The sequence below is a fragment of the Rattus norvegicus genome, chromosome 6 (assembly GCF_036323735.1).
Source record: "Rattus norvegicus strain BN/NHsdMcwi chromosome 6, GRCr8, whole genome shotgun sequence".
Taxonomy (NCBI): Eukaryota; Metazoa; Chordata; class Mammalia; order Rodentia; family Muridae; genus Rattus; species Rattus norvegicus.
This window is the reverse complement of record NC_086024.1, coordinates 20,885,729-20,957,817: the sequence shown is the minus strand read 5'-3', so window position 1 is coordinate 20,957,817 and position 72,089 is coordinate 20,885,729. Positions and strand designations below refer to the sequence as shown.

General features: G+C 41.6%; 1 protein-coding gene across 3 annotated transcripts; it reads right to left on the bottom strand.

The window, feature by feature from the left end:
• Positions 1–25,173: 25,173 nt before the first annotated feature.
• On the bottom strand, positions 25,174–66,598 carry Atl2 (atlastin GTPase 2). Of its 3 annotated transcripts, XM_063261599.1 has the most exons (14): positions 66,417–66,598; positions 50,857–51,101; positions 41,798–41,932; positions 41,454–41,558; positions 37,939–37,989; positions 37,612–37,668; positions 36,291–36,383; positions 33,528–33,666; positions 32,521–32,648; positions 30,910–30,966; positions 30,008–30,079; positions 28,584–29,015; positions 26,990–27,004; positions 25,174–26,892 (listed from the first exon to the last, which is right to left on the bottom strand). In XM_063261599.1, the coding sequence occupies exons 1-14, from the start codon at positions 66,532–66,534 to the stop codon at positions 26,785–26,787; spliced, it is 1,755 nt and encodes a 584-aa protein (XP_063117669.1). In that variant the 5' UTR covers positions 66,535–66,598; the 3' UTR covers positions 25,174–26,784. The 3 variants fall into 3 exon arrangements, with proteins under 3 accessions (XP_063117669.1, XP_063117670.1, NP_001094141.1); XM_063261600.1 differs by lacking the exon at positions 26,990–27,004; NM_001100671.1 differs by lacking the exon at positions 26,990–27,004 and having other exon boundaries at positions 25,174–26,378; positions 66,417–66,534.
• Positions 66,599–72,089: the final 5,491 nt, after the last annotated feature.

The following is a 72,089-nucleotide window of genomic DNA, read 5'->3' as shown; positions in this document are numbered from 1 at the left end:
CCCTCTCTCCCATCCAGCTCCTTTTCTCCATCCACCCCTGATGTCTATTTTATTTCCCCTTCTGAGTGAGATTCAAGCATCCTCCTTTCAGCCCTCTTTGTCTCTTAGTTTCTTTGGGTCTGTGGAAGGTAGTATAGTCATTCTGTGCTTCATGGCTAATACCAACTTACAAGTGAGTAGACACCACGAGTGTATTTCTGGGTCTGGGTTACCTTTCTCAGGATGATATTTTCTAGTTCCATCCATTTGCCTGCAAACTGCACTATGTCTTTGCTTTTGATAGCTAAGTAGTATTCCATGGTGTAAGTGCACCACATTCTGGATCCATTCTTTGGTTGAGGAACATCTAGGTTGTTTCCGATTTCCGACAAGTGTGAATAAAGCTGAGCAGTGTCTTTGTGCAATGGTGGATGAACTTTTGGACGAATGCTCAGGAATAGTACAGCTGGGTCCTGAGGTAGAACTATTCCCAATTTTCTGATAAACCACCAAATTGATTTTCAAAATGGTTGTACAAGTTTGCACCTCTACCAGCGACGGAGCAGTATTTCCCTCGCTCCACCTCCTCACCAGCATGTGCTGATGTTTCGATGTTGGCCATTCTGGTGGTGTAAGGTGGACCACCATCATTTTGATTTGCATTTCCCTGATGACTGAAGCTGCTGAACCTTTACTTAACTGCTTCTTGGTCATTAGAGATTCCTCGACTGAGAATTCTCCGTCTAGCTCTGGACTCCATTTCTTAATTGGGTCACTTGGTTCTTTGGTGTCTAACTTCTTGGGTTTTCTTCGTGTATTTTGGATATTAGTCCTCTACTAATGTAGAGTTAGTAAATATCTCTTCCCATTCTGTAGGTTGCTGTTTTGTCCTATTGACGGTGTCCTCTGCCTTATAGAAGCTTTTCAGTTTCTGCGTCTTCCGTTCTATTCCATTGAATGTTTTTATGCCAGTTTATGTGATTTTTATCACTATTCCTTGAACTCAGGAATGGTGATACCTCCAGAAGTTCTTTTAGTATACAGGACTATTTTAGCCATCCTGGGTTTTTTCTTTGTCCACATGAAGTTGAGAATTGCTCTTTTAATGTTTGTAAAGAACTGCATTGGAATTATGATGGGGTCAAGACCTCAACATAAAACTAGACACATTAAGGCTAATAGAAGAGAAAGCAGGGAATAGCCTTGAACACACTGGTACAGGAGACAACTTCATGAGCAGAAGACTCAAGCACTAAGATCAACAATCAATAAATGGAGCCTTATGAAACTGAAAAGATTCTGTAAGGCAAAGGGCATCATCAATAGGACAAAATGGCAGCCTACAGGATTCATTCCAGACCCTGATTTCCCTTGCTGGTCCACATCTGATTCCCAGAAGGGAAACTCAGGCCGTGGACTCCTGTTTTAGCCTTTGTTCCGGCTTCTCCAGGCCAGCGTGCCAGAGGCATCCCGACACCCTGGCAGAGAGGCAGAACGGTAGAACACAGTATCACACCCACACACCTATAGACACTTGATCTTTGACAAAGAAGCCAAAACCATACAATAAAAAAAAAAAGCATCTTCAACAAATGGTGCTGATCTAACATGATGTCAACATGTAGAAGAATGCAAATAGATTCATGTTTATGACCCTGAACTAAACTCAAGTCCAAGTGAGTATATTCTTATTAAGATCAGAAAAATGAAAACAATAACAAAACAACAACACTAATAAAAATATCTCATGCTCACTGAGGGCTTCCCATATGGCAGGCCCTGCACTAAGCCCACCACATGAGCTGTCACATTTATGCTAAGATAGGTAGTGTCATTTCCTAGCATTTTAACCAAAGAAATTTTCTAATACCAAAATGAGCACATTCTTTAACTTGGCCACATTCGTTTAACTTCCAAATGGCACAGCTAGGATTTCAAGTTCAAAATACCATAAATCTTGCCCCTTGCCCCAAGGAAATTCCAAACTATGTTAAAATGAAGCATAAACATATTCAAGATGTAGTAAAGGGGAAAGATAGGATTTGTACATTTAAAAGCTAACAACACTAATCTTCAAAGGATAATACTACAGAGTCAATATAGACAATTTGCCAATATAAAGATCCAGAAGTTGGTGGCAGATAATGAGTTTTCTTCTAGTAGAGGGGGTAAAAGTGTCACAGGTAAAGAAAAGTGGGCAAAATGGCCCAGAACTAGGAGGCAAAGTGCATGTTGGGTAATGTAGTTTGTGTGGCAGGAATGTAGAAAGGGGGAAGACTTGGGCTAAAAGTAGAGACTGCTGATTGCCCCCATTTACTCGTGTCCTCTTTTCAATAAGAATGGTTTCATTGTATCTGCTCACACAGATAAAAGTCTAGATTAAGTCTGTAGCCCCAGCCTGTCGTCTAGCCAGGTGTCTTTATGTGACCAACTCTGAGCTAGAGTGTCTTCATCAACACCAAAACAACTTATCAAAGAAAGCACTTAATTTGAGTCTTACAGTTCCAGAAGGTTACAGTCGGTGACTCTCGTGGCAGTCATGACAGGAAGCAGTAGCTCAGAGTCCACAGCTGAAATTCACAAGTACAAGGCAGAGACTGCTAATGATATGGACTTTTGAAACCTCAATCCCACCCAACCACAACACTCCTCCCCCAACAAGGCCACACGTCCTCTTAATCCTTCCCAAAAAGTTTCAATGACTGGGAACCAAGGATTCAAAGTTGTAACATTGTGTGTGTGTGTGTGTGTGTGTGTGTGTGTGTGTGTGTGTGTACATATATATATGTGTGTATGTATATATATGTATATGTATATATATATATATATATCACACATACATATCCTTATATAACCTATAGTCATTCTCATTCAACCCACCACACCACAGTACATAGCAGAACTGATATGATATTAACATGTATGCAATTCTCCAGACCAGAACTTCCCTTCGCTGCTTTTTCTGTAGGGAAAAACTCTCCTGGACTTAGAAATAGAATCTGCGTGCACAGGACAATAGAGCCACCAGGCACTCCCATGTACTCACCCCATCGCATGAGAAAGGAATGGCTCGGTACTGGGAGATAGAAGTGAGAAGTTCAGCCTAGAGAAATTGCCACAGCGCCAAGCTCCTCTATGTTTGTTTGTTAACAAATAGGCTATTGCAGACAAATTAATTTACAGATACGTGAGGACCACGTAATGCTCCATCATTTTACCTTCAGCAAAAACAGTCAGCTGAGTAGTATCATTGTCGTGATCATAAACTTGAACATGAGCACATTTTATATGCCTGTCGTCACCCAAGTGTCATGTCCTGAGTGATGAAGAGGTACTGATTTAAACTCTTTAGATTGGCGTCCTAACAGAAACAGCAAAATTAAACAATGTTTAAAAAATATGGAACCAGTCAATAGTTCTTCTGTTTGAGAAATTGAGGTGTAAGTAGCCAACATTTCAAGGTGTATCTCCGAATTAACCATTGGCCTTGCCTAATAAACATATACCAGCGGGTGGTAGCACACACCTTTAGTCCCCACACTCAGCAGGTGAATCTCTGAGTTAGAGGCCACGGTGATCTCTAGGGTGAGCTCCTGGACAGCCAGGGCTACACAGAGTCTCAGGGGTGTGTGTGTGTGTGTGTGTGTGTGTGTGTGTGTGTGTGTGTGTGTGTGTGTGTGTATCCAACACATGTTGCCTAATAAATATTTCTACTGTGCAAACATAATCATGATCTGTTCTAAGGGACAAAATTTTTAAGTAAAAATCAAAAAATGTATACTTTTCAACTTGCTCTAAAGTCAAATGAGATACAATGGTAGGATAGAACTGAGGAGCTGGCTCAATAGTTAAAGTATTTTCCATGCAGGCATGTGGACCTGAGTTCAACCATCAGAACCCACATTTTACAAAATGATGGGTGTGATGGGCTGCACTTGTGACACCAGCACTAGGAGGTGGGGACAGAAAATGCCAGCACTTGCTAACCAGCCAGTCTAGCTAAATTAGAAAGCTCAAGGAGTGCATGAGACTTGTTTCATAATATAAGTCAGAGAAAATGAAGGAGACACCTGATCAGTTGACTTCTGGCCTCCACATGTGCATACACACATGCACACATACAAAGGGAGTGTTATTGCATTAAAATAAAACAGTTCATTGACTTCCAAGGTACTGGTGTGTTTTATCACTTTATTAAAAAGCCACTTGTGTTTGGGAGTTCACATTTGGACTCAGACAGTCATCCTTTCTCCTCTACAGAGCTCACATGGTTCTACAGAGAGACATTAGAAAGAGCACAGGGTTTGTTGAGCAAGGGAGGGAGATAGAAGAGTGTCAAAGAGAGGAATCAGAGTGTATTAAATACATGTATGAAATACTCAACGCTCAAAAGTTATTCATTTAAAAGTTGACAGAAAGGCAGAAAAGTGTAGAGGAATGGTTCTGATGTTTTGATTTAATTAGGAATCTGTGAGTACTGATACAGAAGGTCCTTGTCCCCAAATTGGTTCTTGATCAATTAATAAATATGCCAGCAGCCAATGCTTGGACAGAAAAGAAGAGGCAGGACTTCCAGGTCCCCACAGGCTAGGAGAGAGGAGGAGGAAATAAGATTGTTGGAGGAGAGAGATGGAACAGACTCAGAGCTGTATGGGAGATCTTCCAAAATGTAGGCAGAAAAGGAAAGTGGCCCATGGAAGGGCAGCCCAAAAGTATCTTGGGCATCAAGACCAATGGGCTTCACAGAAGGTAACCGGGCAACTAAGTTGAGGGCAGAGTTAGAAGTGTTGAGCTAGGAATAAAGGTAAGGACATGCTAGCCATGGAAGGCTTAGAAGAGCTCAGCCACAGAGCCAATATGGCAGTTTAAAAATGAGCTAGTGTGTGTGTGTGTGTGTGTGTGTGTGTGTGTGTGTGTGTGTGTGTGTGTGTGTGTGTTTCATCTGCAGATCCGAGTTAGCTCCTGGGCAGGTGTGTGCCTGCCACTCGCTGGGAACTTAAAGAGGTGTAGCCAAAATTCACACAACAGAAAGGGGGGGGGGAGTACAGGTCATATGATAGTATTTGCATGTGTAGAGAGCAGGCACTGAACAGGGAAAATTAGCCAGCATCTCTCCATCCCCAGGAAGTTCATGACACCCCCAGCATGTCAGTCAACCACTGTGAAAGTGAAAACAGCCTAGATTGTCATGATACTCACTTTTGGAGTCAGTAGAGCTCCCATGGAAAGCCATCATGAGAGAGTCTCACCCAAGGGCTTAATTCACTTCCCAAGGCAGATCCCAGTGTGCTTTAGCACTCCTGTGTGGGCATGGGTACTGGCTCGCTGCCACAGAGATGTGTTCAGACAAATTGTGGGGCTGGGATATGACTTCAGATCAGACAAGATACTACCCTAGTGTCTTTCATCCTCACAAAGAAAGAGTTTTACACCATTGAAATGACATCACATAAGGAGCCAGGGGGCAAGCATTCTGACAGAGGGCCCTCCTCAGTGAACTTTGTCTGCTCAAGACAGCCACAGCACTGGATGACAGAGGAGATCTTAGCAGAATCAAAAGCCACTGTGAGGACAGGATTCTCCCATCAGAAAATTCTTTTTCATTGTCAAAAGAAAACTAAGTATCTTGGAGAACAGCCCCAAACCCAGGCTGAAACAATGGACCCATGAAGCCTGATAAGAAAGGAGAGGTTAGGAGATAGAAGGATGCTGTGCTGGCTGGTTTTATGTGTCAACTTGATACTAGCATCATCACACAGAAGAAGGAGCCCCAGCTGAGATCCAGCAATAAGACATTTCTCAATTAGTGATCAATCAGAGAAGGCCCAGCCCATTGTAGGTGGTGCCATGCCTGGGCTGATGAGCTGCATTCTACAAGACAGCGTGCTTTGTAAGTCAGGGGAAACAAGTCAGAAAGCAACATCCCTCCATGGCCTCTGCATCAGCTCCTGCCTCCAGGTTCCTGCCCTGCTTGGGTTCATATCCTGATTTCTTCTGATGATGGCTTATGATCTGGAAGAATAAGCCAAATAAACCCTTTTCTCCCCAACTTGCTGTTTGGTTATGATTTTTTTTCTTGCAGCAACACAAACCCTAATCAAGACAGATGCTATGAGTATCACACCAAATCTCAGAGCTGGCATCCTGGGGTTGAGGCACGGGCTGCTTGTTCCACATTCCTGTTTCAACAGCAAATGGAAGTGGTCATGGAGCATTTGCAAGTAGCAAGAAGGCACACGTGTGAATCTAGCAATCTCAAGTACCCACAAGGAATTATCTGTAATGGTAACTGATAACTGTAATAACCTAGTTTAACTGAAATTACAGTGTGCCAAGAACTTAAATGTCTTTTTTGAAAATCACATAAAGGTCTCCATGCCATCATAAAGGTGGGAATACAGAGTTATAGTCTTTGATGGAGGACAGATATGAAGTAACTCTGCCTATTTTTTAAGATTTACTTTCTGTGTTTGGGTGTTTGCCTGTATATATGTCTGTGTAACACATATGTGGCTGGTATCCTGAGAAGTCATAAAAGGACATCAGATTCCTTGGAACTAGAGTTACAGTGGTTAGGAGCCTCAAACCAGACGAAGACTCATTGCAGTGAACATTCGTAAGTAAAGATGTGTGGACAGAAGGGTGCACTGTAGGACACATTGCAGCTTCCATGGTGAAATTTTTTGTTTTCTTTTGGGGGTGGGCAGTTGCAAGGGCAGAGAATGGATATGGGGGGATGGGGAGATGCGTGGGATCGGGGTGCATGATATGAAGTTTACAAGGAATAAAGTTTGAAAAACCGTTGGAACAAGAAGAGTAGGGGGTGGTACTTACAGGAAAGCGGAGTCAAACCTTTTTCTTATGAAAGCACCTGGCAGTTTCATGATGGCTTAGCTTCTTTTTTTCTTTCTTTCTTTCTTTTTTTTCTTTCTTTCTTTTCATCCTTTTTTTTCTTTCTTTTTTTTTAATTTTTTATTATACATTTCTTTACTTACATTTCAAAGGTTTTTCCCCTTCCCAGTTTCTGGTCCATAAGCCCCCATTTCCTCCTCCCCTCCCCCATGCAGGTATTCCCCCTATACATCCCCCTTATCGCCCTCCCCCATATTCCCCTGCACTGGGGGGGGGGTCAAACCTTGGCAGGACCAAGGGCTTCCCCTTCCTCTGGTGCCCCAACAAGGCTATTCTCTGCTACATATGCTGTTGGAGCCCTGGGTCAGTCCATGTATAGTCTTTCAGTAGTGGTTTAGTCCCTGGAAGCTCTGGTTGGTTGGCATTGTTGTTCTTAGGGAGTTGTAAGCTCCTTCAACTCTTTCAGTCCTTTCTCTAATTCCCCCCCAGGGAGTCCTGTCCTCAGTTCAGTGGTTTGCTGCTAGCATTGACCTCTATATTGGACGTGCTCTGGATGTATCTCTCAGGAGAGATCTATATCCAGTCCCTTTCCGCATGCATTTTTTAGCTTCATCAATCTTATCTAGTTTTGGTGGCTGTATATATATGGGCCACATGTGTGTCAGGCTCTGAATGGCCATTCCTTGAATCGCTGCTCTAATCTTTGCTTCCAAATCCCCTCCTATGAATATTTTCCCCTTTTTAAGAAGGAGTGGGAGCATCTGCATTTTGGTCATCCTTCTTGAGCTTCCTGTAGTTTGTAGAATGCATCTTGGGTAATTTGAGCTTTTTGGCTAATATCTACTTATCAATGAGTGCATACCAAGTGTGTTTTTCTGTGATTGAGTAACCTCACTCAGGATGATACTTTCTAGTTCATTCCATTTGCCTATGAATTTCATGAAGTCATTGTTTTTGATGGCTGAGTAGTACTCCATTGTGTAGATGTACCACATTTTTTTGAATCCATTCCTCTGTTGAAGGGCATCTGGGTTCTTTCTAGCTTCTGGCTATTATAAATAAGGCTGTGATGAACATAGTGGAGCATGTGCCTTTGTTGTATGTTGGAGCATCATTTGGGTATATGCCCAAGAGAGGTATAGCTGGGTCTTCAGGTAGTGTAATGTCCAATTTTCTGAGGAACCTCCAGACTGATCTCCAGAATGGTTGTACCAGTTTGCAATCCCACCAACAATGGAGGAGTATTCATTCCTCTTTCTCCACAACCTCGCCAGCATCTGCTTTCGCCAGAGTTTTTGATCTTAGCCATTCTGACGGTGTGAGGTGGGATCTCAGGGTTGTTTTGATTTGCATTTCCCTGATGACTAAGGATGTTGAACATTTCTTTAGGTGCTTTTTGGCCATTCGATAATCCTCAGCTGAGAATGTTTTGTTTAGCTCTGTACCCCATTTTTTAATAAGGTGATTTGGCTCTCTGGAGTCTAACTTCTTGAGTTCTTTGTATATTTTGGATATGAGCCCTCTATCAGATGTAGGATTGATAAAATCTTTTCCCAACCTGTTGGTTGCCATTTTGTCCTAATGAGTGTCTTTTGCTTTACAAAAGCTTTGCAATTTTATGAGGTCCCATTTGTCGATTCTTGATTTTAGAGCATAAGCCATTGGTGTTTTGTTCAGGAAATTTTTCCCAGTACCCACGTGTTCGAGACTTTTCCCCACTTTTTCTTCTATTAGTTTGAGTGTATCTGGTTTGATGTGGAGGTCCTTGATCCACTTGGACTTAAGCTTTGCACAGGATGATAAGAATGGATCGATTTTCAGGGTTGGGGATTTAGCTCAGTGGTAAAGCGCTTGCCTAGCAAACGCAAGGCCCTGGGTTCGGTCCCCAGCTCCGGAAAAAAAAAAAAAAAAAGAATGGATCGATTTTCATTCTTCTACATGCTGACCTCCAATTGAACCAGCACCATTTGTTGAAAATGCTATCTTTCTTCCATTGAGTGGTTTTAGCTCCTCTGTCAAAGATCAAGTGGCCATAGGTGTGTGGGTTCATTTCTGGGTCTTCAATTCTATTCCACTGGTCTATCTGTCTGTCTCTGTACCAATACCATACAGTTTTTTTGACTATTGCTCTGTAATACTGCTTGAAGTCAGGGATGGTGATTTCCCCCAGAAGTCCTTTTATTGTTGAGTATAGGTTTCGCTATCGTGGGTTTTTTGTTATTCCAAATGAATTTGCAAATTCCTCTTTCTATCTCTATAAAGAATTGAGTAGGAATTTTGATGGGGATTGCATTGAATCTGTAGATTGCTTTTGGTAAAATGGCCATCTTTACTATATTAATCCTGCCAATCCATGAGCATGAAGATCTTTCCATCTTCTGAGATCTTCCTCAATTTCTTTCTTCAGAGATTTGAAGTTTTTGTCATACAGATCTTTCACTTGCTTGGTTAAAGTCACACCGAGATATTTTATGTTATTTGGGACTATTGTGAAGGGTGTCGTTTCCTTAAGATGGCTTAGCTTCTACAGCTCTGTGATATGTTGTCTCCAATTGGTGCTTTTTCTTTGAAATTGCTTTAGTGGTTCAGAAACTTTTGTAACAAAATTAATGCAACAGTGTTTTGATGGTTTAATTGAATCTGTTTACTGTTTGGGGTATGTAAGTATTAAAACAATATTTATTCTTCCAATATGTGAATATGGAAAGGGGGCATTGCAAGGGAAGGAACAGGAAGCAGATTTGACCAAAACATGTTATAAGCATTGATGATATTGTGAAGCAGTAAAACATATAAAGGCTGAAATACCATAAGAAACCTCTTATTTGTAATTGATACATGTTAGAGAGGAAAGACAAACCAAATATATCAGTGTCAGAGAGAGTGCTCTTTCTTGCTTCAGGCAGAAGCACAGTACACAAAGCTTAATCAAAACGAGACTTTAATAAAAGATGCTGGGACACACACACATTCACACTCACACACACACACACTCTCACACATATATAGTCACACACACACCACATACACACACACTCACACAATCATACACACACACATACATACTCACACAATCAGACACACATACAAACTCACACACACTCACATATACACACTCACACACATAGTTACACATTCACACTCACTCATACAAACATAGACACAATTACAATTCACACATACTCACATACATATACTCTCACACCAACATACTCACATACACTCACATACGCACTCACACATACACACACCAACATACTCACACTCACACACACTCATACACACAATCACACATACTCACACACCAGCATACTTACACACACACACACTCCCATATACACATACTCACATACATTCGCACTCATACACACACACTCATACACATATGTACATACACACACACACACACACACACACACACACACAGAGTACCTAAATCTGGTCTCCAAGACACAAGGACACTTCCTTCTCTGACTCCTTTCCCATTCTCTTCAGTTCAGATGGGTTTCTTCACATGACTGGCAGCAGCCTCTAGCAGCCCTCGACTCCCATCCTCCCTGCTCCCTGGCATAAAATGCCTTCATCACCAACTCTTCTTAGAACCAACTGAGGAAAGGCATCTGATAGGACAGGATTTTGTCACATGTCCTGTCTTTAAACCAACCACTACAACCAGAGGAATGGGTACTATGCCCACTTCTGGCCAAGGCTATGGATTCATGGAGTTTTCAGTCCTTAATAATCACAAAGAAAGAGAGTAGGAAGAAGTCCTCTTACCCCAGCCAAATAGGTGCTTCTGTTAGATTAATAACAGTGATTGATATAGGACCTCATTTGAGTAGAGACTGTCTTGGAAGCTGGGCCTCAACCCAATGGAATGTTTCTAGTGCATCCAACTTCATTAATTAAGACTGAAGGAGGAAGAATCCTGAGGAGTTTGCAGAGAACCCCAGAAGGTACCTCCTCCCTTCCCTTCACACAACGGGAACTAGAAAGCAGGCATTCATATGTGTTGCTTCTCCTTTAATGTTTACTTCATCTTGAAAAGACTCTTGGTTTTCTGCAAGGGGAAGTCTGATGGTTCTGTGGGTAATAAATAACCCCTCGCTCTGAGAAATCTGATGCTTGACTCCACTGAGCCACTTGGTAACTGCAAACTGACATTACAGAAGCTTTTCCTGTGAGACCACAGATATCTAAGCCATTTCCCTCTTCAGATGACTCCAGCTGAATGGCTTTCTGTGCTATTAGTGGAACATATCCAACAATCTTTGATTTGTGGTTGCTTGATTGGGCCCTGAAAGGAGAGGCTATTTCCTTGCAAGGAGGAATAATTGCCTGGGAATTCTTCAGGGTGATATCATTCCTGTGGAGGGAGCATCAATTTTCTTGACACTGAGAATGTTTATGGGAGTGAAAGGGGGAAGAGCTTTTGAATCTCATCTCACAAAACCCCAAGCCACAGCTTAGCAGATCAAACCAGATAACTTTAAGCAAAATGTCAGCCTTCAGACTGTGCCTAGGTCAAGTGATACGCGTATATGTGGTGGGGAGGGTTATCCATGTGTGGGGGTGTATTCATGGCATGACAACCTATGGTGCTGGCCCTCAGGTGCCCTCCACCTTTTGTCTCTCAGTGGCCTGGAACACCACATGGGCCAGGCTGGTTGGCTCTTAAGCCCATGGAGACCCCCCAGTCTCTGCTTCCCATTTCACAGCACTTGGATCCCAGGTATGCTTCACACAGGACTGTTTTTAAAACTTGAATTCTAGAGATCCAAATTCAAGTCCTCAACTTGTAAGGCAAATGTCTTACCAACAGAGCCATCTCCCCAACCCCCTGCCTATGAATTCTGAACCCTTTTGCAGTCAGAGTGCAAAGAGGGCACCGAATACTCTTCACCAACAGGAGAGAAGACATTTTGCACAGGGCCATTGCAAGAGGAGCCACGTGCTTACGGCCCCACTTTAGGAGTCTTTGGCACCATCTGCTCCAAAGGAAATGACCACGCAACTCGTCACTGTGTGATTGATGCTTCCAAGGACAGCGTTTGTTTTGATGCTGGAAACCTATCTTTCTCTTGAAATCATAACAGCCAAAGGTTATCTTGGGCTTAGAAGGGAACTTTTGTCCTTAATGAGCTATTTTCTTTCTAAATAACTTGAGATTTGCAGAAAGGTTGCCAATGCAGGGCAGAGAATCCCCCTGTGCCCGCAGTCTGTCGCAGCTTTCACTGCCTTTGTCAGAATGGACAAGTGAATGCTTGCATGGGTGCTGTTCAGACAACTGGGGAGTCAAGACGTCTTAGTCTCAGCCAGCCTGTGACACAGTCTGACTTTCCTCATTTGCCAGTCTTCATGATTTTAAAGAGCCTTGGTCCAGTGTTTGGTAGGAGGTGCCTCGGTTCACTTTGGTCTGAATCTGTCAGACTAGGGCTATGAGGTTTTCAGGAAGGAGTGCCTGGGGCAGATAATTTTTAGAAAGTATAGTTACCAGAAGTTACGAGATGGCCTGCTTTGTCTCTTCCAGCCTGTTTTGAATGACGTCATATGCTGGTTTTGTGATGAATTTTTCCAATTTGAGTTTCTAGCTCCTTTAAATAGTGAGTTCCAGGCCTCTGCAGGAGCCACAGGTGGGGGAAGCAGGTGTCCCCTTTTAGAGCAATGGTTCTTGACCTTCCTAGTGCTGCCACCCTTTCACAGAGCTCCTCGTGTTGTCATGACCCCCAACCATAGAATTCTTTCTGTTGCTACTCCATACTGTAATTTTGCTACTGCTATGAATCACAATGTAAATATCTGATATTTCCAGTGTTCTCAGTCTACCCTTATGAAAGGGTTGCTGAACCCCTCAAAGGGGTCATGACCCACAAGTTCAGAGTTTTAGAGTTGGGGGCTACCTATAGTATCCTCAGTGGCCACACGTCATGGTGTTGGCTGAAGCAGAATTTCAGCAAGTCTATCATACTGCTTTCATAACGGAAAGGGACCCAGATGAACTCCCAAGTCAAGAAAAATAATGCAAGAGCAAAAGATGCGGCAGCCGAGTCTCAGGAAAGCTTCATTTTCCTAGTGATGGGAGATGGCATGAACAGGGTGTCAGAATGTGTCAGAATTGCGTCACGTTCTATCCTCTGTGTCTGCACAGCATGACTTTTGCTTATGCTTGGCAACAGAATGGGGACAAGACTCACAGGAAGCTGGCTGACAGGAAAGTCAATAAATGGGCACGACAGTGACAACTGCCCTCTCCTTGACTTCCTAAGCCCTCCATGTCACATTCTGGGACAGGGCCACTCACTGAGAGCCACATAGTTTTACTTAGCCTTGTCAGGCTCTTCGCTCCTGCAAACTCCAACCGAGAAGTCTATTTGAGACATGGAGAGAGACTTTCTGATGTCTCCTCTTCCTTGTCCGCCCTGGTTATCAGTGTTCACCCTCTCTTCAACCCTCCATCCCTTACTTTGATTGAAGACAGTGTTTCCTTATGTTGTCTAAGCTGGCCATGAACTCTTAGGCTCAAGCGATCCTCCTGCCTCAGCCTCCCCAGCCTGAGATGGCAGGCTCATAGACAGCTGCCAGTGCTGTCCCAGAATCCAGAATCCTGTGTCATGGTTCAGAACTCTAAGCCCCAGCCTCTTCTCAGACAGCGATAATAGCTCCATTCTCTCCTTTCCCACAATTCCCTAGTCCCCTAGCTTCCCACAGGCATTGAGGTGACCATGCACATTTCCAAGCACCTCACAAATGTAATTATCCCTGTCAAGAGCAAACCCAGGGTAGAAGAGGGTAAGTGAGTCCTGGACCAGGCATCAGGAAGTCTGGTGGTCCTGGTTCCAACGCCACTAGCACCAGGCAACTACCTCACCTCTCTTTCATCAGCTTTCAAATCAGACACCATTTTACCCTCCTTACCCACCTCCTCGTTTCTGTGATGTGTACGCATAGCAAGACACTCAGTGTCTCACTGGTCCTCTAGTCCCACAAGCCCAGGTCAAGTCCTTTTCTGTCTGCCATGAGCTATCCCTTAATCACAACACTTGCTGGTCACATCTGTACTCCTAACCCTCATACAAGTGTGTTAAGGACAACAGGGTCTCAAGCAAAGACGGGGCCTAGTAGAGCATTCCTGCTCTGGTACTTGTTGTAGACAGGGCATGCACATATTGTTGAATGAACAGAAGAATCAGGCAGGTAAACAAGTACTGTACGTGAACGTGCTTGTAAACTCTTGGGCTGTGCATGTATGTGAAGGGCCAGATGAGATTCGGCCATCTAACCTGTCCAGATCAGCTGCCTTGTCTAAGAACTTGCTCTGTCCTGTGGCCTGTGTCTCAAACCTGACCCTGGCCTCTAGCCAGAGTCTGATGGCAGCTGAAGACAGTTGTCTCAAATCTGCTTAAGTGGCCAACAGTTTCTCCCACTAGCTGAACCATCACCCAGACAATAAACCAGAAGATGAAAATAACTTAATTGGAGCGTTATATGGCGTCAGAGCAGGACAACCATGTGGGTCCGTTCCGAGGACCAGAATCCAAGAGGATTCCAAGAGGAGCTGGAAAGAAAGACCCAGAGGAGATCATCTGGACTTCAGAAGTGGATTCCCCAAACCCCAATTCCAATTCTACTTGACCCCTTTACATGGGTTCCGGGGGTCAAGCTCAACACACTCCATCACAGTCAGCCATCGCAGCCCTTCCACCTTAATTCTTAAGACAGGCTCTTCCACTGAACCTGGGGCACTCATTTGTTGAGTTACAGTGGGAATGCTTGCCCGTTGATCCTGGGGGGGAGACACGGCGGCTTCAAAGACCGAAAGCAAATGTGCCTCTTACTTTGAAGAGGAAACATTATCTTCCAAGGTTGTTTCTAAGCATCCTCAAAAAGACAGTCCAAAACCAGGGGCAGTCAGCACTTCACTAGCACACACACAGAAAGATGAGAGGCCAGTGAAAAGCTGCTCGCTCCCAATAATGTGCTGTAGCCAAAGGATGAACCATTAGAATCTGTTCATTCTTAGACAATAGCTACACGGATGTGATTACACTGTGTTCTGCCCCCAACCAAAAGAAAAGGAAATGAGACCTTCTAGAAGTGGAATAACTGCCTGAAGATTTAAGTGTTACAATAAAATATAGACTTCTCATTAGGGTATTATAGATTTCTTTATTTGGACAAGTGGGGTCTTTCTAATCCTTACAATCTCTAGACAATATTGAATGTGCAGATCTGAAGGCTTTTCAGTGAGGCCCTTTCTATTCCGACTGCTTCCATATCCCACGTCCTCACAGGTGAGGTGGGGACCGATACCTGGAAGTCACACATTGCACACACCCACTCACTCACCAAAAATAAAAATCTACCCATCTCTTCAGTTTTTCGATGGCACCATTGGGAGGACAGTACTGGTGCTTCAGGAGCAGTGGCTTATGAGAAAGTGATGGATGGGCAAGACAAGTCAGGGGTTGGCAAGACACATGTGACCTTGTCTACAGGACTTGCTATCTTGTAGGGAAGAAAAATGACTGAAGAGAATCCAGAGATGTAATTAGTTCTTAGAAGTGCTAGGAATTAATTCCCCAGCACCCCAGCACCCCACCACCCCCATATGTTTCCCTTCCCCCACTCACCACTACCTTTCAGGGAAATCACCCGAAAGCTGGCTGTGATCTCATGATTTTTCTGTGCAAAATCACACACAATTTGCTTTCTTTTCACCTCTGAAATTTTCCTCTGGTCACTTTCAAATTATGAGACTGTGGGAAAGGCTATTATTGTTGAAATACGAAATTGTAGGAGACGCTATTATGAAATTGGGACAAGACTAGCCAGGGGCCTCCTCCCAGCAGTAATAAAAATGGGGCTGCAGTTCACCAAAAGGAAATGCCTGAATAAAATGTCACATTGATGGAAAACTTTAAGTTAAATTCGTATTAAATCCATTTAACACTCTTTATTTTTTAAGGGGAATTGTAGTAGACTAGGACCCCTTTATTTAAAGAACTCCTCCAGCAACTATGCCAGAAAAACCTTTACTTTGGAAGATGAAATGGCCCAGAATTGTTCCTGTATAAACAAACCACAGGGACAAAAATGGAGGAGAGACTGAAGGAAAGGCAGTCCAGTGACAGGCCCAACTGGGAATCTACCTCACGGGGAGACACCAAGGCCTGACACTATTACTGATGCTATGTTGTGCTTATAGACAGGAGCCTAGCATGGCTGCCCTCTGAGGGGCCCAATCAGCAATTGACTGAGCCAGATGCAGATACTTACATCCAACCATTAGACTGAAGTCAGGACCCGTATGGTTTAGGGGAAGGGTAGAAGAAGAAGACGAAGGAAGACGGTGACTCCCTCGGAAGACCAGCCATCTCAACTCACCCGGACCCCTGGGAGCTCCCAGAGAGTGAGCCACCAACCAGGGCCCTCAGCACATGTAGAACAGAGGACTGCCTGGTCTGTCCTCAGTTCCTTGAGAGACTTGAGGCCTCAGGGAGCGGGGAGGCTTGGTGGTGGGGAAGCATCCTCTCAGGAGCAGGGGGGAAGGAAGAATGGGGTGAAGAATTGTGGGACAGGGGATGGGGGGAGTCAATGGTTGGATTGTAAGTAAATAATTTTTTTTAACTTTTTAAAATTCAAGTTTATTCTTTTTTTTTTTTTTATTAACTTGAGTATTTCTTATATACATTTCGAGTGTTATTCCCTTTCCCGGTTTCCGGGCAAACATCCCCCTCCCCCCTGTAAATAATTTTTAAAATAATAAATGTTTTCTAATCTGATGTCATATTGATTAAAGTCAAATAAATAACAAGCACAAACACAAAGCCAGATTCTAGTTTCTCTCCAAAGATGAACAAAGTTACAATCTATTGTATGGGAAAGTCTAGGCTATGGTGGATAATTTCATAAACAGGCTTCATCTGCCCCCTGCTGGAATATAGCCCTTGCTACACCCAGAAAGGAACGGTGACTGTGGCAGGTTAGCAGCTCCTAATGGAAGGCTCAACACAGTGGTTCTCAACCTTCCTAACGCTGTGACCCTTCGATACAGTTCTTCTTGTTGTGGTAACCCTCCAACCGTAAAATTATTTTTGTTGCTATTTCATATCATAATTTTGCTACTGTTATAAATCATAATGTAAATGTTTGTGTTTTCCGATGGTCTTAGGTGACCTCAGCGAAAGGGTCTTTCAGCACGCCCACCAAGGAGTTTGCAACCCACATGCTGAGAACTGCTGTCCTATCAAAGAGTCATGGACCTGTAGCTCATTAACGTGTCTCTACATGCAGCTTAGCATGAGATCCATTTAATATATGTTCTGGGTGAATGAATGAACAAGAAAGACAGGCTTCCAGCTCAGAGCAGGAGTGGTAGTTCCAAGACTTGTGAGCCCCATCCCCCCCCCAAAGGAGAAGAAAGAAAACATACAAATATTTCCCAATGCCCTCACTCATACATGCTTGAAAATAACCCGGTGCCCATCAGGCATACATGTCACCAATCAAGAACAATCTTAAGATAATTCCTACAAGCCAAGCAAACTAGTTCAATTAGAACATCCAGACTTCAAAGACATAAGTGAATTTTCTAAGTATGACTGCCAAGAAATTGTTTCTTAGGGAGTCTAACATCTAAAGCCATGCAGTGATATGCTTTAGAAGGGTTAGTAACAGCTAGTATGGCCATACAGGCACCATCTTTATTGGGGGTTCCATTCATTGATTATAAATAGTTCATGCTAGGGCTAAGAGTTCAGCATTCCATGTTCCTTAGTAGCTAGCTAGCTAGAGAGAAAATGGGGCTTCAGTGAGTAGTCAGAATGACACTGGTAACATCCTTATATATGCATGCATCACAGGAAACTAGAAACAGATTTCAAATTGGGATTCGGGGGTCCTCTTTGGGAGGAGAAATGCCATGCCTCGTGCAAGGGAGAGCTGTGTTGTGATGCAGAAGTTGGAGGAAGAGGTGTGTTGATGGGGGGCAGTCAGGGTGAACTGATACTACGTCCCTCACTTTGGTAATTCTCCAAGAACTCTACCCTTTCTCAGATAGAGTGAGTCTGAGAGCACAGTGGGACCTTAAGAAGTAAAACATTATTTTGCAAGTGGGTGTTGCCGGAAACAGATATGAGGTCAGTGGCACTGAAGGTTGTTCCCATCAACACGCAGAGGCTGCATTGTGCTCTGGCTGCTTGCACGTTTAGTTCTAAGGCTCGGCGCTGTTCCCAGGAGAGCTGTTGAGCATCTGCGAGCTTCTGTAGCCTTTACGATTCCCTTCCTGCCTAAATTCTCTAGAGTGGATCCTGTTCTGTTCTTAGAACTAAGGACCCTGGTTTATTTAAAAACAAGGCACTTGGGGGCAATTGGTCTTGCCTCCCGCAGCCACAGCTTCCCTATCTTTGAATAACTTTTCAAGCACAGTGGTAAAGATCAAAAATAAATAACAAGCCATGTGCCTCACACCTAGGACATGCACTTAGCATAACTTCTCACTTCACAAACGCATACAAAAATCTAATTCCTTCCCTCCAACTTAATGTTATGACTGCTTACCTGGAAGATTTCAGTCACACTCTCCAATGTTGTCTCCCCCTCACATCCATTCTCACCACAGTAGTCAAAACAGCCCAGTTAAATACAGACAGTTAGTCAAAACAGCCCAGTTAAATACAGACAGTTCTAGCACTCTCTATTCAGTCTGCCCTAACGGCTCCCAATTCTCCCCAGTAATTCTTTTCAACAGCCTGAAAGACCCACATGTCCCGGGCCCCTGACCATCTCTTACTATTTTCTCTCTCATTGCCTGATCCCTCTCATAATTGCCTCCTAACTATCCCTTCAGAATGACACCACAGTCATCCTTAGCACACCCGAACATCTGTGCATTCCCCCACGTCCTGTCTTTGCACAACCAACACAAGTATTCACTTCTTCTCGGTGAGCCCTATCTGTCCCACTCCTAATAGAATGTTCTTACCTGCTGCCCACACTCACCTTGTTCTGTTTTTCTAACAAACCATAAAAATTTGCTTTGACATATTCGTTGCTGTCTGACTTGCCTATGAAAGCATCCTTTGCCCTTTTGTTCATTGACATTCCCTTCATGAGTATAAATACTATCCAATAAATGATTATGGGATGGATACACCAACCAAATAAATATTCCTACAATTGCTATACTCTCCCGAAACAGCCCTCTTTCTTGGCCCTCGTATATGAGACCATATCACACAGATACCTTACAACTGCTTGGTATTTACATATGACTTATTACCTACTCAGTTTTGTGAAATGAGCAAATTGAATGAGTGAATAAATACTGCTTCTATAACAGCTATACTGCCACCGCCACCGCCACCGCCACCGCCACCTCCACCTCCGCCGCTGCCATTACTAATGGTTTCCCCGTCATCCATCGACAATTACATGAACTGCAGACTTATTTTTGAGATGGCAAGAGGACGGTGTAAAAAGAGGTATTGGGGCTTTTCACATGTTCATATTTAAAGCGCTCCATGACTGATGAAGTCTAGAGGGATTCATTCTGACGTTGTATGTCTGGAGGAGTAAGAGGTTAGGTGGATGGATCCCTTTCACCTTGTGGGCAATCAGTGATGTGTGGCGTCTGTGACACACATCAGGGCAATGCTTGTGAATTCTGTAGAAGGTCAGGGACTTTATAAAAATATTTATGAGACAATGGGGAAATTCTAGATGGTGAGTTCATATTAAATAATAAGAATCATTTTCCTTTGGGAACAACAAGGGTACTGTGCTTGCTAAAATTGTGGTCTTATTTTACAACACATATGGAAACATTTATGACTGAGATGGTTTAATAGCTGGAATTGCCTTCAGAGGAAGTCAACTGTGAGATGAACGGAAGTGCACATGTGAAAACAATTAGGCTGTGTGGCATGCCATTTAGGCTAGGCAATGGACCAACGGCAATTCATTGTACTGCTCTAGGTTATGTTTGGAAATTTTCATAGAATGTCTTGAAACACCCCTTTGTCAAAGTCTTCACTAAGTTCTCATCTGATAACACATGCCACCATTCTTCAATCGGGAAAAAAACAGTAATACACACACACACACACACACACACACACACACACACACACACACACACGAGGATGAGCATGCCCACTTTTGGACTGTGGCACTGGCAGAGGCATAGTTTGGATGTTAATTAAACCTTCGCTCTTTCCAAGAACAAAGCGCTCTGTGCTAAGTAATTCAAGCATTCTTTGTCTATCATCTACAAGATTACTATAACCAGGACTTTATTCCAACAGATAAGCCTGGTCCCAGGTATAGGCAGACATTCAGGAAGCTAATTAAACCATATTGCTACACAAAAGCTCTAAAGGTAATCTAAACATTTGAGACCTTTCACCTCCATCGCTTCCACAGCATGTTACCAGGTTTTATTAATTACCGGATGCCGTAGTATACGGATGCCCAGAGAGAAAATCTAGTATCTGGTATCTAGGAGGGAGTAGTTACCAAATCCCCACCTAGTTCAACCCCAGAGCTGTTACAGGTATAAAGAAGGTAGGCAGGGGAATGACTACTTTAGCCCATTTAAAAACATTGCAAACATCAAAATGCATAGGAGACTTGTTGGGAAGAAGATGGGTGTGAGGGGAGAGGATAGGGAGCTATGACAAAGTACATTACATATGCATGGAGTCATGAAACAAAACTAAAGTGGGCTAACAAAAGACAAAAAATAAGAGAATGTTCGTTTCCAAGGCACGGAATCTAGCACGGTGCCTTCCACAGACGAAACATCAATATCACCATCCTCCCTGGGAGGCCTGACTCTGGAGGTGGTTCTCTTAAGTCCTCTCTGCTCGAAGGAGCTAAAAACTGTCAGTGTTCTGACCCATTCTCACCACTGAGATGACTGAAATGTAACTATGGCTTCTGCTTACAGGTGAAGAAGCTGAGGATCAGCTGTCCAATAGCATTTGTGCAAGTTCACGAGTCTCAAAAGTGGGAGCTAGGTGGTGGGTGGTGGTGCAAGTCTTTAATCCCAGCACTCCCGGGTAGGAGACATAGGTGAATCTCTGAGTTCAAAGTCAATACAGTCTCCACAGTGAATTTCAAGGCAGCCAGGGCTACATAGTGAGATTCTATCTCAAATTTTGGAAAACAAAGACAAGGAGAAAGTAGAAAATCTGCCTCGTGTGTGTGTGTGTGTGTGTGTGTGTGTGTGTGTGTGTGTGTGTGTGTGTGTGTTAATCCCATTTTCATGTCAAATAAAGTGAATCAGGTGATGCAAACATACATGCCAACAAAGCACCCATATATGTAAGATGAATCCCAACACACACACACACCACACACACTCACACACACACCACACACACACCACACACTCACACACACCACACTCACACACACACCACACACTCACACACACCACACTCACACCACACTCACACACACACCACTCACACACACACATTACACACACAGACACAGACACACCACACACTCACACACACACCACACACACAAACACAACACACACATACACACACACCACACACTCACACACAAACACAACACACCACACACAAACACAACACACCACACACACCACACACACCACACACACTCACATACACACACACCACACACACCACACACACACCAACACAACACACACAAACACAACACACATAAACATACACACAGACACACACACAGACATACACACCACATACACACCACACAAACACACACACCACACACAGACAAAGACACACACCACACACTCACACACACACACCACACTCACACACACATACACACACACAGACACACATACACACCACACACACAAACACAACACACACACCACACTCACACACAAACACAACACACCACACACTCACCCACACACACACCACACACACACCAACACAACACACACAAACACACCACACACTCACACACACCACACACACAAACACAACACACCAACACAACACACACAAACACAACACACACACAACACGCACATACACACCACACAAACACAACACACACACATACACACAGACACACACACCACATACACACCACACAAACACACACCACATACACACCACACAAACACACACCACACACAGACACACAAAGACACACACCACACACTCACACACACACCACACTCACACACACACAGACACACACACAGACACACATACACACCACACACACAAACACAACACACACAACACACTCACACACAAACAACACACCACTCACCCACACACACACCACACACACACCAACACAACACACACAAACACACCACACACACACCACACACATACACACCACACAAACACTACACATACACACACACAGACACACACACACCACACACAGACACCACACAAACACACACACACATAGACACCACACAAACACACACACACATACACACCACACAAACACACATACACATACCACACACACAGACACAAAGACACACACACCACACACTCACACACACACACCACACACACATAAACACACCACACACACAAACACACCACACTCACACACACCACATACTAACACTCACAAACACCACACACTCTCCCACACACAAACACAACACACACACACACACACACACACACACACACACACACACTTTGCTTTGGTATTGGCAAACTCTTTGGGAATGTGGCCCAGCAGCATATACCTAATCCAAGGCTATTACTCTTCTGTATTTCAGACTTCATCCTTTCTTTTCTCCTTCGGTTTTGTACCACGGGCTTGTCTTGAATTTTCTATTTTCCTGCCTTAAGCCTCAAATACCGCCCTAGTACTCAGAGATCCTCATGCCTCTGCCTGGGCCTCCAGAGCTCTCGGATTAAGTGTGTGGCATTCACCCAGCTGAAATTTTAGTGAATTCACCTTTAATTTCACGCGCCTCGTGGAAATGTTTTATTGGGCTAGTAACATTATTACCCCTTCGCCTTCGGTGGCTTCTGTTCCAGATCTGACTGAGGAGCTCCTGAAGTCACACTGCAGAAATATTTTGTTGCAGTTATTTTAAGGACAACTTTGCTGCCTAAATCCAGCAAAAATATATATTCAAAGAAGTTCCTAAGGGCCCAATATCAGACTAATTAATAAGGCAGCAATTCTGTGTTGCTCAGGAAGCTCCAATTTGGCTTTGACCACAAGTTAACATTTGGAGAATTCCCTGGAAGTCATCTGTTATGGACGGAGGCTGAAGACAGAATCCAAGCAAGACAGTAGTAGTTTGATTTATAAACGACAGCCAAGGGGAAACAAAGATGGCTGGCGAACACAGCTGCCAACTCCCCAAGGTGACTTTCCTTGTCCCCGGGATGGAAAATCATCAGTATGCCCGCTAAACTCATTTGGGTCGAAAGCCTAAGTGTGCAGCTCATCAAAATGTCTTATTACCTATGTGGCTAAAAGACCACACTTGTGTCTAAAAGACCACTTGGGAGAAGGGAAGGAAAATGAGGTGGTGTGCTGTGTGTGTGTGTGTGTGTGTGTGTGTGTGTGTGTGTGTGTGTGTGTGTGTGTGTGTGTGTCACAGATGACAACTTCAGTTATGGGCCTTTTACCCTGAGGCAGTGTGTCGTGTACTATTGTATATGACAGGTTATCTGGCCTGAACTTCCAGGCATTTCCCTGTCTCTGCCCCATCTTGCCATAGGAGCCCTGGGATTCCAGTTTTGGGTAGGTTCTGAGGATCCAAACTCTACCCTGAATGCTTACACAGCAAGGACTAAGCCATCTCCTCAGCCCCATCATAGATATTTGTACAGGAACGAAAATCACACACACACACACACACACACACACACACACACACACACACACACACACAATTTAAAGGAGTATCTTAAAAGTCCCTTAACTAAGCTAAAACTAAACTTTTTAAAGCCCATAATGAACTAAAGCAAGCATTCATGCCAGAATTCGTAGCCTGCTTGGTTCAACTCCACAAGCAAAATAAACCCCTGCTCAGTGTTTGAAAATAGAAGCCGTGGTTAAGAGCACTTGCTCTTCCAGAGGATCCACGTTCTGTTCCCAGCACCTATCTATACTGGGCAGCTCACAACCACTCCAGTTCAAAGGGATCAGATGTCCTCCCCTGGCCTCCGTGGGCACCTGCACTCAGGTGCACATACACACATACACACACACAAATACATAATTAAAAAATCTTTTCTTTAAAAACAAAGGCTTCAAAAGTGAAATAACACTATTTAATTTTATAAAGTGTTTTATAGACGCAAAGATGACGAGCAGTCTATATTCATGAAAAATATGACATCACCAGAGCCCCAGTTGATCCTTTCACAAAAGATATGTCTTAAAAAGATAAATTCTGTCACTGAGGAAAACCTTCATCTTTAAAAGAAAACCCTATTTTGTCCTACTACCCCAGACTAGCACAGAAAATGTGTTATTTCGATGTTTGTTATTTGATCCATTCTGTGGTGTTGTCTGCACTGCTTCTAGCTTAACAACGGCCAGGTTCTTCATCCTGAGGATAATTCTTGAGGAAAAACACGGTTTTGGGCAAGAGATATGATAGTGTCCAATGGTCTAGACTTTACTTTAAAAAAAAAAAAAAGAGGGGAGTTAAACTGTAAGTTTTTAATTTCAGAACAATTGCGTATACAACTTTATTTTTCATTCATAAAAACAATTTACAGCATTCATAAAACAAGGTGATCAGAGAAATAGAGACTTTGGGGCCGGATACTTTCTGTGTAGGAACAAATGAGAAGGCAGCTGTTCACGACAGACGGACGGAAACCAACACAGTCCATATAAAGCAGACCGGGACGGAAGCTGTACCAACCCAAGCAGATTCAGACCTTTCATGCATGAAACCCAACATTGCAATTCTCTTAAAAACCAAACAGGTGCGATTTAGGATCTTGTAAAGGAGGTTAATGAAAAAAGTAGCCTTGCATATAACACAAACACACAGTCTGTCTGTCTCTCTGTCTGTCTGTCTGTCTGTCTCTCTCACACACAACACACACACACACACACACACACACACACACAAGATGGGGATAGGGTAGAGATAGAGAGATTAAAATTAATAAATCCCCAGACAGGCTATCACGTAAAAATATCCTTCCAAGTACAGACACAGAAAAATAACTCTTTACATGCTTAGCTTTGAAGTACAATACCTTGAGCTCTAACTGTGCACCCTAACCCATTCCCTCTCAGCATCAACAAACACGAGTTATATGGTGAGATACACACTTGAAGGAACCCCTTAAAAAAGAATCACAACTTTCATTTTATATATACAACAAATTTTTAATTATGTACTGAAAATAAATTACAGGAAATAACTTTAAAATGCAACAGAGGACAAGTCACAATAAAACATTCCCATTGAATTCTCTTGGGGGTGAGATTGCAGTGCTCAAGGAAGATAAATATCACAAATATATCAAAACTTCAAACTGTCTATGCATTCACACACTGACATGAGCCACAGACATTCCTTTCACAGGACTGTACTTATTAGCCTACCACAGAACCAGATTTTGCCATAAACTACAAAACTTTTAATACAAAATTGTATTTATATATTTATAATTCATATACATGCCCTACCTGTAATTTTTAGAAAATAAAAGCTACACACTGTACAGACACTCTTAACTCACAGCTGTAGGCAACATTTTTGGATGGAATTTCTCCCCCAATAAAATTAATGGCGTATTTTATGTACATGAAAGGCTAAACTGCAAAGACAGCTCAGTTTCCCAGATAATGCATCTCCGTTCAGGGCAGGTTTACAAATTTAAAAAGGCAAGACAATGTACACCTCAGAATTACCTTCTCAGCTACGAGTTGTCATGTGATTTCTGTGAAGTTTCTGATACATGCATTTATGTAATACTGGCATTGAAGGCAGTAAAGCAATATACACTTTTAATGTAGTGGCTCAATAAAGGCTTCATTGTCATTCCGATCTGATTCTTGATACAGTGATTCATAAATTCTCTAAAAATTAAAATTTCAATGGGACACTATATTAAAGAGACTCTAAATAGATTTCTTAAAATATTTCCCTGAAATATCCTTTTACATAAGACAAATTTCACTAACATTAAATTCAGTAAAAAGAAAGAAAAGAATTAAACATGGCACAAATGTGCATGATAAACTAACGCTCCTCAGCCAATCGCCGGTCTGAGGAGACATCAAAAGAAGGCTGAAAACCAACAAACAATGTTCACACTCTGTGGCAGCCATCTGTGAGGCCAGTTACACTAAGCTACTTCTACAGTTGATTGTAAACTTTGGTTTATTTATCTGAGTTCTCATTGTACAGCAAGCATGAACAAGGGAGTCCGTGAGGAGATGAGCTGTCAGTCTGTCTTTAATCGGGCATGATGAGACACCTGGTCAGTCAGGCCTGCTTTGATAGAGTTTGTTACAGACTGCCTTATGTTTTCCTCCATCAAATTATCACCCAGGGGCTTCAATACCTGTGGTATGAGAAATGTGCAAAACAAACAAAAACATGAGGTAAAAAAAGAGTACATATAAAAACAGATATAAAAATTTCAATTTAAATCAATGACAAAAATAATCAGGAATGTGAGAAATAAAAAGATGCTTCTCCCAAAAATAAAAAAGAAAAAGAAAAAGAAAGAAAAAGTTATGATGTTACAAACAATGCAATTAAGACATTTTATAATGCAACAAAAATTACTTTCCTCTTATTCAAACCACTCACAAATCCTATGAGACGGATGTGCAATCCATACCCTATGTGCAGCATCAAATCTGGTATGTACACAGCATTATGCAGACCGGCCCACACGGTCCTGCTTATTGTCCTATGTGTATAAGTGTGAACACTTCAGATAGAGAAAAAGTTAAAAATACTGTCTAATTTTTCTTCTTGTTATTGTTGGATGACAGTCTCTGTCGCTGTGCTGATGAAAGAGCATGATGAACCATTCGACGTCTAGTGACTTCAAACAGTTTGGAAAACACCTAAAACACGGAGTGAGTGATGTGTTAGGAAAGTGACTCAGATGCCTCGAAGCTAGAGTTAAAGACTAGAAGCATTTCAGACTTTGTAGTTTCTCACCTTCCTGGGACTCCTCTGAAGCAAAGGAAAAGAGAAATGCAAAGAATTTTAGACAAGGCCTGCTGCACACAGCACAAGTCTTCCCTGACAAGGGGCCGTGATTGGTGGCTCTCATCTCCCTATACTACACGCAAAATAACTTCACACAGCCGAGCTGCTCCCATGAAGCTCCTCTACAATAATGGCACCCCTAAAGTCCCACAATCAACACTGACAGAAAGCATTGCAAAAGACACTGTAATTATTAAAATCAAGGTGGGAAAATAGTATTGATTCAAAAGTTTAAAGCATATTATTTTTAAAGCAGTGATGTGATAATGATTCTTTAATCTTCTATTAGAAAATATCAAAGGAGAGCAAGGCAGTAAGACTGGTTTTAAGAGACAAAACTTTGACCTTGACAAAATGTCCAAACACAAACTCCAAAGGAGATGTTAAACACCAGAGGTCTTTTAAAAGACACGGTCCGAGGTAATACAGTGGCTTAGTTTATTCCAATGTTCTCCACCTGTGACTCACAGCCCCTTTGGCAACCTTCCACCCACCCCAAATATTTCCATTACAATTCCTAATAGTAACGAAATTACAGTTATGAAGGAGCAACAAAAATTGTATGGCTGGGGGTCACCACAACATGAGGAACTATATTAAAGTGCTAAAGTATTAGGGGGCTGAGAACCACTGGTTTATACAGTCATATGATGGTATATAATACCTAATCAATTTCCTTCAGAAAAACATCACTGCCTCCTTCAGTCTTTGAACTGAAAACCAAAGCAAACATCTGCACACCTGAACCTCTAATAAGGCCTCGCCTCACTGACCTACAAGTGACACAGACCAGGCGTTTACCCCTGCCCATCTTAGTAATTACCACTTCCATCCTGTCCCTGCGTGTGATGAGATGATGTCTGGGCACTTAAGGATCACTGAGAAACGTCTATACGCAAACAATCCAGGTGGAGTGTAAGAAACAGTTTCCCGTGATGGATAAGAGCTGAGGCAGGGCCTCAGGCTGACGTGTGACTACAGTCGATGCTGCTTCCTCTGTCTGTGCTGCTCTGCTCTGCTCTGGTCTGCTCTACTCTCTGTGTTTTCATGGGACAGATGTCAAACTTTCTTTGGGAAGAAATCTCTTAGAGTACTGCAATAAATTGCCACCCTCCTCACAGAAGACAAGAAGACCTAACATATTTCTCCTACATTGTTTGTTAATATTGGTTAGAGAAAAAAGCACTGCCTGTGCTCAAAACTTTTCTCCTTACCTTTAAACGCTCGTTGACAATCTTTGCTCAAAGAAAAGAATTATTAGTAAACCTAGCCCTGCCCACTGTCCGGCCTAAGCTTATAAGAATCAACCAAAGAGATTACAGACGAAAGCTAATCAAAGTAAACTGTAGTTATAAACAAAGGGAAGCAAGCCTTTAACTAAATTAGATTCTACATTACCCACCACACACACACACACACAGCCCACCCAACCCCCATCCTCCTATGAAAACGGGAAAAGCAAGTGTACAAATAAGATAGAAAGTGGAAAGTGGAAATCACACAGAGTCAGATAGGTCACTGCAATATCAAAGGAGATACCAACCTGTTCCCATAGTGTTTCAGCAACCTGATCAATCATTGTTCCAATTTCTCTGAACTCCCCAGAGTACTTAACATATGCCCACGTACACAGGGAGGTCAGTGCCAGCCCCATGACAAGGTTGCATAAGACAGCTATAGAGTTCAGGCCGATGAAGCCGGTCAGTCCTGAGATTATGTACATAGCAAACATGACTGCGAACAGTGTGGCGGGGGTGCGAGCAGCATAGAAGATGTTTTTGCCATCATTGTGCTTTATGAAATTTGCATAGGTTTCTTCGATTTCAGCTTCAAGCTGGTCCTGATAACGGCGGCAGAATTCATCACCACCCATTTTTTTCACAGAACGAAACTGTTTGAGCGCCACTTCCTTGAGATCCAGGTGTTTTCGCTCCAAATCTGAAGGTGCAATGTACGGCTTGTCGCCACCACATACCTGTATAAGCCAAATTACAGTGAGAGAGGACACGCTACTAGCAATACCTGAAGAGGTTCCCTGCTGAAAGACTTTAGTCGCATGAAATTAAACCACTTAACATAGCTGCTTTAAACTGGAACATAACTCGTAAGTGATCACATTAACGGTCTGTGCTGGCTGGTCTTGTGTCACTTGACACACAATCCAGAACTATCAGAAAGGAGGGAGCCTCAAGAGAGAAGCTGCCTCTATAACATCAGGCTGTTGGGCATTTTCTTAGTGATCAGTGAGGGAGGGCCCAGCCCATTGTGGGTGGTGCCGGCCATCCCTGGGCTGGTGGTCCTGGGTTCTATAAGAAAGCAAGCTGAACAAGCCATGGCGAGCAAGCCAGTAAACAGCATCCCTCCATGGCCTCTGCATCAGCTCCTGCCACCAGGTTCCTGCCCTGCTTGAGTTCCTGTCTTGACTTCCTTCAGTGATGAACAGCAATGTGGAAGTGTAAGCCAAATAAACCCTTCCCTCCCCAACTTGCTTTTGCTCATGGTGTTTCATTGCAACAATAGGAACTATAAGACACCGTGTCAATCAAGTAACTCTCCAAGTGTGACTAAACCACCAACAGTGAAAACGCAGCTTTTACACCACCCTCTCTGACTGGTCTCCACCCACTAGGAAACAAAAGCAGCACAACAGATTACTAAGCAAAGGGACAGATTAAAGGACACGTAACACAGTGCTTCAAAGAGGAGCACTTAGTGCAGAGATTGCTACTGGTCTCAAGCTACTATTACATCCATCCCAGGCTGAAAATTCTTAATTAAAAGTCAGAAAACATACCCTACATGCTAGCCATGGAACTAACAATCTATTCCAGCAGAAACCATAAAAAGACAATTACAGAATAATGTAGCATGACAATATGTAAAGTGCAAATCAGTCCCACTACTTTAAATGTAAGTGAGAATGTAAGTAAGTAAGTAGCACAGAGCCTGGAGACACTGGTTACAAACCTGCTCCATACTTCTACAGTAGGCATCCCTTGCTCCCGCTACTGCTGCCAGGTTATTAGCCTCAGCTGTTGCCTAAAAGAAAGTAAAACAAACCATTACTGTGGGAAAAAAAGCCCCGTGACTATAAATTCCTATTAACATCATTATACACAACAAGTAGTTTATGGAAATGAGCAGAAAAATGATCACTCTCTTCTTTCCCTTCCCTTCAGAAGGGTGTGTCAGTATTAAGAGTATGGCACAGGCTTAACAGACTCCCTGTCTGACTGGGATTTGTGCCCAAACTGATTTGCAGACAATGTACCACCATGCGCTCAGGAAATGGACAGAGATAAACATGTAATCCCAAAATGTGCTGAGTCCTGGGAATTAAGAACTCCTGTGTGAACAACCAGATTCACACACAAGTTTTCAAACACACAAAACTGTCTTTTGTTGCAAAGCTTTAATATAATTACTATTAATCCACTCTAACACTGAGGAATTACCCAAAGTGGTAAATTTTAGAATATAAAAATTTATAAAAAATAACAATGCTCCCAAAGAAAATATAAACACAGACAAAGTCTAACTGCACTCAAAGCAGCCCGTTACTAGCAAGTGAAACTAATCCTTATTTCACAAAAGCATTTAGTTCAGAGGGGCCTATATCAAAGCATCGTATACAAAAATCACTTGTGTTACACTTTAGATCTGAAGACAAAGTACCAAGGCTCATACTCCTAGCAGTCAATACTTGCTCAGGGTCACCATTTGCAGTTACATATCTATTTCAGAATTCATTTAATGTTACCTTAAGCATATATAATTTATTAATGTGAAAAAATGCATGTCCCTCCATTTTCTATATTCCTCTAAAGCCATGATTTTATTCTCCCCCCAACACACTGTCTTACTCTTACCTGAAGCATAGATTTTGGATGTGGTAGTTCCTCTCCTTGATATATTTTAATGTATGCCTAAAAAGACAGAAGATTCGCTGTATTGCTGTACAATACAATCGGATACAACATCCCCCAAAGAAGTTATTATTAAACATGAGTTCACACCACAAAAATGAAGTTCTAGACCTTAAAACTCACACACTCTAAGTACAACAAAGTCAATCCTGTCCTGAATATTAACACATCGGTATGTTGCCAAATAAAATCCTCTGCAGAAAATTTTAAAATATAATTCCAACTTATCTAAAATATTTTTAACATTTGGATGTTTATATCTAAAGTATCACCTATGTTATAAAAAGACATCTTTAACTCTCTCCTGCTTTCAGTGTCTCAGATGTGTATGTTAGAAAACATGTTAAAACATCATTTGACTCTTAAATATTTTAACTCAAAAGAAATCCTAATTTGTAGTCAAAGCATAATGCTGGGTCTTAAAAATGTACATGAAGTTTCAAGAACCAGCGGCGAGGGGCAAGGGGATGAGGGGCAGCGTGGGAACAGAGTGTGGGTTTAATCAACATACAAAATGAAATCCTCAAACACAAGGAGGAAGGAGGAAAAAGGAAGAGGAGGACAAGTTCATGGCGTCCAAACAGGAGATTTTCCCTTGACTTTCTACACACTCAAATTTCATTCATAATTAAACAACAACTCATGAAAGAAAGTGCTAAGTACCTAAGTACCTACCAGGAGAGCAGAGCCCGTCAGCCTCCCTAGCTGTGCTCTCCACCCACCCGTCTCTAGCTAGTAATACAACTAACTCTGTCGGCAACTTGTCCCAATAGGAAAAGCTGAAAAGGAGCAGAAAAAGTCTCCAGAGCTAACTCACTAGACTCAGATCAGACACTTCTCGCCACTGTTATTAGTTCTCAGACCTCTAGGGGAAGACTCTGTGAGGACTTGTGCTATAGAGCTATTCCAGGCATCACTCACAATGGCAAAACTGTGTTACAATGTAATGAATGGCTCTTCTCTCCACAACAGAGATGTAGAAAAGGAAGAATATTCTGAGAACAAATAGTGTCACCGAGTAGAAGACTGTGTGCTGTCATCTTCTTAAAAAGATTTATCTGTTTCCTTATGTGTGTGTATGTCCCACATGCAGCCACGGCCATCTGTGAGTGTTTACGTGCACGAGTGTCTGGGTGCACCCTACATACCATGGAGAGACCAGAGGAGTCACGTGCTCTCTTCTCATGCTCCAACATTCCCTTTATTCATGGTCTTTCTCTAAACTTTGGCCTCACATTTCTGCAGTGATCTGGGAAGCAACAAGCCCCATCCATGCCCTACTGTCTCCTCCCTCTCACACAAGTCACAACTGTGTGAGTCACCCAGCTTGTTATGTGGTACCTAGGATGTGAACTTGGGTCCCCATGATTATGCAAGTACTTTTAATAACGGTCTCTCCAGACCGTTCTGTATCCTTAATGCTGATATAATGAATTCAAGGCAGAAAAATATACATTTTTTTCTAGACAGTAAATTTCTTGTCTGTAAAGATGTGTTAAAAGCTTAACGACATATCTTTTTGAGACGGAGTCATTTAGCTTAGAGTTCACCTACCTTAAAATACTCTACAAGATCTCTACAAGTGACTTTAGATCCACTTATCTCTTTCTCAACGAGATTCTCAGGAGCAAGCAGCAATGGAACCAGATTCCGAAGCTCCCGTTTAAAGTCTTCATCAATATCTGATGGACATGAAGTCAGTCACCACATTAGTCCAAAAACACAAACAAGTTCTCAATGACATGAACTTAAGAGATTTTGTTTATGAAGAACACACAGTGAAATAGATTCTATTAGTGAAAATTCTTTTTTCTAAAAGTTTTGCTAAATGCGCCATGTTTCCTTTAAGAAAGAAAACCCCCATTACTCTTCTGTCCCACTTCTCCCATTGTCCCATAAGTCTTTCAGCTCAAATGATGAACTTTCAAGTCAAAATCTAGAACAACTAAAACACTAAACATTTGTTTAAAAAAAGCAAATCATTCAGGGCACTATATTAAATTCCAGCATTAGGCTGTTTTTCTAGGTGTACCTGCAGATAGAGCGCTTATATACATAAAATAAATAAATCTCTTAAAACATTTTTACATAAAATGGTTAATCAGTATGCTATGGTCAACCAGTATGCTAAAGAGTGGCAAAGCAACCAAAGGCAAGCTAGACCCAACACAGAACACTGCAACCACACAGGTATCACTAAAATGGAAAGGTTAAAGAAACATTTACAGGTAACTAAAGAATGCTGAGAGTGGGAAAAGTAGTCTTCCTCAAGAAGACCAAACCAAACAGTTGTTGGTTGGCCCTGAAACATAAACATGAGTAACAAAGCACAAACTGAGCAGTTCTACCTAGAGACAGGTATGTATATGCACACACATATACACAGGTCAGAATAATTCATGGAGAAAGAGGCCATGAATTGGGAAGAGAGGAAGGAGGGCGTGTGGGAAGGCTGGGAAGGAGGAAATGTTCTAACCACATCTACAATATCAAACATAAAGACAGCACAATGCAAACTTCAACTGCTACCCAGTAGTCTCAGCAAGCATAGGAGTATTCACCTTTCAGTCGTCCATCAAAACTAGGGTTCGTGGCAACTTTAAGACCAGGATGTGGTAGAAGGAAGCAGCCCAGATTTGAGAAGCAATTGTGAATATGCTTCCTGACATTCTGTAGCTCTTCGTGCTGGTTTTGTTTTACCTAAAAGCAGAAACAGTAAAGTTGTAAAAATGTTTGGTTTTTGCTCTTAATTTAAAAAGGACACATATACACCCACATACATGCACATTAAACTCAGACTACTCTAGAGGGGAGTTTTATTTACTACCACTTAAAAAGTTTATTTCTGGTCATTTTTATCAACTTGAAAGGTATTTTTTATCCTTAGAGAAAGCTGTCTGAAATTCCAAAACATACAGACAACTAACACCTAATAATACGTTGAGATTATGACTTAGCAACTAATAATTTGCCTTCAAAGCACTATATCAAAATTATACTAAAATTGAAGCAAAAAAAAACAAAAACAAAAACAAAACAAAACAAAACAAAACACCCAGACCATTAATTTTCCTAAGATTAAGACAGCCTCTGAGCAAAGTATAAAGTCCAGTGAAAAGTTCCAGTGTAGGGGCCAGTGGTTCAGTGGTTTTAAGTATAAACTATTCTTGCAGTTTTTGGTTCCCTCCAGGACACCCACAATCTGGTCTCCAAGTGCACCACCCTCACATACAGACACAGACACAGACACAGACACAGACACAGACAGACACACACACACACACACACACACACACACACACACACACACACACACACGATGTTTTAAAGAGCTCAGAGTAGTCCACACAAACAGAATAGCGTCAGTGTTCTCAATTCTCTACAGTGTATGCCGATCACTGATCTTTGGGAAAGAAGAGACTGCTATGTACTTTACTTAAGAACATTCTTTAAAAACACTTTTACTACATTTTATTTGTTTCTCTTTGTGTGCATGCATGTGCATATAAGTGTGAGAGGGTCTATGTGTGCTAAGATCAATTGTCCTCTCCCTTCAGCTATGGGTCCTGGGAGATGAAACTACAGTCACTGTGCTTAGAAGCAAGTGTCTACCCACTAAACCATCTCATCAGCCAATGAAACAAACTTTCCAACTTAAAAAAAAATTAATAATTACTAGCACGTCGACATTAGGAGGTTTTTCTCAGACAGGGGCTCACTATGGAGCCATAGCAGGCCTCCAGCTCATGACTGAGGTGTGTTCAGTGTCACCGCTCCACACCTGTGTCCAGGTTAACATGCATTCCTCCAAGCGTTTCTCCAAAGGCCATTCTAACTAAACACGCACTGTTCACAGCTTAGACCTGTAAACTCCCTACATCTCCATCGACACAATGAAAGGTAGCTATTTATCAGTATAAAACTCGGTAGTAACAGTGAACTAATAAACTACATAGTTTAATCTCAAGAACAAAACACTGAACAAATAAGACATAAAAGAATATATTCTGAGCCACCCATGGTGATGCAAACCTCTAACCCCAGCAATAGGAAGACAGAGGCAGGTGGATCTATGATCCTTTTTGTACTTTGTATGAAATACAGAAACGAATCTGTTAAAAATGGTAAGAGGGGGATGCCCAGTTTGCTCCCAGCTTCCTTCGGGTGAAGCTGTAGAACTCTCAGCTCCTCCTGCACCAAGCCTGCCTGGATGCTACCATGCTCCCACCTTGATACTGGACTGAACCTCTGAACCTGTAAGTCAATCCCAATTAAATGTTGTCTTTTATTAAAAAAAAAAAAAAGAGGTTTTAGCAAAGTAAGCATATGGAATTAGGTGATTCTGGGCAAGTTATACATCTATGATCATTTTACAAACTCATTAAGTGGCGCCCTTAAAATGTGTGACTGGATGCACCACTGTAATAACCCTGAGACCTGTCTCTGACATTCAGCTATATGACTAATATGTTGATTTCTTCTAAATAACCAGAAAAAAATAAACCTGGTTTAATTACCTCAGTCTAAGAACGCCTTCCAAATAACCTAGGAAGTAATCTCATTTTGAGACTAAGAAAGTCATACTATGTCCCAAGTATCTGAATGTGGTCCAGAAATGAAACGTACCACACATAGACAAAGGTTTCCTGAGCCCCGCATATAACAAAAGGATCTCTCTCCATGGTCTTCTGGATGTGGAGATGTAATCTGCAAATACCTGAGTATTCCTGCAGGAAAGAGCCTCTAAAGGATAAAGAATCATGACTTGTTCATGAGGTCATTTCCCAGGAATGCTTTGCAAAGCATACTGCGTAGGAAGGAGAATATGTGGTTCTGTAAAAGAGGCCTAGATGGCTCAGCATGTAAAGTGGCTGTCATGCAAGTCTGGTGACCTCAGTTCAGTATCAAGAATTCATGCAAAGGTATAAGGAGGGAATCAAGTACACAAAGCTGTCTTCTAACCTACACACATACCCTGTGACACGTACACACCCAAACACACAAACACAATAACAACAACAACAGTCACTTTCAAAAACATTAGTCTTTGAATATTTACTGGTGGGTAGTTCCAGAGACAGAGAGGGAGAGGGAGGGAGGGAGGGAGGGAGAGAAGAGAGGGAGAAAGAGAGAGAGAGAAAGAGAGAGAGAGAAACAATTGCTCCTTTATGTTTATTTAAGACTATCTTCTTTGGCAAGAGTCTGACTATATAGGACAATTCCTTTATTCCCTTGACAGTGACCTGGTAATGTTAGGGCAGTCCAGGAAGCCCACCCTTTGCCCAGCCTCAGGCGTCTGCTTCCTCTCCAGGAAGTTGGCTTACCTGCAATCTCTTTTCCAGGAACTGCTTTCCACCTTCCAAGCCATATGAATGCTCATAAGGATAACTCCAATCTCGAATCAAAAACATTAACGTCTACACACAGAAAAAAAAAATACAAATCATCTGCTAACAGATTCCTGAGGTTACTGAAATTTCCTCCCATAAACAACGCTAACCAAGACTATGATGAGTAGCTCAGTGGGTCGAACACATGAGACTGTTATTCTGGAGGTCCTGACTCCAATTCCCAGCACCAAAAATTTTAAAATAAAAATGGTTCCAGTAACCAAACAGTCAGTGCACTCTGTGTGGTTACAGTCAACGCCACATTAAAGCAACAAGTGCCCAGCCCGGCCCCAACTGTTGGCTCCGCTTGAGACCGTCACTACACAGGTGTCATCGGAGTAATACCACTCAAAGCCACACATGAGCAAAAGGTGTATGGGGGGTCACTTTAAATCAACCTATAGAACAACTACACTTTTCAACACTGGTTATAGATTTGGTATTAAAGAGTCTGTTTTTTCAAATGTCTTATCCATATTGTTATTTGATTTCTCAGCACGACTGACATTTTGAGCCAGGTAGTTACTTATGCTCGGCTGCCCTTTTGATTACAGAAGTATTTCTGGCCTCTACATTATATGCCAGTAGCATTAACCACCACACAAAACTGTGACAACCAAAAATATCACAACATTGTCAAATGTCTCCTAAGTGGATAAATCATTCTAGACAAGAAAAACTGATATAAACCAAATATAGTATGTTTTACCCATATATACAAAGGGAAGTCATGATCTGCCCAATTATTTCATAAAAGTGATTGTCTAAAACAGCTGTGTCAGATAAAAATGAGGCAAAATTAATGTAAGCCCACTAATATAATCACTAGGAAGCCAGCACACAGGAAGCCCTCCCTCCACACACCAACAGACACACAGTGATTGTCACTGAGAACAATGTGAGCGACAGCATGCAGACCGGAAACTATCTGTATGAAGTGAGGAGTGGCAGGGACTGACTTCAACTTGTAATGCATCACAGAAAAGGAAGCCTGTTGACAGTTTAAATTAGTTTGTCATGTCTAAAATCAATTTGCTACTGTCTTAGTTCTAGAATAAATAACATCCAATTAAGAGAAGCACCCTCCACCAAGTAAAAGTCATTTCTGTTTCCTAGCCGCTGGGCGTCAGCTAGTAGTCAGCTGAAGATGCTAACCAGTAGTTTGTTTTGACTGTGGCGCTGAAAGAGTTTATAATGTCCTTGTGGCTTGGAGCTTCTCACAGTCCATGTTTAAAGTGTGATAATACTTACTCACCTGAAATGGCTTCTGGTAGATCTCTTCCATTGCAAGTCTCCCATACTCTGTAAATAACTACAGACCAAGTGAGTTAAGACAACACCACCAAGGGACTGATACAAGTTATTTATAAAACTGTCTGCATCAGAGTAGATGTCAGTCTCTAATCTGAATGTCGGGCATTTCACTGGCTAATAACTAGGTATATCAGAAATGTCGTCTAGGTAACCAACCAACAATTTTAAAGCCATACAAAATTCAAATGTATTACAGGCTTCTAAACATGAATTTACAATAAAAAAGAGTTAATTTTTAATACTTTGGTATATATTCTCTAAGACATACTTGTAAGTGTTGAAGATCATCTTCTTGAATATTCTGAGACAAATTATATACCTGTTAAAACAATATTTTGTTTTTATTAGTGTTTTAATGAGTATAAATTACCTTTTAGTAAGGAAGCTTATTTTAGACCTCATCACAAATTAATCATTTAGCCACTATATTAAGCAGTAGTATATGGAAAGCATTTCCTTATTAAAAGAGAAGCAATAAAATTCATGAACGCATACATACTCATGGCCCGAGTGTATTATGCACTGTCTTTTCCTGCTTCTCAGTCTCTTTCATAGTATGTCATGTCATTTTTAAAAGAAAGAACAGAGAAGCTGAAGCCAGGTGTGACACAGTCCTGAGAGCCCAACACTTAGAATAGGGCAGAAGAGTCAGATAGAGACAGAGGCCACCCTGGCTACACACTGAGCTCCAGGCCAGGGAGAAGCCAAGGCTGCTTCACTCCCTGTGTAGGTTGAACAATGTGAGGAACAATGTTTAGAAAATGTTTCCTCTTGGTAGAGGAGATGTTCATTCAATACGTTCTGGGCTTTTGGTTGTTTGGTTTTGTTCTGGATTTTTAAAAAGGATTTCCCTACTTAGTCCAGACTGGCCTCAAACTTCCTCCTGCCTCTGCCTCCCATGTGCTAAGACGTCAAAGCACTGCAATGCCTGGCACACAGTGTCTTGCACGCCATGGTGTGTCACGCACACCATGGTGTCTTTCTACTTTCTACTGATCTGAGGAGCCTAAGCCACATGAAATGTTTGCCAGGTCATACAAACTAGTAAACCAGCAGTAGGTGGCACTATCGCCCTTTTTAGAATGTTCTGGAGGCTTTCCAAAACACAGAGCAGAACTGATAATGGTTGTTCTCTGCTCTTGGAGAGGGTGTGTCGGGTCCAGTCCTTTTATGACAGAGCATTAGAAAAGGAGGCACTACAGCGAGTGACACCTACCAACATGACATGTATGACAGAATTCAGTGTCTCAGTAAACGCAGCTGCTCCAAAGACAGAACAAAGTGTTCTAACAACAAACAGGTGATAACCTAAATAAACTTGAGAGGTCAAGAGGATAAACAACAAAAGGGGATGCTTAGTCACTGATTAATCCCAAACAAGGTATCTAAAATATAAAAAGCTAACTGCATAACCAATTCATTCTTATCTGTGTGGGTTCTTTGGAAACACAGGAGGACAGTCAGAGTGAAGGGGGATGAACACCTGTCATCTTAAATCATCGTGTCCCAGCGCACTGCCTTGGACTCAGTGAATCCTAAGAGTCTGGTGGAAGTAATCGAGGTCAATGCTCCATCTGTCTACCATCCATGCTCCGTCTCTTGCTCCAGAGCCTGGCACACCTCTGACCAGCTCTTCCTGTGGAGCTCTCCAGGCGCTGAGACTACAGACCTGCACTACCCTGCCTGGAAGCCACAACTTAGTTTAGGGAGAAACGCCTTCCAAGGTCTGTACAAAGTCTGCTGGCACCATGACACCACATGTCAATCCCTATTACCTTCCCTCACAGAACAAGCCTTATAAACTAAATACTAGTATATATTACTATTACTATTATATTATACTAGTATATTATTACTATTACTAGTATATATTACTATATTACTATTATAGGCGTTATCTCTCTTAGATTTCATCTTTCACAATACACAACGACCACATTTGAGATGGGCAGATTAAGTAAAATCCTCACTTAAGAAAGTGTCTGAGTGGTTGGTGTAAGTTGTCCAAAACCAAGTCTCCTACCATCAAAAGGTTATATAAACAAAAGAAAAGCAAACAAAGTTTCGGACAGAGCTCCTCCACTGTAATCTAAGAGGGCAAGCCTCAACTGGAACGTCGGCTAACCCCAGAGCTAAAATGTGAGAAACAGAAAAAGATGGCCCCTGCCGCCTCTCAGGTCCATAGTCATGCTATTCTGTACAGGAAAAAAACAAAAATAAAGACTTCTAAAGACCTTCTGAGGGCCCTCGAGAGAGAGAGCCTCTTAGTGAGCAGTGAAGGTACCCTGGCCTGGAACAGAAAGCAGGCTGAAAAGAACTCCTCTTAACACATGGTAATCCAGGCTTCTGCCCAGTCAGGTGCTTCAAGTCATGGAAGAGGAGAAAGGGAGCTAAAGAGAACGTTGATGTTTCTGACAGTTAGAAATCATCACAAAAGCCCAAGGCACCCTGACGTGTTACTTATGAACTGATGCACACAGTTTCCATTGTATGAGGACTTTCAAATATCCTTCCTCAGATATGATCACCAGCAGGATCTAGGAGACCATCCTCCCAGCATTAATTTTTGAGCCAGGGAGATAGTCATATAAATGATCTGGAAAAAGGAATACAAAATGATGTATGTCAACTGACCTCACTCACCTAGATTACACAGAGATAATCTACCTGAAGCAAGGAGAACTTGGTAGATAGGACAAGAACAATTAGAGCACACTATGAGTAACACAGAAGGACATTACCCTTTCCAAGCCAAACCAGTGCTATAAATCCCTGTCAGTTGGGTTTTCTAAATTAAATATTGTTGCTGGGTGGTGGTGGCAGCACACGCCTTTAATCCCAGCACTCAGGCAGCAGAGGCAGGCACATCTCTAAGCTTGAGGCCAGCCTAGTCTATACCATGAGTTCCAGGAGAGCCAAGGCTATACAGGAAATCCCTGTCTCAATAAAACATACACATACATACATACATACATACATACATACATACATACATTCTTATGTTTTGTTTTGGGTTTTTTTGTTTTTTTAGTTCAAATAATCAAGATCTGTCAGAGAAACCCAACAGAAAACTAGGTTGCTATTTAGTTATTTAGTATTTTTATTTTGTTTTTGGTTAAGCAGTCATATGATTGATTTTTTTTTTTTTTTTTTTGGTTCTTTTTTTCGGAGCTGGGGACCGAACCCAGGGCCTTGCGCTTCCTAGGTAAGCGCTCTACCACTGAGCTAAATCCCCAGCCCCATATGATTGATTTTAATTATAGACACTATCCAATAAATTCCTCTAAAGATTTCTTAATTTTTATCATATGTGTATGAATGTTTGTCTGAATGTGCACATATACACCATGTGCACACCAGCAGCACAAATTGGACTTAATAGTTTGTTGGTATTTTTAAAATGAAGACACAGTGGATAAGGAGGATCTAGAAAACATGATCAAAATATGTTGTATGAAAAACAGTTCTCAGAGAAAAAGAAACAATGAGAACAAAAGTTGGGTGGGTAGGAAAGGGCGCGGGATCTGGGAAGAGTTGGGAAAGGCAGTAAATGTGGTCAAACTATGCTGAATGAAATTCTCCACGAACTAATGAAAATTCCGTTCTGTGGTTAAAGCAAAGGTGGCTTTGGCATAACGGCATCTTTCATATCTAATTATATAGAACTTTACAGCTTATGACGTCCAGCTCTCTCTAACGTCTAACCCATTTTTCTTCCATCAAAAGCGCTCACAGAGCTTGCACAAAGGTAGGATTTTATGAACTGACACAACGTGCGCTCACCTGGACAGAGCTGGTCATGGTGCTCAGAGCAAACACCGTCGCACAGTCTTTAATGGTTGACTGGCTATCAAAGGCACCCTGGGTATCCATTAGCAGCACAGCCACCTAGGGATTTGTTAAGTTTAAAATACTTAGTGAAACAGTCACCAAAAATGCCTAAAAAACCATGCATCAAATAATGAAGTTCAAAGTAGTAATTAAATCAAGAAAAGTATCTATATACTACTATACACTTTAACATATGAATGACTAAAGTTACTGACATTAATAGTTTTGTGTTCTTTTAAATTTCAATACCAGAAAATTGTTCAAGAGAAAACAGCCAAGTGTAAGTAGAATTTTACTTTTGTTCCATTAGGTCTGTCGATCACAAACACTTCATTCCAAACTTGTATGCCTGTTGTTTCTCTTTCACAACCACCTCGCCATGTAAAGCCAGTCAACGGCTCATTGCTTCCACCAATCCAGCTTTGCGAATCCTGTTAAAACAAACACACCAAAATTAAAACTTCACATCACCCATTCCATATCTCATAAAGGAGAAGCCAATGCCCAAAGAGACAGAGCACCCAGTCTGGCAGCATGCAAACAGTCCTGACAGCAGTTGGAGTCCTGTGCAAAGCGCTGAAGGAGCAGTGTCCTCAGATCAGCCTTTGTCAAGTGATTCCAGCCCCCACCTGCTCTAGACTTCTAGGTACTCGGGATTACGCACGCCCACTCTCTCTCTCTTTTGGCGAGCTTTTCTATGTTTAGAGATCAAAAAATATGGGAACTAGCTATTTTAATATCTTGTACAGAACAGTAAAACCAAGTTCCAGACTGAGCAGTACTGTCAAAACAGTAGCCCATTCCTAGAATAGTATAGTTTTTAACTACTAGGTATCTAAGTATTTATGATGAAAAAGATGTATCTTCCTGGTAATTGCTTTAAAATAGCCCAGGAAACACATACACAGAGAAACAGATAAAACAAGACTACCTGTCTGCAGGTACATGGCAATTCATAATAGTATCCTCTTTATTTTGAAGTATGTTTGAGAATTTTCTGTCATAAGATCTTTGGAGGTTGGAACATCTTAATGGTATAACTTCTGCCTAACAAGCCCAAGGCTCCGGGTTTGATCCTCATCACCAAGAAAAGGAGTCAGGGAGCATATCTCTAAGTCAAGCCACAGAGCTACAACTGCTGTAATTATAGAGCATGGAGTTGGGGTACAGTCCAATGGGAGAGCACTGCCTATAAACATAAGGCCCACCACCATAAATAAATACTTGTGAATACAGTTAATATACCACAGTGTAATTTGTCTAGAGTATTAATATGTGTCAGTTACTAACGGCCTTATGTCAAAATACCTACACTTTAATGTCTACATATCCCCTATTTAAAGCATTTCAAAAGAAAAACGTCTTTGTTTCAGAAACTTGAATCTAATTCTAACAAATTACAAAACCCAAATTAGGGGAGAGAGATATTTAAGACAAGAGCAGTGCAGGATGCTCTGATGACGAAGGGCACATACAAGGTAGAAAGACAAAACGAAGCCAAACTCAAACATCATCTACTGAGAAAACACAGCCGTGACCTTGACTCAACTATTACTATTCACAAAACTCTATTCCCAACAAGCTACAATGCTATGCACTACAAAATCCCCCCGCCTTCATTTATTGTCCTCGGTTGTCAACACTCTAACCTATTAGGCCTTCATTTCTGCTGGTTACAAGGAAATCACACCATACAACTCCATTCACAGTATTTCCTTGACTTGTGTTTCACAAAGGGTACTTCATAGGTGTTAGAAAGTCAGTGGTACCCCTGGACAAGAACACCCGCCTGGACTCCTGTGTCACTTTTCTATGTCACCTCTCTATCTTCTGCAACACTACCTATGGCTTCCACACAACCTGTGAGGCCATCTGGAGACCTGCTGGTCACAATACATCTTTCACTTTTCCAATCTGTTCCCAGTACTCCGCAGAGATCCACACACAGGCTAACACACACAGGCTAACACAAGCCTTCCTGTTTCTAACATGCCTGACAATCAACCCTGCATACACACCGTTTAGCTGATCTTCTGCTTATACTCAAAAGCTCTGACACTGAGGGATGAAATGGTACCTGTAAGAAACTATTATTCATTCCCCCGCAATGTCAAAAAATCTGCTACTGCAGAAGTTCTTTTTTTCCAGTTTAACCTATACGAGTAAGTTAAAAGAATGTTCTCAGAGATCTGTTCTTACTCAATGTGTTGCTTCTCTGTCTCCTATGTGAGAATGTAAGTTCATGAAAACTAAACTTTAACTTCATTCTGCCTGGCTTATAAGGAAGCACTAAATGAATTAGCATTAAATGAATATAAAAGTTTACTCATAAAATTCAATATGCTTTCTTTAGAATATAGTTATCAGGTATAAAAGAAAAACAATTGTTCTGGTCCTAGAAATAATAACAGTAAAAAAAAAATTGAAAACATGACAAAAATCATAAACCTATATAACATGCTTGTAAATCCCCATGTTCAAAGAAACTAAAAAGAATTGGTGTCCACATATAATCTCTTCTTAGTTTACTCTATGTCTAGTAAGGAAAAAAAAGTGAAAAAACTAAATTAAGGATTCTAGATAACCAAATTCTCAAACAAAAATAAAATCTATTATGTCTCTAGTAAATGAACACAGGTTTTAGAAAAATAATTATTAATTCAGTCAACAAATTATTTACTGACCTACCAAATTCTGAACACTGTTAAAAATCTAAAGTTCTCTACAAACATATTCTTGTCCTCAAAGAACATTCTAATGAGTTCTGGAAGCTACCTTGTTTCTAACAAACCCTATTTCCTCCTGGAATGTATTAAAAGCAAACCTAGGAATTCAAAAGCACTAATCTGGTACCATTTCCCACTGTAGAGACAAAAACATCTCAAAAACCCATGTTCCTCAGAGTGGAAACTCGACGATCCTCACAGTAGAAAACACAGGTCTTTAAGGTGAATCTCAGCTGAAAAGGCAAACTACACGTTTAAGTGGCGCCAAAACGATAAACGCAGCCCTAACGAAAGACTCACTACAGAATACAATTATGAGCAATGAACTCCACCTCAGGAGTATGATATGACGCCCCTCGTCCTACGAAAAGCAAATGCACCCCATAACAAAGCAGAACGCTAGGTAAACCTCGCAGTATCCAGTTTCCCTTGGCCAGCAAGCTTCCTCCTTTCACAATGGTGAGGCTGGATGAGTCTAAAAGCCATAACTCATAACAGTTAGCAGTAAAAGAGATGAGAGACGTGGAGTTAAGTCCCCAAATTAAGGAAGAACTACTCCTTCATTTCAAGGCATTTCCCAAAGTAATATCACAAACAAAAATCTTCATCTATAGAAAGTCCAAATTAGCAGATAGAACAAGTAGGGTTTTTTGACACTTTAACCACCTACTGCAGTTTAGGACAAATTACAAACATTCCAAACAGTTAAAACTACAGTTAGTACCCATGCACCCAAACTGTCCCATGTCCTCTATTCTAGGGTTGGAGAAATAGAAATTAGGAGTGGCCTGGGTCACAAACTCAGACACCAGACAATTGTAACAACTTGATTACGTTCTAAAGAGAACGTTTTTACAGCTCATCTGAGTAGCATTCTTGACCATGAAGTCACTCAGATAAGACAAATAAGCCAAATACGAAAAAGATGAGCATGGCACAGTCTACTCCTAAAGGGTGCACAGTAGTCAAGAAAAGAAAGAAGCATGCTGGCTTCCGGAGCCTGCAGGGAAACGGGTTAGGAATCTAAAGTTTCGTAGGCTTCACACGAGAAAGATGAAAACATTATGAACAAAAGATTCATCTGCTTAGAAACAATGTGATTGAACTTAACACCACTGAACTGTACACTTGAAAACGGTTAACACACTAATCCTATACCATGGATATCTCTTTAAAAGACAAAAGTGTCCTAAGGCTGCTAGAAAGGAAGGGGAGCTAGTTCAGCTACGAGTTGACGTGTGACCTGGAGCTCTGACTTGCACCTTCCATGAGACTTTCCGTTTAGCCTCATTTGTAAAAACTGAAGTCTTTCCAGGGTCTAAAAAGGGAAAATTATAACTTTCTTTCCTTGGACAAAAAAAAAAAAAAAAAAAACACCACCACCACCACCAAAACAAAAACAAACAAACAAACAAAAAAAAAAAAAAAAAAAAAAAAACCAACCCACCGAGTTCCCAGTCAAAATGCCACTCCAACCCTGAGAGGCCATAGTGAGTCCCTAGAAGAAGCAGTCCCAGTAGCTGGATAACTGGCAGTAATGTACAAATACATGACCATCTGCCAGAACGAGGTAAACTGGACTGAATTAAGAAGACACCCAGGGCACACCACACTTGTAGGCATTCCTCACAGAACTCCCATGTTCTCATGGTTCAACTAGAAGAAAACAGTCATTTTTAAATTCACTAGGAAAAATGATTATTTTCAATTACATACATCCAGAAGTGTCCTTGCAGCAGAGGCCTGTCCTTATGTTCAAACTAACCTGACAGAGATTTATGGAGCCTGGCAAAGGCATACTTAGCCAATGTCAGCCCCTGTATTCCTGTCTAGGGTAAGGAATGGAGGTGGGGGATAAGAACTGGAGGACCAGCACTGTAATCCCAGCACTCAGGAGGCTGAGGTAGGAGAAGTCATGCTCCTTTCAAGACTAAGCTAGGCTATGTATACCAAGACCCTATCTCCAAAACTTAAATAAAACAAAAAACAGTTAGTGGAGGTCAGAGCCGCCGTCCTCTGCATCATCTCAAAAGGCACAGGAAAGACTTTGACAAGTCTTACACCCACTGACAAGAGCCTCAGAGAGGCTAGAAATAGAAAGAAAAACCCTAGTGTAATCATGGCCACATAAACATATGGCCAATATTATAGTAAATTGAGAAAAAAAAACAAAGTGTTCTTTCTAAAATCAAAACTGGAAGGTATTCTTCCTTGTCCATTCTTCCTCAGTGTATCCCTTAACCAGATAACTAAGTAAGGGACAGGGACGCAAGAGAAAAGGGAAGAGGCAACCACTCTCACTTCTACATGAGAACCTGGACTCCACTAGAGAACTGTTAGCACTGATGGAAACCTTCAGCAAAGCACCTGATGCAAAATCAACTTCAAACACAGCAGCTTTTCCTCACAATGACAAATATGCTAAGAAACCAGGAAGACAGTAACTTCAAAAAATAAAAGACAAGAATAAATCTAACCAAAGAAGTAAAATAACCATCATAAAAATTCTAACAATGGTAAATATACTAAGGATAGACCATGGGATTGTGTGAAATTAAAAAGCTTCTGTACCACAAGAAACACTGCAGAGAAGTACTCTCTAACCAAAACTGGAGCTTTCAGGACAGCCAGGACAACAGAAGAGAGAGCGCAGAGGAAAGCATGCGGCCCCACAGCTGAGAGCTCAGACAAAAGCTTCTTGCTAGAGAACAAAAGCCTCACATAAAACCCCAAATCTCTTAAATTCCGATACTTCACACCTGACTTTCAGACATCCAAAACTAAAATTCTACATGACCAGGGCAACAATTTTTATAATACCCAAAAGGGCCATGCACACATTCTGAAGCTTAAGGGTGGAAACTGAAAAAGTATTTCAAATGCTACAAGGACATTTCCCAAAGATTCTCATTTTCCGATCAAAAAGGCTCTCTTGAAGCAGTGCCCAAAGACATCAAGTGATGTCTAGAAACTTCTCCATCTCATCCATTCCTAACTTCTGTAGATCAACAAGATTTCACAAAAATTTTCTAGCTAAAATCATTCACACTATAGGCTCTACATATGAAAACATACCGAAGACTGAAAATTTCCAATTCCAAAATCAAAGTCTCAGAGAAAGAAAGGAAGAAAGTCCAGAAGCCACTAAGCAACATTATCTATCTCAGTTTGTATTTGGGGGAGAAAGGAAAGAAACTGAATTTTTTTTAATTATTTTTTTTAATTTTTTTATTTTCTTCATGAATTCAAAATTCTGAAAATTCAGATCAAGCTTTGTTTGCTTCTCACATTAGCAAAAATAATAAAAATTACATTTTAGGCGGCCTGTCATATTAAAGTTATAATGTTTAACTTGTAATGAGTAAAACAGTAAAAATCTATCAAGAGCAAAAAATAACCAAGAGAAACCAGAGTTTAGGAAAGGCTCAAAAATAAGCTATATTAAAGCTAGCACAGCTGGGCATGGTGGTGCATACTTTTAATCACAACACTTGGGAGTCAGAAGAGAGCAAATCTCTAAGGTGAGGCCAGCCTAGCCTACAAGTGAGTTCCAGGAAAACCAGGGCTCCACAGAGAAATCCTGTCTCAAAAACAACAAAAAGACAGAGATACTATAACGTATCCAAAAAGAAGAAAAATAAAGAAATGGCCTAAAACCTGAGACTGATCTAGTCTCTAGACTCAATTAACAATTTACAGAGAAATCACAGGACAAAGACCATCACATCAACTCCACCTACCACTGCAGGTAAAGCCAGAGCAAGAAACTGCAAGACCAACAGTCTTGTCAACAAATGAACTGCCAGAAAACAGGAAGACGGAGGGTGAGACCACTTTAAACACGGGCTTTCACAATGTGTGCCTCAAGTGGAAACATTTGAAGCAACTGAAAAATGGACCAACTAGAAGATACTGTAAAACCTTAGAACGGACTGCTGGGGGCGGGAGTGTATTGAAAAAAGACCCTGAAATATTCACTGATGTAGTTTATATGTCAGAGCTTACTCCTAAACACCAAGTAAGGTATGGGATAGTCAGATTATAGAGGAAAGATAACTGATAGAGCTCATGAATACAACAGAATGAAAATAATGGGCACATGTCACTACCTTTATACACGGTTAAATTTTTATCATAAAAAGCTTGAGAGAAAGCATTATGATTGAGCTTATAAAGTGGAAACAGCTGCATAGAATTCATCTGTACCGTCATTACTATCACCTAGTGTCAGGATTCTAAGTACTGTGTTATGCTGTCCACACAGTATGTAATGTAATTCTGTATCATTTTTCCCTTTAAAACTGATTCCTAGAACTGAAATTCAATGAGCTTTGCTCTAACAATGCCTACCAACTCTAAGATAACCTACTATATTTTCAAAGAATGTGATTCGTACAAGCAACAGACTAAAAAATACTAAGGTCAAAGCAAATCAAATATAAATATCCATCAACAGACTAATGAGTAAGTAAACACATTTTAATCATGTAGCAAAACACTGCTCCGTGCAAAAGCACCAGTGAATCCGAGCACTAGGAAACGGCTGAAGTAAGGCAGCAATTAGCCATGGCACAGTTTCTTTTACCAGGGTCAAACCCAGGAAGGAGCAGGTGGGAAGAGGTCACAATAGCAGTTAATCTGGACGGTGATCATGAAGGTGTAAATACATGTATAAAGTTTCATCAAACTGTTCATTACATATTTATGTATCTTTCAGTTTGTAGATCATACTTATTTTAAGGAAAAATATATGTATCTGAACTATCAGTAGAGACAATTTAGTACTCCACACAGCACTTGAGAATGTACACATACTCTGAAAGAGAAAAGTCAACCATTTCCCATTACCATCAAATTCTGTCTCTGGTTGCATGATTTAATTTGCCTTCTATAAATCACATAAAGTGACTGTCATTTCTCCTTTACCTACATCTCATAGGAAAAGCAAGACCCACCATGAAAACAGTATATTATCAACAAAGTCAAAAGTCACACACTGTCTAATGCAGTTTCTAATCAACAAAATAAAGTGACTTCTATCAGGCATTCTACTATATATAGAAATTGTCTAGTTGACAGCTAAGGGCGCTGTACCTTAGAAGCCACTAAATGAGCATGTAACATTACTTGGGCCAGTCTGTGTGCAGAACCTCCTACAGCTCCTAAAGGGAGAGCTTCTCTAGTCCTGTGATTCTTAACGCAGTAAGTGAGAGATGTCTCTCCACACTGGACAGTCACTGACTAGCCAGGGAGGTAGTGTCACTTGAGGTGAAACTTATCTATTATTCCTAGACAAGTGATCTAAGTTTCCTTCCCCTCCCCAACATTCTATCTTTGACCTATATAGAATCAAAGGTATTTACAGCTCACAATTATACTATTAAAAAGTTAACTTAAGGAATCAGAGTCTCAAAATACAGAGAATTTTTATTGCTTTGAAGTGTACAGATTTTTTTTAAAGTAACATAGCACTATTCATACATTTCAGTATTTCAGAAATAAGTCCTAAGTGGAAAACTTTAAAATAACTTTAATTGGCTAAACAAAATATTGTTTAATAATATGAACTACATTCTTGATACTAAGGTGCGTTTAAGAATGCCTGAGGAGATGTCTATGAAAAGAATTTACTGCAGTGCTTCCCAGAAAAACCAATGAGCATGTTCACCTTCTTTCTTATTTCAAGACAGATGCACTACAGAGGTCAGTAGTCATCCAGGTGTTTAGATAACTACACAATTCAACTAAGTGTTAGTGTCTTCATGTAGCTTCTGAATGTCCAAGATCCCGGTAAAGCAAGTCCACCTAGTTTCCCACTTTAAAATTTCCCAATACCTTCTTCTTCTTGCTCCCTGTCAAATTCCCATTCCCTCTGCTCGACTTTTGACTATTAAAAAAGCACTCTGATTGAAGTCAACCACTTCCCTCCACTTTTCTATAGGAAAGAAAAAAAAAAATGAAAACTCTCATACCATCTGAAAGTGAGAATATGTGGAGGAAGAGAAATACACCTATCAAAACAGGCAAATACGCCTAGTCAAAACATTTTTGGTAGAAGCTAGAGTTATGTAATCAAGAAAAGGCCTTTCCTAACAGAGAGCAAACTAGCTAGAAAAAAGTTAACTAGAAAGTGTCATTAATTAATATGCCTAAACCATGAAAGCAGAGAAGGATACATAACAGCCTCACAGTATAGGAAGGCCTCTTATGGAAAGGTCAGCCACCAATAGGGAAAGATTCGAGAAACAGCAGCCTATTCTTTCAAAGAAAAACAAAAAACAAAAAACATTTAACTTACAAGAAGAGATAAGGCTCAGACGACATAGAAGCCACTCTAAAAGAATTGAATTTTAGCAATACAAATACAACTGGTGAAAAATACCAATATACAAGGTCTCTATTTCACTCACTGTACATCACCTAAACAGGAATAGTATAAAGAAATAACAAAGAGGTATGTGTGCATGTGTGTGCATGTGTGTGCACGGTACCTCAGTGATCTTTCAAGATATAATCAGATATTTGAGACATAGCTAAAAAGTAAACATATAACTGTGCCTCTGTCTTTTTTTAAAGTTGGTTGGCAATTTTGTATATTAGTTGGGGTCAATTTAAAAGACACTATTCACCTTGTTATACATATATCTAAGCATGAAGTCCAGGAGAAATGATTTCCCTTTACGAAAAGCTCCTGCCACAGATACCACGACTATGTTAAGGTCCCGGATGTGCTCCTGCAGCAGTATCCGCTCCAAAGCCTCTTCGTCAAGCTCAAAGTTATGGTCGTCTTCATGGGCAAGGACAATCTGTACTGGGCACGGTTTCCTCATGACCTCATCTGAGTTCACTAGGTCAGCATCTTCATAATCCTCACCTGGAATTTAAAGAAGAAAGAAACAGGTTACTTTAGTCCCTGAATTACCAACTTCTCCTCAAGTACCACACCTAAAGCAAAATCTGAAATACCCCCTCTCAGTAGAGCATTTGAGAATAGTTACAGAAAAGGGATAGATATTCAAGTTCCTTAGATTTTCTATCCTTCTATAAAAAGACTATCAGTAAGATTTCCCATTTTATAAACAGAGAGAAAGAAACAACTACACTAGGTCCTCTCTTTCAGTTAAGCAAACTGAGCAGCTAACTGTGAGCCAGAGCGGTTCTCCAGCGCTCCACAAACACTGTGTGGTACGTAGGACCACTGCAGCTAGGCAGACACAGACAAAACCAACTTCACCAGATGCTTTAGAGACCAACTTTCCTATAGTCATCACTTAGAAAATTATTCCACAGCACAAAGATTAAATCAAATAGAATGTAGTGATTTTCATTCTGGAATTTGAAAAGTAAAATTAAGGTTCTAAAGGTATCCAAATATGACCCAATAAAGTTAACAAGTCCTAAAATCTTCAAATAGGACTACAGCGCCCTCGCCAAAGCAAAGTACACAGACTGTTGCCGTGAAGGAAGATGGCCACTGAGATGCCAGGGCCAATGTCCACTGGGGCTTTTTGTCAAACACCACCACTACAACTTAAGAAAGAATATGCAGCTTCTGTACCCAAGCAGGCCCTTTCTCTGTTCACCAGCACACAGGACACTGAGGTAACTTGTGCAGAAAGAGCTTCACTGAATAATAATGGTGAGATAACTATAGAAAATGTAAATGGAAGCAACTGCCCACGGCTTAGTTTTCTGTTCTTTCTGTGTCTAATAACTGCTGGTACGTACCTTGTTCAGTTTCTCTCCCAGTCTCCTGGTCCCACACAGCAATTAAGTTAACACTAGGGTCTTTATCGATGCTTCTACATCAAAAATTGTAAGCCACACTCACATTGTCCCCTAAGTGCCAATCTCCACTCCAAGGAGACCTCTGATATCTACTGTGTCCCATGCAAGAACTCCCCATTGTCCATGATGGCATTATTTGTGACAGTGAGACAAGCACTACCCACATGACCACCACCCACAGAGCAGGGCCTCTGCCCACAGCAAGGACTGAACAGACTGGACACCTGATCTGCCTCTCCTGCCACATCACAAGGCACCTCTGACACTGCAGAGCCAAACGAACACAGTATCTCAAAACGCGCTTTGGTAAGAGACTACAGAGAGTAAGCAAGTCTGAAGGAGAAACTTTGGAAGTAAAAACAATCTCCATTTAATTAGAGAGAGAATTGTCATTTCCTTTTTCATTTGGCTGCAACCCATTACAACATCTGAATTCACAAATTTGACTTTGCAGGACAGGTACACACAGTTAAAAATCCCAAGCTGAGACATCCTTAGGAAAGACTAAACCAGATGAGAGATAAAACAGTATGCAAATTGTAGGATTAAAACTTTCCAGGGTTAATCAGTGGTTAACACCGGAAAAAGGTAAAATTCCCAGATCCACTGAGAGCCTCTCTGTGCCTATACTCACCTGTAAAGACTGGCCCTATGCTCAAAGAAGGATATCACCTAAGTATTCACGAGCTCACTGTACCACGTGTGTGTTGTTAAAGCCTTGAAGCAACCATACCTTGGGACCCCTATTTCTACAAACCTGTGATAGGGGAAGGTGGTCACAAAGGTGGTGACAAATAGGCACAAGTTTGCTTCCCACTGTTACTTCTGGGAGCGAAAAATCAAACCCAAGTGTCTCGAAACTGGAAAATGTTTTAGCCATAACCGACAAATTGGACAGCTTAAAATAAATATACTCTCTTAAGAATTAAAAACTGTTTTTAAGATCTGGGGTGTGTGTGTGTGTGGGTGTGTGTGTGTGTTTCTTCTGTGTCAGTAGTATATGGACATGTGTATGTAAGTACAAGTGCCTGCAGGTCAGAAGTGCTGGGTCCCCCTGGAGCTGGGGTTGTGAGTGTTTCTGGGACCCATGAAGTAAATTCTGGAACCTGAACTTAGATCCTCTGCATTCTTAATTGCTGAACTTCTCCCCAACCCTAAGAATGATTTGTAAATCAGCATAAAATTGACAGGAAAAAGCAGTTAAAGTAGAAGGCCAGTCCCAACTCTTCTTTTGATTTTTCTTTCGCTTTGTTTTTTAAAAATGTAAGTAATCAGACACATGAGAAATTGGAGACATGAATGAAATCACAAAGAGTAAAGGGTGTAAGACAAGGCACTTTGCTACAGACAAACAAAACATACAAGGCTTTTTTTAAACCCTGGCCAGAATGTAGCACATAACCATAGTCCCTAAAAAGGAAACTCATAAAGTGAGCACTATGCTCATTTCCAATCCCTTGGGAGGGAAGAACTAGGCAACAGGCAAATCTGAGTTCACAGATACTGACACAGCAGGATCAGTGAGGCGGGGGGGGGGGGGGGGGGGGGGGGGGGGGAAGCAGCCAGCAGCCCTGGGGCAAGAGCAACAAACCTTCACTATACAAGGCTCAGCTGAGGTGTACTACTCAAGGCTGGAAGGGAAAGCAACATCACAGAGCAGGCCCTTTACAGAAGTGGCTGTGAGAGACTGGGAAGATCTCACACATCAAACCTCAAGCTAAAACACTAGAAAAGCCCCAATCCAGAATTAAGGATCTTGCCCTCAATTTAGATCCTACCTAAAATATGCCCAAACAAAGCCTAAAACTAGGACTTAAAAAGATCTGTAGGATGCAGTTTTGAAACAGTACAGGGGTGAGGGAAATCAGCTCAGTCAGCTCAAGTTTTTTTCATAAAAGAATAAGACCAGATTTCAAACCCATTGCATCAATGTAAAAAGCTCAGAACATGATACACACCTATAATCCTAGCAGAGGAGTGGGAACCAGAAGGCCTCCTGCCCAGTGGGACTAGTCAAATCAGTGAGTTCCAGGTTCACACACATGTGCTCACATACAGCAGAGAGGAAATTAGTACAATGAGAAGTTCCTTCTCAGTTTTCTGAATATACACCCCAAGGGTGAACCCTTATTTGTCAATTCTGAATGATCATAAAGTATCAGCGAGGCTAATTTTATCACAACAAAATGAGTAAAAATGAAAACTCTAGAATGCATAACATTATCATCAAGGAGGGATCCTGTCTCAAAAATTAAGGAAAACACCCAACGCCAACCTCTGGCATCTAAGTATGTATGTAAACACACACACCACATACATACTCAACACACAGAAAAGAAATTTAGTATAAACACAAACTGCTTGCCACCCAAGCATCAGAAAGTAAGTCTGGATCCCTGGCACCCACAAAAAACACCAGGCGCACATCTCAATCCCAGCACTGGGGAAGCAGCAGCAAGATCCCAGCCAGCCTAGAGAACTGATGAGCTCAGGGTCCAGGAGCAGACCCTGTCTCAAAATGAGGTGAATGGTAACTAAAAGGACATGGGGAGCATGCATGCATACACACACACACACACACACACACACACACACACACACAGAGAGAGAGAGAGAGAGAGAGAGAGAGAGAGAGAGAAACACACAGAACAGAAATAAAAGGGAAATTTAGAACTAAATAGTAAATAAAATATTCACTGAATAGACATAAGGAGATGGGAAGACACAAACAGTTGATGGTTGATGACCTTGAAAACATTCAAGGAAATTCTCCAAGTTGCAAGAGTAAAAAGAATGAAGAAAAAAACTAAGTCTCCAAGATGTGTGGCACAACATGCAACGTGTAGCTAAGAGTTCTAAATGAAGAACAGAGCTAAGAATAAGTTTAAAAAGAACAGTGCAAGTGAAAACGTCACCATATTTGTTTTTAGAGACTTACAAATTCAGTATTCAGCATAAACACTATTAACGCAAAATTTAAAATTACTGGCTTTTAAAATCCTGAATCTCTGCTTAGCCCACATATATACTGCTGCTTTCTGTACAAATTTTTTTCAAATTTTAACTTTTTTACTTTGTCATCTCAATTTTTTTTTTAAAAAGGTAAATGTCAAACATCAAATTGTTTAAAAGTAACCCAATTGTCACTCTGGAAATGTACAGTGCTATTTTAAACTTTGAAAAACAAGAAATGAAAGAGCCTAAGTTATCTTCCAGCCTTAGCCAATACTATCAGCACAGCATAACTGTGAAGAACAAGGCGACCTCGCTGCAGAGTGCAGCTCCAGGTCTGTGCAATCACCAGCCGCTTCGGTAGAAGCTGACAGGGCTGACTAATGATGTGGGAAACAGGATAGCACGCCTGTCAGCAAATACAGAACAGAAAACATAACCAAAGCAATAATGTTTTCAGACATACTTTATTCTGCAATCTATAAAATGCCTGAACACTGGGAAGAAGGATCTCAAAGAAGTAAGTTTTAGTGTCAAGTATGAGACACTGGGGAAGACAAAAGATTAACAAGTGTCATTAAAGTTACAGAGGAGTGTTCCAGTGATATTACTGAACATTAAAAGGGAATTACTATTTGAGAATATCATCAACAAAATAAGAATTGCTCAGGAAGTGAGTGCACTATGCTAAGCTACAACGCCAAGAAGAGCAAGCAACAAACAGCCTCAAAGAACACTTAGCTGAGTCACCAGACACCCGATGAAAGGACTCCATCAATAAAACACTTTCAAAGTGGGGGGGTCATTAAAAATACTTGTTCTCTGGTATCTACTACAACATTTTAGAACATTAACAAGAAAAATAATAACCAATTAATAACTAAGAGATATTCCTAAATTGTTTGGAATAATGTAGTCCTCCTAGGTTGCTAAAATCTACCAAGGAAAGGGTGTCCTAGGCGGATTTAATTCTATTCCTAGAATAGCTTTAAAAGGGGATTCATGACACCTCCATCAATCAATTTAGTCAATCTCATTGAGAAAGTTCCTTTAAAAAACTTCATTAGTACTAAAAACACCCACCACTCAATAAGCTTTATTTGTTCTTAATGAAGGCTGCCAAATGTTTTCCCAATCATTTATTTTCAGACTAAATGACATACAACACAAAATAGACTTTCTTTAAAAAAAATCCTAACTAAAACTATTAACAGGAACTGATGACCTAACTTAAGCCTGTAAGTGTTAGTTCAGGGGCAGGGATGACTTGCAGGTCTGAGCACTGGCTGCTCACAACCTTCTGTAACTCCAGTTCCAGGCCATCCCACGCTCTCGCCTGGCTTCTACACACTTCAGGCTCAAATGCAGCGCATGCACCTACAGACAGAACAGGCACACACATAGAATAAAAGGTTTTTAAAGAAACATTAAATTCACTAACAGCTGGCTGACTAAAAAAAGGTGCTTACTGGTATGAAAGACTAAAAACAATCAGCTTTAAAATCAAATCCACTGACTGCCTTCAAAGAAAAAAATAGGTGCAGATGGCTTCACGAGTTAATTATACTAAACATTAAAGGAAAAAATAAGACCAACTCTATAGACTCTTCTAGGAGAGAAGAAAGGAGAATTCCTTCCAATTCACTTTATGAAGCCAAAATTACTACAGGTATCAAAACCAAAAACAATGACAGACACAAGACTATACATTAGTAACTCTTACAAGTAGACACAAGAATCTAATACTCAGAGTAAACAGGAACCCTCACTTAATAAGAACTACTTTAAATAGACATCTGTACCACAAAATTCAAAGAAGATGTACAAATACGTAAACTGGCACAGAAAGAAACACACGATGCTATGGGATGTTAGGAGTAAATAAATTAACACCAGGCCAACTGCAATACCTTACATACCGCTAAATACTTGTCAGCACTCACACTCCTAGGTAGCTAGACAAGTGACAACATGTGACAATAAAAGACTTAAACACAAATGTTCACAGCAGATTTATTCCCAATATCCAAAATCTGGAAATAATCCAAATGTTTGTTCATTTACTAGAAAGTAAATAAATTCTGTTAAATCCATAAAGCAAACTGCTACTTGGCAGTACAAGAAATTGGGAATATACTTGCATCCAGATATGTGTGTGTGTATAAATACATACATACACACAGGTAAGCCTAAGTCACTTTGTATGCTAAGTGAAAGATGTCACACAGACATTGCTGCACTATGTGGTTTCCTTTTATACAATGCTTGAATCAAGCCAAACTGCAGTCACAGAACGAGTAGGAGCTATCGGGCACTGAGAATAAACACACTGACCATATCGTAGCAAGACATATAATTATGGAACAATGATAAGAATAAATGTGTTGAGGGGTTGGGGATTTAGCTCAGTGGTAGAGCGCTTGCCTAGCAAGTGCAAGGCCCTGGGTTCGGTCCCCAGCTCTGAAAAAAAAAAGAAAGAAAAAAAAAAGAATAAATGTGTTGAATACAAAAGAACTTTTAAAAGGAACTTTTTAAGGTATTATTCTATATCATGATTTTAGGTTATAAACTATAAATTTGTCAAAACTTTTCAAATATACTACTGAATCAGTGGATTTTATGTAAATTATCTTAGCAAAGCATTTTTAATCAGATGTGCCTAATTCTTCATTTTCATTTCTTAATATAATCAATACTTTTATTTAAAAATTAAATAAAAAAGCATTTAAAAATCACTTTGCAGAAAAAAACATTCTAATCAGTATTTTCCACTTCTATGAAAATGTTCAGAAAAATTAGATCAATGTGATTAAAACCTGGAGCTGCTCTTGAAAAGGACCTGAGGTGACTTGGCACCAACCACAGGCAGCTCACAACTCCACCTGTTAACTCCATTAGTAACAAGGCCTCTGGTCTCCACAGGTACCCGTAACTCACCTGAACACACACACACACATACACACAGGCCTCCACAGGCACCTGCACTCACCTGAACATACCCAGATACAGACAGACACACACACACACACACACACATACACACACACGAAATAAATATTTAAAAACTGGAGCTGTCCACCAATTCTAACACTCTTCGATCTAAAATATTTCCTCATGAACTAATTATAGGATCTTAAAAACATAATTTTGAAGTTTCTGATGGTGACAAATCTCTTGTCCACTTTAAAAAAAGGATTAACTCCTATTTAATTCTAAGCTTCTCATACTAACTTGTTTGTTGTTTGTTTTGTTTTGTTTTAAACAGGGTTTCTCTGTATATGTAACAGCCTTGGCTCTGGGGAACTCTTTTAGTTAGGGTTTGGTTGCGGGGGGGGGGGGGGGGGGGGGACGGTCTTCTAGACCTAGTAGTGTCTTAGGCATCATCAATAAACTACACACCCTCCTTAGAAGATATTTCATGCACACATTGAAATACTAATACATGCTTAAAACTACCTCAACATTTAAAATTAAATGCCAAGGGCTTTACAGATCATTTAACCTAATTCACTTATTCTAAAGCTACATGAGTAGGTAAGGTAGGCAGAAAGAGGCTAGATCATGGTATGTCTTCTACAGCAGTCGGTCTCAAACTTTTACTACAAATCTAAGGATCTTGTTACAATGGATATTCTGACTCCTTATATCTAAGAGGGGAGGGATTAAAACTGAGTTTGTAATTAGTTTCAAGATGATGCCAAAACTCATAGTCCTAAAAACATATGGAATAATAAAGGTCACAATATTTTACTGAAGTTTAGTATATAAATGTCATCCATTTAATCTTATTTCAGCTAGTCTCTAATAATGTTCAAACAAAGTCAGAAAAGGGAGAAGTTTTCAGGCTGTGCTATAATATTCTATTCTTCCTGGAGACTGCTGATATTCTTGGACAACCAAAGTCAGTGTAAGTATTGAGTCTATAGGAAGCACGAGAGACAAAGAATTAAACAAACTCTACTTATACAGAAAAGATAAAAGAGTATTTTAAAGTGTTAACACATTCTGTAGCAGGACTGAAAACAACTGCTCCAGAGAGCTCAGTGGTCACTTAAGTGAGCGAGTGTTCACAGTAGTAGTACTAGGACTGGCCTCCCAGTCTAACTAAGATGAGAACATTCACAAAGGTGAAGGAGGCCTAAACTTCAATGAGATTAAATGTTTTATTGAAGGAGGAAAGCAGTATTAGCCAACCAGGCATTAGAAAACAGTTTAATTCCTAATTTGCTCCTAAAATAAAAATACCAGTAGAAATTTATAAAGTTAAATTTTTCTCTACAAAACTGAAGCACAATGCAAATGGAGGTAGTGGGGAAGATTCAGGATGCATCAACAGTGTCAATTACCATATACTTTTCCCCTGGATTAGTTCTGCCCCTGGTCAGGAATATGCTACCCTAAGAACCTCAAAATGCTTTGGAGAGTATATAATAGCTTATCTCCTCTTCATTATACTCAAACCAGAAAACAAAGAGTTTTTTTTTTTCCTGTAAGATTCACATATTATCTTCTACTTGAAATCTATCCTGTTTCCATAGCAACCAGCACTGATGCCATACCATTTTTGCTGTTCCCACTTAAAGAACACTATGGCATAAAATCCTTTTATACATTTTATGGAACTAGATGAGGGAAAATGTAAAATATATTATATGTGGATACAAATTATTTTTTCCAAAAACTGCCATGAAGTGCTGATCAGTTCTTCAAACAATATACTTGGGTATCAGATGTATTTTAGGATTTAAAAAAAAAACTACTTAAATTAAGCTCTGGACCTAGTTTTGTACTTAAAATCAGGTTGTCAATGAAGACATCCTAGAGATAAGAACATCTCTCTGTCCCCAGAGAGGTCAGGTGAAGGCTAAATTTAAAACTATAGGCTAAGAATACAGGGCATTATCCCTAAGGACAGCCACGAAAAACTCTGTAGCAGAGGACTGACAAGATCAACTCGCTGCTGAGATAAACTGAAGGTGATGAGTAGTAAGAACTGTAAAGGATCTAAAAACGGGAGATCAGATATAAGGCATCAGAAGAGCTTGATACAGGGCCAGAAGCCCAGGGCTAAGGGGACAGTGAAAATGGCAAAGACAAGAGCTCCTTCATCAAGGCCCTTCTTTGGCCTCCGACAATGGGCTAACCATAAAATTATTCCACATTTTTATAAAGGGTACTGTGTTTCCTTAAAAGTGTTTACTAAGTAGCAATATACTCCATGTCCACTTCCAAAATACTGGCACAATGACAACAAAGTTTTATAACACAGTCAGGAAGAATAAATCAAAAACCAAAACAGGGTTCCTTGACTTGGACAAATAACAGTTCCCTTCTTGGCCCAAAAAGTAACTTTGTGACTTAAAGGGTAACAAGTCCGTGAAAACCATCTAGCAAGGGAACTGCACATGCACACGTGGGCTTAAATTCAGAAGAGTTAACAGGACAAATCCCAAGTCGTGAGAAAACTGAAGACACAAAGTTCTATTGTACCCTATCCCTCTGCACCTGACAGAGACAACTATTACAGCAACAATTCAAAACCAGTACATTCCAACTCAGATTTATCTCAACGCAGGCAGAATGTCTGCTATGAGATTGGCTATAAAGAGAATGGTCCCCCAACAAATAACTATCCTTCAAACTAGATAAAATGTAATTAATCGGGGTTGGGGATTTAGCTCAGTGGTAGAGCACTTGCCTAGAAAGGGCAAGGCCCTGGGTTCGGTCCCCAGCTCCGAAAAAAAGAAAAGAGAAAAAGAAAAAAATGTAATTAATCTGGAAAAAAACAAAGGATTTCAAAAGTCAGTTTTGCCTCAGCTGGCTGGGTGGCACACCCTTTAATCCCAGCACTCAGGAGGCAGAGGCAAGTGGATCTCTGTGAGTTCTAAGCTAGCCTAGTCTACAGAGTGAGTTCCAGGACAGTCAGGAATACACAGAGAAACCCTGTCTCCAAAAAAAAAAAAAAAAAAAAAAAAAAAAAAAGACAAAAATGAAAACTCTTGTTTCCTACTCTCCTCTCTCCTTCTGTCCCTTCTAAGACAATGGTAGAGTCCATGTCAGGATTCTCTGTAGTAAACAATACACCCGCTCAAAGCCAAGGGGAAGAACAACAACTGCACCACATTTTGAACAACCAAGTTTCTCCTAAAATTATTCAGTCATCTAAAGCCAATTTGGGGGCATGGGGAGTTTGAGACAGGGTTTCTCTGTGTAGCCCTGCTGTCCTGGAGCTCGATTTGTAGACCAGGCTGACCTCAAACTTAAAGGAAGATCCACCTGCCTCTGCCTCCCGAGTGCTGGGATTATGGGTGCGCCACCCCCTCTTCCTCCTCCACTCCAGCATTAAAATCAAACCTTTGTTCCTCTTAACTACGGAAAAACAGCCCATATTCCTTTATTATTAAACACGCTTAACACAACTGGATTTTTCCAGTAGATTCCAGTTGCTTTTAAATACTTTTACACCTCTTTAGATTGAAAATTCTTAAAAAATTAGAATTTCAAGAATGCCATAGCTTTCTAGAATGCTTAAACTGTTTTGTAAAAGAAGCAACATGCTGCCTACTAAGGTACATGTCTTATATTTCACTGAGACCCACACAATCTTCAAAGCCTAATAAAACCCACACTAAAACTGGGAGATGCTTCGAGTAAGAATGCTTACTACCAAGCCTGAAGAGCTTGAGTTCGATCCTGAGACCCCACATGATAGGAGAGAAGCACTCGCTGCATGTGGCGCTCTAGCTGGTAGGCACACTCACTGCTACAGACTTTGGCACCTGACACAAGCTACAGAAAATGTCTCTACCATTTTGCCTGTAGGCATGTCTGTGGGGATTTTCTTAGTGATTGATGTGGGAGGGCCCAGCCCACTAGAGGTGGACTGTGGTCCTGGGTGGTATAAAAAGCAGGCTGACCACGCCATGGAGAGCAAGGCAGGGGCAGGGTCTCTGCTGGAGTTCCTGCCTTGGTCTCCCTCAGTGACAGACTGTGAACAGGACATGCAAGTCAAACAAACCCTTTCCTCCCCTAATGGCTTTTGATCTCTGTGTTAATACAACAGTAGAAGCAAACTGAGACACACACACAAATATGTTTTAGAAAGCAACAAACATATACTCTATCATGGGCTTCCCACAAAGGTCTTATAAGGAGCTTATGAATAATAGATGAGGACTTCAGTCACAGTTTATAACTCTTCTACCATGGTCCCAATTGGAAATTTTGCCAAAAGGAAAAAAAAAAAAAAAAAAAAAAGTACTAGAGTCCTAGATAGCCGTCTCGCATCAGGTAGGTATCTTTCTATCTTTGCACCCGGAGTTCTGGCAGTAAGCTAGCTAGCTATCTGGGCAGCCACTAACTGGCTACACAAGCTTCAGTCAGAGATAGATGCAGTTCTATGAAAGAATCTCCATTAAACTAAAGTTAGAAAGTAAATCCCCTTTATTCTGCTTGTACTGGCCAGAAAACCATGTATGGTTAGTTAAAAGTGCATATTACCCCATTGGGAAAATGACTTCATGACTTACATGTCATATACCCATAAAATCAACTATTGCATAGCTATTTATCCCAGGGTGGTGAAAATCAGTAATTTACTACCAAATCCTATCTGATGTGTGCATACACAAACACAGAGACAGACAGTGTAACCATCGTGTGAAAACCGCTAACAGCCCTTTGAGTTTACACTATGGAGCCCTAGAACCCTCACAGCTCTCACAGTAGGGCGGCCTACATATCTGACTTTTTTCCACGGGCTCCACCTCTGCCTGATTCCCTTTCATTCTAAGGATAGTGTGACTACCACAGCTCTATGACAGGTCACTCTGCTCTGCCCCAAAGGGCCTGGGTCAAGCTTAAGCACTGCAAGGAAAGCTAACAAAAGCACCCAGCCCATTTACTTCACTTACACAGCAGAGCCTTAAGCATATGTGGCAATCACTAAAGGGCCCTCATCTCCCCTAACCCTGGTGAGAAATAGATCAAGTACCTGAGAAGTTTCTGGGACTGGAGAAACAGCACACACTCCCTTCAGTGGGAATAGTGACTGACCTCCCTCCCAAAAACACAGGGCTTTAAGAATAAAATCAGGGGCTTTAAAGTACTTTATTAAGAACCAAATAGTACCTGTCATCTAATAGGATATGAAACAAAACTTCAGCAATAAAGTCATTGTGAGATGAAGTTCAGTTACTCTGTGGTCACATCTATCTTCCCTAAGGTTTTAAAAAAAATAAAAAAAATAAAAAAGCTTGATTTCTCTGAAGTAACAAACCTGAGATCTAAAAACCTTCAATGGTTGCAAAATAAGAAAACCACTGCATTTAAGGAGGAGGAAAGAAATAAAGTTGTTTCTCTGTACTTTCCCCAGAGAAAACCATCCTTATAAAGTCACTAAATCAACATTTTAAAAAGTTATTCCTACTTCTGAGCCTAACGTTCCTGGCTTTTGAGAGCTCACCTGAAAAGGCTTTGCTCTCACTTGTACATCAAACCTATGTTCCAACTGAACACAGACAAGAACTGTCCGTGTGTCTCACAGTTAAAGTGTCTTAACTCCAGCAGCATCACCCTGGCTGGCCTTAGTCACCCCAGGGAGCTGCCTGGTTCCAGTTGTGGAAAAATGTGATGTAGGAAGAGGTCTGACAATTTTATTTCATGGAATAATCAGAAATTCTATCATGAAGTTAAAAGCCACACTAAAGAAAGGCTGTAGAGATGGCTCAGTGAGGACAGCCCGTGCTCAGTTCCCAAACCCACATAAAATGGTGCACAGTAACCCAGAACTCCATCTCCAGGGGATGGAGACCTCTGGCCTTGTGGGCACCTATACTCACACATATTTTTAAACATAAATATTTAAAAAGAAACAAAAAACCCTGAAAACCTGTACACCTATGTGGACTCCACTACAGCTAGAGTCTCATTTTCTCTCCTGACTTATGTCCCTATAATAATCCCTTTACTGTAAAGTAGCTTCTTCTCCCCCTCCCCATAAAAAGAATTCCAGAGAATTTCAAAAGCACTTTACCAAACAGACTGAGCACCTACAGAAAGAATCCTAGAACCCTATTAACTTAAAGGTTCAGTCATACTCTTTCACTGAGTGTTGGATCCTAAACCCATTCTGGATGTGGGCGTAACATACAGCACTCACCCTAATATTTGGAAGATCCTTGGTTTGAGCTTCAGCACTTGGAGGGAAATGACTTGGGGTTGTTTTCTTTTTTACATGAGCACACCCAATTTAGTTTGTAATGCAGGTGACTCAGGAGCAATCTAGTAGGTGTAGGACCTGCCTTAGAAGTCATTGATCGGAATGGCTATTAAGTGAAAGTCTTCCACACATGACCACCAAAGGAAAGGTCGATATCTATGAGCAGCAGAAGAACAGTTAATAAGTGTTAGGCAAGCACTACTTATCAATAGTGACAACTTTGGAGTTTGGTTTCTGTAAGAATCTGTTTTCATTTTAATCCCAGTGTGGGAGACGCGGCTGCTTCACATGGTGCCCAGCAACTGACTAGGATTCCCCAGCTGCAGATAGTTTCTATGATTGTATGACGACTGGAATTCTGCGGGGTTTTCAGAGGGTATATAAATGCTAGGGCCCCACGAGGCCATGTGGGTTGTTGGTCATTTGCTGGTGGTGGCGGTTTGTTAAATAGTTGGGCACAAAAAAGAAACAAGAAGAAAAAATTAGATATCCTGACATCGAAGATCAAACTTGCCCTAATCAGCAGGAAGTAGTCTAACGATAATGTCACCCCTTTCCCACCCCTAACTTTATTCAGGGATCTCTTTCCTCTCCTCTCTCTTATCTAGGGGGTTGTAAGTGTGGAAGAATGTGGTGGAGAAGGGTGGAAGAAAGAACCCACAAAATAGCCAAAGGCAGCAACAACATTCCCAAGAGCCTTATCTCTTCTCAACGTCTAATAGTATAAAGACATGCTCTTAATTATGACTGGATCAAATGTATGCTTTTCCTACTGCAGAAAGTATTTTGACACTACATTTCAAACTGTACACACACACACACACACACACACACACACACACGTGCACACACGCACGCTTTCCAAAACAAAAATCAGCCACCTAAAGGTTAAAAAAAAAAAAAAAAAAAAAGACTTTCTGGAAGTACTTTCAAGGGCAGAGGGCTCCCATTGTAAACAGTTCTGATAAGAGTCTGTGGTTGACAGGTGACAAACTTTATTTCCTTTTCTTTTTCTCGTTGGAAAATTCTAGTTTATCCTCATCTCTGACTTATGTCCAAGATAAATGATGAAATGCAATCTAAAGTTTTCTATAAAGAGTCTGTGGTAATTAAATTTAATCAAAATGTCTTAAATTTCATCCAGTAAAACCTTTATCAGATTGTGGAAAAGGAAATACAAAAGCAATCTCATACTCAGTGTGTTTACTCTACGCTTATTCAGACCTCACGTATCTAACCGTCGGCTCTTACTATTGCTAAGCCTTTGAAAAACTTTATGCCTTTAACCATCACAACTCTCAATAAGGACTTCGTGCGTTCATTCGCACCACGGTGAAAGATCAAATGCTAAACTCCTAAAAATAGGGGTGCTGTGAGTGAGAGCAACACACAACACCGCGCTGCCAACGCAACTGCGTCTTCGAGGGGGCAGGGGCGCCATGTACACATACAGTAGGAGCTCACATTCAGCAAAACCCAGGAACGAGACGGATCAGGTGACCAGACACTTTCAGCCTGAAGCGAATGACTAGCAGCCCCAGGGCTCCTAACCCCAGTTTGACAACCGAAGCCAACACTTGCAACCCTGGCCGATCCATGCACAACTCGTGAGAATGGGTTTGGCGGATCCAAGAGCTGGTGAGGCTGAGCCCGGGCCCCAGCCCTGGCCTGTGGACTGCGGCTCCCATCGGGAAGGGTGTGTGTGAAGAGAGAGCTCTGCGACCTGGCAGCCAGGTGCCAGCGGTTCCCGCGTCCTCCACCGCCGCCGCGGGGCCCAGCGCGTCCCGCTCGTCCCTCCCTTCCCGGCCCGCGCTAGGCACAGAGGGCAGCAAGTGCCCGCCGGGTGACCGATCCCGCACCACCCGCCGACCTCCGTGCGTCCCAGCCCCGCGGCCCCAGCTCAAGGCCGCCCCCTCGGGTCGGGGCGGACACCGCTGCGGCCACGAGGCGGCGGCGGGCAGGGGGCCGGGCTGCCCGTTCACCCCGCCAGCTGTGAGAGCCGAGGCCCTCGAGCCGTCCTCTCAGGCCGCGCGGCGGAGCGCGGGGCGCGGCTGAGGCTAGGCCCTGCGAACGAGCTAACGAGCGTGCGAACGAGCGGACGCAGAGGCGAGAGCCGAGACCAGCCAGCCGCGGTCTTCGACCCTACCGGGCGACCAGTGCCCGCCAGCCCGAGCGGCCGCGGCCTCCCTGACTCCCGGCCCCCGTGGCCTCGGCCCCGCCCGCCCGTACCTAAGGAGGTCGTGGACGAGACGTGGTTAACCCCGACGCTCGAGTCGCTAGTCTGTCGCCGGCGCCTCAGCCCCTGCTGCGGCTGCTGCCTTCGCGCTGCCTCGTCCCCCTCCGCCATCTTGTACCGATTTAAAATTAACTCCCCACTGACGTCAAACGCCGCCGCCGCTTTATCAACCTCCCGGGAGCCGGCGGGGCGGCCTGCGGGTCCTAGCGCCGCCCTCTAACTTCGCGGCCCAACCACGCCCATCCGTGCCCTCGCCCCGCCTCCGCCCCAGCCAGCCTGCCGCGGGGCTCCGCAGCTCTCAAACTTCTAGGAAGAATTGGGGGACCCCCACTGCGGCCTGCGCCACCCCGCCCCCACCTCCCCGCACTCGGTGCCACACCCCCTTGCCGCAGGGCGGAGAGGGCATCCCTGGAGAACCAAGTCCTTCCTTTCCCAGATCTCTTCGCATCTCTAAAGTTGACTGCACGTGAGGTTACATTAGCATCCTTTCCCTCTTAGCTTTCTTATCCCCAGCCCTCTGCCCTGTGAAGCCAGTGCCCCGCTTGTCTTGATATTTCCTTTGCCCTGCACAGAAAGGATTTCTCTTTCCACCACTGTCCTACAATTTGTTTGCATTCCCATCGGCTTCTGAAAACCTACTTTCCCCCTCTCAACTATGCATGTCTGGTGCCCAAAAAAATCACTCAGAGAAAGAATTCTAACACACCCTTTCCTAACTGTGATGAACCTTCTGGGGATCCAGTGGCATCATGTAGAAAGTTCGAGAATCTCAGTAACAGAAATGTCTACCTGTGGAGGCATCTATGAAACACAGTTCCTATTCTCATGAATTTGTACCACAACCACGGCTACATGAGAAATTCCTTTTCTCTGGTAAATGTGGGAGCCCAGGTGTCCAAATGACTGTCTTGTCCTGATCTCTTAAGCCTAAACTTTGCAACCTTTAATTCCACAAAACCTCTAAAACAACGTTAGTGTCATCAAACTTCGAAGGACTTCATTCTAAAGGGGCTTTTGTTGTACTGTCTGGGGATTATTAAGTTACCTGTTCTCTATCTTTGGAGACACCTATTGTGAGATCCTACTGCACTAATTCCCTGTGTGCTGGCTCCATGTTTCCTGAGCAAGCTAGTAACGTGCTTGCTTGACAATAGATTTGCTTGCTTGCTTTTCTCTTCTTTTTGTTTGTTTCTTTGTTCTTTTTCAAGATAGGGTTTCTCTGTGTAACAGCCCTAGCTATCCTGGAACCCACTTTACAGACAAGGCTGGCCTCAAATTCACAGAGCTCACCTGCCTCTGCCTCTTGAGGGCTGGGATTAAAGGCCTGGGCCTCCACACCGGACTTTGGATTTTCTTTTATAATTTCCCTATGCAATAACTGTTGGATATTGTACACTCTGCAGTGTGCAACTACTAATTTGGGCACGAGACAAGATGCCAGATGAGTGGTTTTGCCTTCGAAGACTAAGCTGCCATTTATTGCTAGCAGTTATGTGGCACTAAGTACAGCCTCCCAAATATCCTGGGAAAGTTAACCATTCCCAAAGCTGTGCTGCTGGCCAATCGGTCTTCAGATCAGGTTCTGCTGTCAGACATTGACACCTCACAGGCTCGGCTACAGTGCCCCAGACAGATCCACATCTCCTGGCTCCAGTGAATATAGAGAAATCTAACTCGGGTGGTCACAGAATGAACACTGACCCACAGTCACCTCAAATCCAAATTTAAAAAGCTACCTTCATTAATTACCTCTCTTCTATTTCAAACCAGAGAGAGGTGTATTCCAGACTTCTTTCTCGTCTTTCCACCCACGTCTTACATTATGACTGCTGAGTCTCTCCCTCACTGGCTTCCTCTCCAGCACCATCCTAGCCTGTAGATCTTCAGCCCCTCATCATCTCCCCCTAGTCCCCTGTAACAAGGCACTTTTCCTTCTCCTGTAGATTCTTTACCCAGCCGCAGGTTTGAGATTTCTTCATACAAATAGGATCGAGGGGTTGCTCTGCTCAGGGCAAAGTCCAAACTGTAGTTGACAAAGCCTTTTACAATGTAAACATTGCCTTTTTTTTTCTTTCCATTTCTCTGAAATTCAGATTCATCTAATGCTTCTAAACTTCCAGGTTCCACAGTGCTAGGGTAAAGCATTTTCATGGGATCAAATCAGCTTTCTGACACCATGATCTTGTATCTATGGAATGCTTCCTTTTCTGGGCACTTAGTGCTTTAAATGTTAAGTCCTTGACTCTGTCAAATAATCTTGAGAAGTTAATGCTATCACTGCTGTCTGCTTGCCCTGCTGCTGGTGTGACCCAGCCAGCCTCAATAGCAGGTGTCATGTTGGAAGACGTGCAGAGGACCTCCTACGATCATCACCACTGTCCCAGTGCCCTGCTTACATATTGAGAGTGTCTACAGGGGGCAATTCATGGCTAAATAGTGTTTAAAAATCATTTTGAAAAAGTAAAGGAAATTCAAATAATCCTAGTAATTTACAAATATTGGACCATAACCATTTCTCAAGTCTTATTCAAAGTCAGGAAAGAACACACTCAAAATCAGAAGTTCTTTTTAAATAAACCTTTTTATACGAATATAGACAATGCAATTCTGCTGGCTAGTTTTTATGTCAACTTGACACACAACTTGGCATCTTGGAATAACTTTTAACTGAGAAAATGTCTCCATAAGTGAGACCAGTAGGCAAGTACATAGAGCATTCTCCTGGATAATGATTGAAGGGCCAGGCCCAGTACCAGGCCTGGATGGGTGGTCCTCTGTGGGATGAGAAGGCCAGTTAACCAAGCCGCAGGGAGCAAGCCAGTGACTAGCTTCCAATAACCACCCTCTTCCATGGTCCCTGCCTCAATCCTGCCCTGACTTCCCCGGATGACAGACATTAAGCTGTAAACTGATACAAACTGTTTCTTCCACCAGTTGTTTTTGGTCAGTGTTTTGTCACAGCATTGGAAACCCTGACTGCAATAACATTAAATCTGAATCTATTTTAGATTTATTACAGGATAAAGCAAATGAGTTATAAACTGTCTTCACGTAGTGAAGAGCCATGGTTGTCAATGGGAAAGAGGAGTCCTAAAAATAATGAGAGGGAAGGCTAAATGACTCTTAAGGAATGGATTTACTTTTAGGTGTTGATACAGATTCAGAATTTCTAATATGCACAAAAGTGTGTGTATGTGTATATGTATATATATACACATATGTTCATACATGCATATACACATGCATACACGCATATATACATATATATACATATAAACATACTTATATGTGCATGCATATACATATATGTGCATATTAACATACATATATGTGCATACATATATACACGCATATAGGTATGTACATACCTATATGCATACATATACATACATACATACATATATATATCCATGCACAAGCATGAGGACCTCCTCAGCACCCACGTAAATAAACTGTGTGTTATGGTACACACATGCACATAACCTTGCCAGATGGTCTGGAAAATTAGCAAGGACAGGAACCTTCTGACCAACCAATCTAGTCAATTAGTGAGTTCCAGGTTCAGTGAGAGACCATCTCAAAATATAAGACAATGGATCAATTAAGAAAGACACAGCATCCCCATTCTGGCCTCCACACATGTCCCCATGGGTGAGCACCCCTGAACATTTGCCTGAACATACTTGAACATACACACAACTATTCAAAGTACAAAGAAAATGGATATTTATTTTACAGAGTAAAATATTATCTTTCTAATAGATTAAGGATTAATACAGACATTCATTCCACATATTATTACAATGTTGTGAAGAATCACAGTCACTCACAATTTAGCACTAGAGGAAACACTTATGTCAGGTTAATGCAAAATAATGAGATCCAGCCATGTAAAATGTGTTTGGATACAGAAAAACTTGGAAAGAGATGTTCAAGGGGAAAGGAGATGAGGTTACATGGGGATATACCCACGCTCTTGGCACTGTTTGAGGAATAACTGATGTTCTAATTCTGAAATCTGAACCAGCGACATAATCCAAAGGGTAATTAGCATCCTCACCCCCACCCCCACCCCTTCATAGCAGGCTCCTTGAGGCCGACTTGCTATGTTGCTATGTTGCTCTGCCTTTGTGATGTACAGTTTGGCAAGCTCCATTTATCAAGATGTTATTATCCCCAAGAACACAATGCTTTCCCAAAGAGATTAGACAAAGAGAAGGGAGAAAGGCTTGAAAGGATGGTTCCAAAATGGTCTATCTACTGTCAATTACCCATCAGAAGAGAGGCACACAGAATAAAGAAGGCACTTGTTCACAGGATAGTTAAGAATTCAAACCATCGGGAAGTCATTTCTAATGTCAAAATAAAAGCATAGTTCTTGCAAGATGAAAGTTGATACAGTTAAGCACATGTGGCTACCGGAGAGCATTCTGACCTGTGCTCTCTCCCACATCATCTCACCCTCTGCTGTTCAGAGTAATCCTTCTTGAATGGTGCAAACATCCAATATAGCAAGAGCCTGCATGGCTTTCTTCCCTCACTCTTACTAAGGAATCTATTAGTCCAGGCTTCTGCAAGTCCTTGTGTTTCTCTTCCCTCCCTCTCTCTCTTTTCTCCACTCTCTCCCCTTTCACCCCTCCACGCCACTCCCTCATCTCTCTTTTTTTCCGTTTTCCTTCCCTATTCTTTTTATTTAAGAAAACCTCTTTTTGCTATTCCACTTATCTAGAGCCCCAAACCTACCCCCTTTGTAGTCTTCAGTCGCTACACCTGAATCAAGATGAGTCAAACTTTTATTTAAAAAAATAAAAATAAGATAGACAGACAGACAGACAGACAGAGAGATGGTCAAGAGTACTTGCTACTACTCAGAGGACCAAGGTTCAGTTCCCAGCTCCCACAACAGATGATTCTCAACTTCCTGCAGCTCCAATACCCTTATGTGCCCTTACATATAGTGCCCTTCATACACTCAGGCACACACACATACATACAAAATAAAATTTAATATTTTTTAAATTATAAATATATAGAACTAGGCATGGCTGCTCAGTGTATAATCTGAACATTTGGAAGATGAAAGCAGGAAGATCAGTAGTTCAAGGTCAGTCTGGACTACATGATCCACCCTCTCTCTAAACAATAAGCCAGCCTGTATTATTTTCTATGTATGGGATGCCCACCAAAAGGGGCCATTATTCCTAAAGAAAACTTAACCCATCACTTCTTAGGGAGAGGAGAGCAAAGACCTGGTGAGGATTTACCCTGCCTTCTTGTTAACCTTGAGAAGACAGTGTAAGGTCGGGAGACTCTCCCAGGACAGGGAATGCAGTCTTAGGTTCCAACCCCAGGACCACATAAGCCAAGCATGGTGGCACACACCTGCAATCCTGGTACTCAGGAGGAGATGAGGGACACAAAACCCAAGGTAAATAAACACTAGCTACATAGGATCAGTCTGGGCCGCTTGAGACCCTAGGGAAAGAAAGAAAGGAGGGGAGGGAGGAAGGGAACAGGAAAAGAAACAGGAAAGGTGGGAAAGGAAAACAGATCCCTGTAAGATGTAGAGATTTGAACATCATTAGTGGAAACTACTCCCTTGATATCAGAGAGATGGGGTAGGGTTAGGCTGGGGGAATTGACAAGAAAAATATAAACCAGGCCGG

Excerpts from the sequence above, each read along its gene's own strand:
- Atl2 (XM_063261599.1), bottom strand. The coding sequence starts at position 66,534 with ATGGCGGAGGGGGACGAGGCAGCGCGAAGGCAGCAGCCGCAGCAGGGG. Across the intron at positions 37,669-37,938 it reads ATGATCTTCAACACTTACAA|TTATTTACAGAGTATGGGAG; the intron begins GTATGTCTTAGA and ends CTTGGTCTGTAG. Across the intron at positions 33,667-36,290 it reads TCCTGGAAAAGAGATTGCAG|GTAAAACAAAACCAGCACGA; the intron begins GTAAGCCAACTT and ends TTCTGCTTTTAG.